This window comes from Juglans microcarpa x Juglans regia, chromosome 1D, assembly GCF_004785595.1.
Source record: "Juglans microcarpa x Juglans regia isolate MS1-56 chromosome 1D, Jm3101_v1.0, whole genome shotgun sequence".
NCBI classification, from domain to species: domain Eukaryota; kingdom Viridiplantae; phylum Streptophyta; class Magnoliopsida; order Fagales; family Juglandaceae; genus Juglans; species Juglans microcarpa x Juglans regia.
The window spans coordinates 7,754,964-7,826,900 of record NC_054594.1 but is presented as its reverse complement, the minus strand read 5'-3'; the positions used below and the strand labels follow the sequence as shown (position 1 = coordinate 7,826,900).

The following is a 71,937-nucleotide window of genomic DNA, read 5'->3' as shown; positions in this document are numbered from 1 at the left end:
GCTATTCACTATAAAAAAAACGGATATTTGTGACGGATTATTTATTACGAGAATGACTATTTGTGATGAAAACATACTCATTTTAGTATGAAATAATCATTTTTACAAGAAATAACTATTTACAAATAAACAGTTTTTTTGAAGTGATTCACAAAGTTTAGTCATGACCGACCTGCCTGGTAATTAATTGGGATATGAGAAATACATTAATGAAGTTGATTTCATCACAAGTTTCATGATTATTTCCACTTCCGGATATATAATATACCTCAAACTAGCATCATCTCAACCATAGAATAAATTATTTTTATTTTTTTGCTTGTTTCTGAACCATACATTACCTCCTCAAACCAACAAACATTGCACCGACCGGCCAAACATAAGTTTGGATAGTGTAATAATGAAATTAATGACCTAATCGTGTGTGTGGATTTATATATACATTTTATATATATAATAGGTTGCACCAAACAAATATGATATATTTTTGACTATATATCCGCCCCATGACCAAATTAAAAGATTTATATAATATATAGATATATAGGACTCTTATTGTTGAACTTTAATAGGTAGGTTGCATCAAACAAATATATATATATATATATATATATATATAATTAAGAAACTTGTAATAATATTCTAAGACCCCAAACAACCCTGGTCCTTTTCTAAAAGATCATTGACGTTAAAATGTGTGATCTTCCAAAATATATATAGAAGTAGGGTAAGACCAATATCACTTAAATTGTTCATTTATAATGTCCACTTGGTCCATATTCTATTAATTATATGCATATATATTATATATTATGTTGATCATGGAGATTAAATTATATATATATATATATATATATATATATATATATATATATTAGCTAGCTAGGTTGGTGGGATAATAATTGAACTAGAAAATGGCCATCCATGCATGCTGCTTATCGTGGTCCTCTTAACTCCATCCATCCCGAATGCGGCCCACACCCTGTCTTCCTTTCAGATCCTTTTCGATATCTTTGAGGGCAAGCAATTAGGAGAAAGCTGCTCCAACGTTCGCATGCAGGTCCATATATATATATATATATATATATATACTGCACACACACGCATCTCTCTCTCTCTCTCTCTCTCTCTCTCTCTCTCGTATTAGTTAAACTGTTAAAGAAGGAAGGAAAGACAAGTGAATAAGACAAGAAAGAGCATACATATTAAACTCTCTTTATATGTCATTATTCTAATGCATGCGTTGCACCCTAATTACTCAAGCAACTGATTACGCAATTAATTAATAGATTAATTTGGTGATATTTTTAGATCCCATTTTCACTTAAAACAAAACTATCATCGATCGACCAGATTCCATACGGCCTTTTATACTGTCTAACTAGGTGAGGCACAAATATGTATTTTTTCATAAAACACTCGAGTACTTCGAAAGTTTATTTTATATATATATATATATATATAGTACTTTTATAATAACTTTTTTTTTTTTTTGTCACTCATAAAAATTAAAACAAAAAAAAACATTCATTTAATTTATTTGTCATACTTGTAACATATTATTGTCATGCATGCACAACCCTCCAAATTTCTTGGTGTGAATATAGAGCATGATGCATTGAAAGGGAGGGTTGGCCTCGCCCGGGGACCTTATTGTCTCATACGGGCTTTCTCATTGAAGAAAAAAAAATTAATCAAAAAGAAAAAAAAATGGCCATTTGATGAGTTGATAAAGAATCAAGTGGACCCAAATGCTTTCATGTTTTTGTGGGGGGTGCCTCCTGAACTTACTTTAGACCTAACTGCTCCTCACATGCACCATGGACAAGCATAAATATCGATCCCACTCATTATATTTCCCATTAAAATCCGTGTGTGCTTTTCTCTTTGAAATTATCTTCTGGATTAATGAATTACATGTGATTAAATACCTACGACGATCTGCTTTTTGTGGTTTAGTCTGATCTTATAAATTGATAAATTCAGATCTGCATCAACATGTTTATTTAAAGATATTACACCTAACAAATTAAAGGAAAAATAGCATTCCAAATACTCAAAACAGTAAAATTAAAAAGAAGATCATCAGGCCGGGGGTGGGATATTGAGGGTGCCACGAAATAAATAAATTGAACCAGAGTTACGAGCTACATAAGCCAGAGTCAGTTGAATTACTAGCCATGTTACGAGGCCTACAGTTCAGTTTGCATGATTTGGGGATTTCCAAAGTTGTATGTGCTTGAGAGTGATTGTTTACTCCTGGTGGAAATCTTGTCTACTAATAAAGATTCCTTATCAAGTCAAGGTAACCTATTAAAGAAGGTTAGAAATCTGCTCAACCACTTCGAAGACCATCAAGTTCAACATGTGCTTAGAGGAGGAAACTAGGTTGCTCACAGCTTTCTGGCAAATCGTGCATGGTCAGTCTATGATTTGGAGACGTGGATGGGATATGTCCCTTCTTTTCTATCTCAATATATTTGGCTTGATCATTCTAATTTGTAAGCATAATATTTGTTGATTGAATGAAGTTTCCTGTTATAAAATAAATAAATTGAAAATAACTAAAACAATTAAAAATAAATAGATGAGTATTCATGTTTCAGTACGTCACAAAAAAAAATATTTTATTTTGTTTGGCATTTCTTAATTATCTAAATTAACATATGATATTCTTTATTATATGATGGTTAATTATAGTCATTGATCATGTAGGTAATGGACGTACGTTGTATTCATCTCTACTTTAATTCCATCTCAAATCCAAATTATGATAATCAAGTACTGCTCTAATAAGCAAAACAAAAATTGCTTTGGGTACAAAAACTTGATGACACCACTGAATAAATTATATCCTAGGACTTATAGTTTTAATCTCTCTCTCTCTCTCTCTCTCTCTCTCTCTCTCTCTCTCTCATTTTTTCTTTTGCTTTTCCTTGTTTGGTTTCTACACTTTAAATAAAAAGAACCAAAAGATACCGACTCGATCGTCTTGGAAGATAGCCCCTCGGGTCTTCCAATTAGAATCTCATTCCTCTAAACTTTGTATCGTATGTGTTGGATTCCATCGGTTGAGATGATTCCAACCCCTTAATTTACTAGACGATGTTATAATCTTAAGAGTTAAAGGTTTAACCAAATTAATATCCAACAATCCTAGGACTTTTGGATCAATGGTTAGGTTTTTAACAATTAGTATCAGAGTAAGGACCACATCACAAGTTCAAATCACGGAGAGGGCTACCTATAGGCTGGATTAAAATGTCTTTGTACTATGTATGAATATAGTGTTAAATCATTTAATACTGATAGATAAGTGAAGCCGCCAGTGAAGTCGCCAAAAAAGAAAGGGTTACACCAGGTCAATGTCTATAGAGTAGGCCGCTATGGATGTCTGATTCAGAAGTATGGTAGAATATTATAATCCTGAGAATTAAAAGTTTAATCAAATTAGTATCCAACAATCTTATGGCTTTTGGATCAATAGCTAAGTTTTTAACAGACGATGAGCTTAATCTTTTCAATTATATATTAATTAAAGAGTGAGAAATGCTAAATAGAGTCTTGTTACAATAAAACTTGTACGTAAATTATTAGATCAAATTAATCTTTTTTTAAGGAACTAATGTTATTTTTATCATATATATTTATTATGATCTTCAATCGCACTGACTGGAGTTTTGCGTGTTAAGTAATTCTTTAGAGCTTTTCACGCATATTAGATTATCTGGAAGGCAATAGACTACTCCATCTAAAAAGTTATGATTCGGATCATAAATCCTTTTAATTAATTTGCACAACATGCATTCCAATCAGAATTTATGTGAATATATATGATGATCTTTAAGATATATATGCCTTGATCGACTATATATGATATAAATTATATTTTTGACAATAATGTTAGGTTCGAACTAAGGTCTCGTTCGTTTTCAACACTACTCACATTTCATCTCATTTTATCTAATTATTACAAATTTTTTAAATTCTACACAAAATAAAATAAACAATTCAATTTTTTCAATTTTTAAATTAAAAATAATATTAAAAAATATATTCTAATAATATTTTATTCAACTTTCAACTTTTATCTCAATTCATTTAATCCCATCTACGAAAACAAGCGAGGCCAAAAGTACTTTGTTTAGAGCCATTGAGCAAATTTGAATTCAAAAATAAACCATCATGATTAGGGTCATAATGGCATGGGTCAAAGAGTACTAATGCCAAAGTGGCTTCAAATTAACTTTTGTAACATAATTCACTGTTGCCATGAAATCTTTGTCCCCAACCAAGTGGCAGAAAAGTCTGAAATTAATGTTTACATGAATTTTACAGTGTCATCTATAATTGTTTAATGAAACATTTTTTTTTTTTTTTATCCCGAAAAGGCCGGTGCAACTCTTATAACTTGAAACATTTCATTCCCCATATTCATCCTTTTTCCTAACTTCCACCTTCTATATATTTTCTTTCTTTACCGCCAAACAGTCTAACATTATTTATAATAAGATTTATTATAATTTTAAAAAAAAAATTAAAACACCTATCATCGCCTTTTAGTATAGTTCCATAAAGTAGTTGTGTTGAGCGCGTAAAAATTAAAGTTTATAAATAGATTTTCTTTTATATAATATATACATATATATGCTATAAGAAGTATTTTTTTCATAAAATAGAGTTTACAACATTTAATAAGCTTTTAAGATTATTCAAGAAATTAATTTCAATATATATAAATATTACGTAACTCATTTTATAGTTATATCTCTCATTTTAAAGCCTTTCATAGTTTAATTGCGATTATAATTATAATAAATTCATAAATGTAGCCGTGCCTATCTGTATCTGATTTTTCAACGCTCTAATTTTGTAAGAACCGCCGACGCCAACTCTCAGGCCATTTCCTTCGGAACCTGCCACAATAATAAAGTGTTTTTAAGTTTGAGAATTTCACACGCAATGACGCAGGGGGTAAAGAGAATTCAGAAGGGGTGGTGACTTTGATGATGGTGGAAAATGGTACTGCAGCGGAGAAAATGGAGACAGCCCGAACCTTTCTTCTAGACAAAGCTCTCTCTCTCTCTTTCTCTCTCTCGCTCTCTTTTGGGCCCAGCAATCCTACCCCAACTGTCACGTATTCTTCTACTGTCAGCCAACAACATTGTAAAGCTTTCTCCTCTCTGTTTCACCACCTCACCACCACTTTCTCAGTCTTTAATGGCTGCCCTTCTCTGAGAAATTCTGCATAGAAAAATAAAGGAAACATCTGGGCATCTCTTTCTGGCTGTCACATAGATACCCACATTAAAAAATCTTTGTTTTTGGCATAATTTGTAGAAACGTCATCTGGGTGTGTTTAGAAAGCTTATTTTTTGGGGGTTCTTAGTGTTGAATTGGGGTCTCTCTCGGTGCCTGAAGCTTGGCATCTCCTGGAGAATTGGGGAAGAGCTTTGGATTCTGACTTCGGAATTTGGAAAACGAGTACTTGAGCGTTTCAAGCTTATGGAGATGGTTGGAAATTTTTATTTTTGCACTATGTATTGTTCTTTTAGCGGCTTAAGCATTTGCATTGAATGAAGATTTTAAATTGATGTTGGGAAAGAGTGAAAATGCAAAACACCAGAATCAATCCAATTGTGACGAAGTCCTCAAAGTTGGATTGAACTAGCGATTATGAGATTTGTGTTTATCAGTTTCAAATGGAGTTTTTGGTCTCCCTCAAGTTCTTGATCACATTTTTCCGCAAAGTTGGTCATTGGCCATTCTCTTCCATTGAAATTTGAGGGTATCGGAAGTTTGAGTGTTTGTAAAGTATGTGAGGGGCTGTTTCAAGGCTTATGGATGAAAAAGAAGGCTTTGATACCTTGCTATCCAAAGAAAACTTGAGTGCCTTTCGTTTTTACTAGGTTGGAAGCGTTAGCGGTGAAATTGGAATTTGTTTGTTTTTCTCTGGTAGACGTCCGACTGAAATTGTTTTTTAGTACCTTACTGATTTTAAGAGCTCTAAAATTGAGGTACTTATTTTATGCATGGCATTTGTTTATAACCACTGTTAATTTCATTCATTATACTCAAAAAGAAGATTACTGGAATTTGTGTGATCTTTCTGCATTTCATGTATGGAAACCAAGATTCTGTAGTTCTACCCTGATGTGCATGACCCATATAGTACTTCATTTTAATCCTGAATGTTAAGTATAACAGAGAATATAACCCTAGTGTTTTAAGAATTAGATTACTGATATTTCTGTTTATCCTACTTTAACTACTTTTTCAATTTCACTTTTATGTTAATCAGGCTTAATGTGGCCATTACCAGTGTGTATTTTGGATTGAACAAAGCCAAATAGAATTCACAAATCACTCGTTCATTATGGGGAAGAGGTCTCAAAGACGCCCGTTGCGGTACGAAAAGGATCGGTCAGGCTGTATGTGGGGCTTGATCAGTATCTTTGATTTCCGCCAGGGTCGCTCAACTCGAAGGCTGCTTTCAGATAGGAAGCGACCTCTTTCTGGTAAGAAATTGGTTTACTATTATGGAATGTCTTTGTTTTCGACAAAATGTCTTTGTAACATGCAAAGCTTTTATAATAATATCTGTTAAAAAAACTTTTTGGTAGTATTCGTGTTCATGTTTGATATCTGGATTTGTGATTTTTAGGTATTTATTGCAAGAGCATATGTTCTAATCAAGCTTTTAAGTTTCATTGTTTTCATTTTGAATTATGAATATTAGTTAATATGCATTGAATTTCTATGGAACTCTTTAAAAAAGTCTCTAGTCCTTGTAATTGCTGGAATTTCTGTTCGTTCTGCAGGTGCTGGATATTCAAGGAATAAGTTTGAGGTGTTGACTAATTTGGACGAAGATAATCAGGGCACTGTTGTAAGTCTTGTCATTTTAGCCTAGTATCAAACTGAAATGTGAACTTAGTAACTTTAATGTGGTACTACCTACTGACGTTAAGTTATCAACATGATACCATTTTGATAGTCTAATTTGCAAATGTCTCAGAGTGGTAAAGAGAGGACAACAGCAGTAGTGAAAGCTGATGCTGATAAGCGTAGTGTGAAGAAACTCATAGAAGAGGAGATGTTCAGCGAGCAGGACCTGAAGAAGGAGAATTGCAATGCTGAAGCAGAATCAAAACCGAGCAAGCCGGGACATGAAAGCAACATAAAGACAGGGCACAAAAGAACAAAAAAGACTCGCAAGAAAAGCTGTGATATGGACAACCATGACTTGGATGCTGCTAAAAATGTGGAACCTGAATGCTCTTGTAATCAGAATGCGGAGAAACGATCGATAGAAAATATTTGTATAGATGAAATAATGGAAGATTTCTACCGCTGGATCTATCAAAAGGGTTCAAGTTCTACAAATCATGACCAGGATGATGAAGTTCAAATGCAATCAAAACAGAATCAGTGTGATTTTGACAGATTGAGAGATGCAATCAAGGAGCTCATAAATCAGAAGTCTATTAATGTGAAGCATTTCAAAGAAGATGGGAAACTTCACCACTCCAAAGAAGTCAGTGCACTTGAGATTTTAAGTTCAGATGAGGAATTCTTTCAGAAACTAATGGAAGATCCAAACTCGCTTTTAGTGAAATATATTCTAAACTTGCAGGATGCTCAGATAGGGAAAGGAAAAGAACTTGAGTCACTTGTGGAACCAAACTTGTCAGAACTGGAGTTTGGTCGCTGTAGACAATCTGAGGAGCATGTTAATCATAAGCAGCAGCGTAACTTTTTCAGGAGAAAAGTCAAGTCTCATGAAAGAGTTTCATCAAAACAAATTGGGAATGAAAATTCTGAAGCTTCAAAGAGAATTGTTATTTTGAAGCCTGGACCAGCAGACTTGCGAAATTCCAAAACTGAATGTAGTGTTTTCTCATCACCAAAACCTCACTATATTGTTGGAAATAAAGGTTCAACTGAGAGAGTTGGTGGACAATTTTCTCTTGGTGAAATTAAAAGAAAATTGAAAAGTGCCATAAGGAAGGAATCAAGTGGAATCTCTACTATGGCTGTTTCTACTAATTTTCCTCATTGTCGTCAAAGTTTAGGAGGTAGTGAAACAGGGATTGATAAAGAAAACGTTGGGAAAAAATCTCCAAGTAAAGATCATTTTTATATGGAAAGAATTGTCAGACCTGCCTTTAGTGCCAAGAAGGGAGACATGGCCAGGAAACTGAAAGATTCTGAAAGAAACATGAAAACCGAAACTGTTGGCTATCCCAAGCAAACGGTATCTAGTATCTATGTTGAAGCCAAGAAACATCTATCTCAGATGCTGAGCAATGGGGATGAAAGTGGAGATTTTTCTAGCAAACAGGTTCCTAAAAGCCTTGGAAGGATCCTCTCTCTTCCTGAGCATAACTTGTCTCCAGTTGGCAGTCCTGGAATGGACTGGGAGGATAAATTTGTAACTGCACAGATGAGGTTTTCTGCCTGTGCCAAGATTCAGAAGGGCAACTCAAACACATGGTCTCCCAAAAGAGAAAGCAATGTCAGCCATCTAGGTCCAGTAACACAAAACTTGGAGAGTCAGTCATCCATTTCTGATTGCCCTGATAATAAAGTACAAGCTCATAACTCAAAACAAAATATCTCAGATGATTTTTTTCCTGGTATTGGAGATAAAGGAACTTTTGTTTCTGCTAGTGATGAGATGAGTCCTAAAGGTATTATTTTCTGAGTAACCAATTTATTCATCATTAGCATTTACATATATTTCAAGCTTGTTTTTGGATTCTTTAATGCTTGGTCTTTCATTTGACTTCTGCAGGTGCTTCGGAGAATGGAAAATTGACTGAATATGTAGTGCAGGAAGAGACGAGTGTACTATGTGCTCGTCCTGATCCAAGTTGTTCTTCAAGTACCAGAAATGACCAAAACACTAAGACATTTGAAATTTGTGATGATAAAGGATATTGTGAAAGCTTGAAACAGGTGATATATCATAGGTCCAATGCTTTTCCTAGGAATTGTAGGCATGAATATTGGATTCAAATTTCTGGCGTTATTTTAAATTCCTGTCAACTTGTTGAGATCCAATCTTCTTTTGTCTAAAATGACTAAGTGACCGTTTGGTTTTGAGTTTGGGAGCTTAAAAAGTAATTTTAACAGTCTAAAATCTATTTTAAAGAAAAAATGGCATGTTCGGTAAATTTATAAAAGTGACCTGAAAAAAGCTAAAATTTTAAAAAAACCTAAAATTGAGACTTTTGTTGAAAAGCACCTGTAGGGAATCCTGAAAACACTGTAACAACTTTAAAAGTGATTTACACATATGTTTACCTAACTGTAAACAGTTTTTCAATAGTAAAACCTTTTAACAAAGCTTTACAACTAAAAATACCAATCGTGCACTGAATCTCTAGTTACTAAAGAGCCCAGAATGCATGAACTAGGGGATATTAGATCCGGCTAAAAGATGACATTCAATTCCAAGGTCCATTACTCATCACTGCCACCAGTAGCGCGAGTGTTGACAACTATCGCCACCTTTCTCACTACTGGCACTATTGCTATCATCATTCATCACTGCCACAGTGACTATCACTTCGTGGACTGCCACAATTACTATGGCTACCACAACCACCATGTTCCCCATATCTATTACAATTATCCTAACAGCTATTGGTTGTTCTATTCACAGGAATCATATGAAGAGAAGCAAGTGCCATCTTCTCCGCTTGTATCTCCTCTCATCTCTTTAATCAATAAGAAAGTTGAAAACCTAGAAAGTGCTACTGATATACCAGAGCGGCCAAGTCCTGTATCTGTTCTTGAACCACTATTTCCAGAGGATGACATTAGCCCTACAAAGTCCATCTTCCGATCTGGTAGGCATTCATTTTAAGATTTTAAATTCTTGAAATCATTCAACATTCATTTTGGGTTATAGGCTAATGTCAATTAATTCACAATTCTTCAGTCGAGCTGCCACTGCAACCACTAAAGATTCAATTTGATGAACATGAGTCTTCTGTTGCAAGTCCGGTTAACTGCACAAAAACTTGTATGGAAGGCAAGGAGTTTACATTTGAATATATAAAAGCAGTGCTGCAAGCCTCTGGCTTGAACTGGGACGAATTATGTGTGAAGTGCCTTACATCATACCAGCTTCTTGAGCCGTCATTGTTTGATAAGGTAGACTGCTTTCCCAACCAGCTCGGATATGACCGGAAGCTCCTTTTTGACTGTACTAATGAAGTTCTCCACGAGGTTTGTCAATACCATTTTGGTTGCTGCCCTTGGGTATCATTCATGAAACCTAGTATAAGGCCAGTTCCAAACATAAAAAAAGCTATTCATGAGGTATGGGAAGGAGTGTATTGGCATCTCCTTCCTATGCCACTGCCTCATACTTTGGATCAAATTATCAAAAAAGACATGGCAAGAATGGGAACATGGATGGATCTTCATTTTGATGTTGACATTATTGGTATTGAAATGGGTGAAGCAATTCTCGAAGACTTAATCAAAGACATCATAGTAGGCTGTGTAGATGACAATCCAGAAAGCGGGTATACTGCCGTTCTAACTGATTCAGAAAATAGAAGCAGCAGTAACTTGTAAATGACGGTCAGCTTATACGCATCCATGCCATACATTGACCCGCAATTTCCCTAGGTGGTCAGAAAGCAAGTTGTTTCTTTGTTCATCAGGGAAAGAGATGACATTCATAAATTTCGGAGGGAACTTTGAACGTCAATGGGATGATTTAACTTGTCTACTGAATGCCTGTAGATATCTTACAATCTTCAGCGTTAGATAGCTATCGGTGATGAGCCCTCATAGACAAAAATCATCAAACTGATGATCCTTCATGGGTAGGGATCAGAAGTTCCAGTTTGCAAGCGTTGTGTGCAAGAATACAAATAATACCTGTTTCTATGGCAATTTTCAAGGGATAAAAAGTATGAAATCTGGGTCAGGTCTGCATCTAAATCAGTAATAATAGAAGTGGTCTTGTAATAGATTAGTATAATTTGATGAGTTGACTCAGCCGAGGGTGTGTTCTTTAGTTTGATTCAATTCATTCTTCTTTGTTTTTACTTATTTATTTTCAGGAGTGTTCTGTTTTGCAGCTTTTGCTGCTGTGTTTACTAAGGAATTGTGATTTGTGACTAATAGTGTCGCATAAAAGGAGATAAAGGGACTTCATATTGGGAGTGTTATCTTCATCACACAAACCTAGTGTTATGCGATGGATTGCTGAAATAGTACATGAAAAATATGAAATAGTTATTCCACCTGCTTTGGGTTATTGTGCAAACCCAAATTAGGTCGGTAAATAAATAAGATTGTTCAACAAGCAGCTCGAGATAGGTTTAGGGCTCGTTTAGATAGTAAGATGAGATGAAATAATTTAAGATGAGTTGAATAAAATATTATTAGAATATTATTTTTTAATATTATTATTATTTTGAGATTTGAAAATTTTGAATTGTTTATTATATCTTGTGTGAAAATTTGAGAAATTTGTAATGATGAGATAAGGTAAAGTTAAATAGTTTTTGAATCCAAACCAGTCCTTAGTCAAACTTGAGTTTTGCTCATTTCATTTGTAAAATAAGTCGTGATTGATTATTGAATGAAACATATAAAACTCTATCCTATAAGCTAATATAAATACAAATAACTTCAAATTTATTATATTTTTTAGTCTTATTTTTTAACTTTATAATTATAATATTTGTTGAAAATACTAATGCTATACGTATTGTTTGAATCTTTATGACTATATCTGTTGATGTATGTATATATATATAAATTATAAAAAAATTGTTTATAAAAATGCAAACTTTGATTGACAAAATTTATATATAACGTTTATAAGATATAATATAAATAATTTATGTCAAAATTATGTAGCTTGTGGCAAATTAAAACAAGCTGAAAAGGAATGATATCACCTAGTTCGACTTGTATTTGAGAGAAAAAAAAAATTAAATTAAATTAAATTAAAAAATTAAAAGAACAGGCTTGACCACTCATTTTCCATTCGAGACTCATGTAGCCCCTATCAGTTGCCTCTGTATTGAAGATTCTTATGTACTAATGTCGACTAATATACACTAATTTCTCTGAACTCATCAATATTGAGAAGCCACATTAAGGGCTAGTGAGATGAGATGAGATGAGATGAGATGAGATCATTTTAAATGAGCTGAATAAAATATTGTTAGAACATTATTTTTTAATATTATTATTATTTTGAAATTTGAAAAAGTTGAATTATTTATTATATTTTGTTTAAGAATTTGAAAAAATTTGTAATAATGAGATGAAATAAGATGGGTTGAGAGTATTTCTGTATCCAAATGGGACATAATTAACTTCCTACCATTCTATTGCATTGCACCGAATTTCTCCAACTATTGAGGAGCCCATAATTTGGGAAACCTACCAAGCTCATGGAAGTGTGTGATGACTCTCAAATTAGTACAAGTCGATTTCAAATTAGTATAAGCCATCAGCGTCACATAACAAATACCCAACTTCAAAAAATGCATAACTTGCACAAAGCAAAGACATCCATCCTAAAAGTATACGACAGAATAAAATAGGTAAAAGTCCTTGAAAAACTCGGCATAGACAACTGGAGTTAGTTACTTCTGTTTTTTATTTGCTTGTAAAAATGCAGTCTTAGAAGCTCCTGCTCTCTTCTTGTCAAACGCAGTTGTTCTGCTGTCTAAATTCTCCTCGGCATCATAGTCATCATCACCTCCATCTCTAGCAGACAGCATGCATTCCTTGGCACTTTTGGAAGCTTTTCTTTTTACATTGTTTAACTTGGCGTATAGTTTCCTTTCAAGTGGGTCATTTGAAGGTCCAACTTTGGATTGACGCGAAACCTTTGCACCAAGTCCAAGCCTACAACACAATGTGAAGGGTTGTGGCAAACAGCTTACAATGACCCGAGAATAGCCATAGCTGACACTAAAGATGGTTAAATATATATACAGACCTATAAGGTCGAGCCTCCAATTCTACTTCTGTTGGTTCATCTTCTACAACTTTGGTCATAGTATTAATCCATTGTTCAGCCTGCACATCAGTATATTGTCATGACAAAAGAAAGTTGCATCCCAAGCATAGACTGGAGAATTGATAATAGCAGCACGTCAGAAAATGTTCTATACTTTTCTATGTGTATATATAATTCTATGTACATGACAAGCATTACAAAGGCTCCATATGACCTTTGGCTATCTGGAAAAAGACAAGGATGCAGTGCATTAGCCAACATAATGCCAAGGCATTAGGGATTCCGAATGGATGCCCTTTCAGCTGAGACACGTACAGACCAGCTGCCTAAACTTCAAAACTCAAATAAGAGCAGAATTGATTACTTCAATTTGCGCTTCTTGTTAGAGAATCTCATGTATTCTGTTAGGCCATGGTCACCCACTTGGGAAACTAAACAGGAGAAAGCACCAGCTAATCACCCACTTAGGAAACTAACCAGCGGAAAGCACCAGCTAATGAAATAAGGAGACTAGATATGAAACCATCCAATCATGCTGAGAGCATAGAAGAGATATGCAGGAAACCCAAATACAACTATCACTTGTCAGACGTTTTAGGACTTCAACAAAATACAGTTTTTCTTGAGCGTTTGATAAAAATACTAGAGATCACCTCCAGATAATTGGTACGAGTATCTGAAAACACATTCCTACAATTCTATAAGGTTCTATTGGTCTCTTAAAAACTGATAAATCAAGAGAAGGAAGAGAGCAAAATTAACTGGTGTCCTCTTGTGGTCACATGAAATGGGCATCAGCTTCGAATTAGAATATTCACCACAGTGCAAATAAAAGAAACAAAACAAGGAATCATCCAGGAATCAACAACATCTTATGTTCATTATTCACACCTCAAACAAAGGAATACTCACCAATTTCAATCCCTTATCCAGTTTAACAATTAGAGGAAGGCCAGCTTTTCGTTGTGTCTCTGTAGTGCCCATTGCAACTTCTCAGTCAGCCTAAACAATTAATGTTCACAGTCAAAATCTAGATATTCATAAGTATAGAATAAGATTAAAGCAATGTATTTATTTTCCTACAAATCGCTAAACACTATAAACCATAATACCAGTTGGGCTACGGCGTGGGCTGGGGAGGAGCTGCGGGGGAGATCTGCGGTGGGGGTGAGGCCGTGAGGGAGGGGCTCGGCTGGCCGGAGACTACGCGACGGAGGAGGCGGCGGCGTCACGGCTGGAAGAGAAACCCACGGGAGAGACAGAGGCGGCTGGAGGGGAAGAAGAGAGAGGGGAGGGAAAAATGAGGGGGAAAGCTAGGGTTTTGGGGATTTAATCTCAACCCTTCATTTACAGTCCATAACCTACATCCAACGGTGAGAGATAAAGCACTGGAATAAACTAACTAAAATATATAAATGAGAGGTTAACCATCTTATGTTTGTGGATGACAGTGTTTTGCAAGGCTAATCTACAAACAAACATGAATATTTTTCACTTATTAGAAATATATGAACAAGCGTCTGACCAAAAAGTGAATATGGAGAAGACTTCTATAGTTTTTAGTAGAGGTGCTACCTGCCCCCTACGGGGCGGGAGATACCCTGTCCGTTCAACGGGAGGCTGGGATGCACCCCAATTCATCCGCCCAAACCCCCCCCCCTCGCCCCCAATGGGCCTTCGGCTCAATATATTTTTCTGGGCCTAAAAATTTGTTTTTGGGTATATTTATATATAGGTAGAACTATATACTAAATTTTAACTATTAACTACTAAGTTATTACAAACTACAATTTACATTATACAAATTAAGACTTGAAGAGAACTAATAAACTTAAACTATTACAAACTCTTCTAAAAATATTAAATATTACAAATTGTAACAACATTACACTTAATTGTAAATTAACAATTATAACTCATAACTTTTCAATTTGATCAATTTGGGATGGCGGCGTGGCGCTATGGATTGTGGAGGGGTGAATTCACTGAGTGGTGAGTTGTGTCGACTGCTGTGAGACTGAAAATCAAGATCATAAACATTAATAAGTTATAAAACCTTAAAGGCTGAAATATTAATAAGTTAAAAATAAAACAAATTAGAATTATAAAGTTATAAAATGAAACAAAAATTAAAATAATTAAAATACAAAATATTAAAAGTACCTTTTGAGATGAGATTGGGATTGGGCAATTGGAATTTGAGATGAAGATGAGGCAGATGAGCATAGATCGGTCATTAGGATTGGGCATATGTATAATTTTATATTGAGAATATAAAAGCTAAAATAAAAACAAGCAAAATAATTAGATACTAAAATATGATATAAAATTATAAATAAAAAAACAAATAAAGGACAAATTGTGCAAACCATGGCAATGGTGGGTCTAATACAAAGTCATACTGTATCGGAGGTAGCCGTAGACGTCCTCTCATGTATCACTATACAATAAAATTTGAAATTAAATTAATGAATACCAATTAAATGAAAATAAATAAATTAATAAGAAATTAGAAAATGAAATTAAAATAAATACCAGATCCAAGCTGATCACCACCTTCTTCCTCGACGTCAGCCTCCTCAGACTCAAGAACATCCAGAACATGAATTGGAGTTCCCTTGATCCAATTCTGCATGCAAATCAAAGTCTCCATAGTGGTAGGAGCTAATGAACTCCAAAATTAATCCAATACACGCCCTCCGGTGCTAAAAGCTGACTCTGAGGCTATGGTACTAATAGGGATGGCCAAAAGACTACGGGCTATCTCTCCAAGGATGGGATACTTCACGGCATTCACCTTCTACCAACTTAATATATCGAACTCTCGTGAAAATGGTATTACCTCCGCTGCTAAGTATCTGTCTATCTCTGACTGAGCCTCTACATAACTCCGCATTAAGGGGGTCTGTTCAAACCTCTCACCCCAATCCAATCTACGTTTTTTCCCAGTATCGACTTCTTGTGGGGGTAGGTGTAGGTGCTGCAATATTACCACCCCGTAGAACGGTAAACTCATCAAATAATCTACAAAGGGTTTCCCGAACCCTTGCTGCAATAAGCTCCGCCCATGCTTACCCGTACGCAAGGCCCAATCCAAATACAATGCCATCCACCTTAAACCTCGGGTCAAGGATGACAACTACATATAACAAAATATTAGCCCTAGTAAAATCTCCCCAATACTTGTCGTACTTTGACCTCATAACCAATGCCATCTCCCGCAGCCTAAAGTGACCACCCGCGATCATGTCATCGAATACTTCTTTTACCTTACATATTTGCTGACAGAATTGATGGGATGTAGGGTACAAAGTTCTAGATATTATCATGGTGACCTCATATAAAAGCCTTAAAAAGTCTACAAAAATAGATACAATCTCCCAATCATCATCTACGGGTTTCCCAATCCCCCGTGTTCATCAAAATATTTAACATATTGGATGTCTTCATCACCCAATATTGCAAATGCCCGCCTATATTCTCGAGCCACCTCCAACATAAAAAATGTTGAGTTCCATCGTGTAGGCATATCAGTACAAAGTCCCTTTTTGGATGTTAGGCCCGCAGACCTTGAAGCAATCTTGAATTTCTCTAACCTCGAAGGAGAAGATCTCATCCATCTCACAGCAGTCCTGACTCGAGCAATCGAATCATGAAGATCTCTCAAACCATTAGTAACAATAAGATTCAGAATATGTGCCGCACATCTCACATGCAGACACTCACCACCCAAGATTGTCTTATTTGCCTCTCTAAGATAGGTTTTTAAATGTCTCAATGCGACATCAGTAGACGAGGCATTATCAACTATAACTGTAAGTACTCGGGTCAACCCCCACTCCTTTATTGTAGCATCTAAGGCCTTTTCAATTGTCTCACCCTTATGATCAGTGATTTGACAAAATTTTATAATTTTCTTATGCAATGTCTAATTACAATCAACAAAATGCACAGTTAAAGACATATAATCAAAATTTTGGACTGATGTCCAAGTATCAGTGGTAAGGCAAACAAATTGACCGGCCAATTCACCCATCAACTTCTCTTTTTCTAACCAAAAATATTTTTTACATTCTTTGCCATCGTGTGGCGAGAATGAATATTAAACTTTGGTTCCAAGTAGCGAGCAAACGCTTGGAACCATTTCCTATCAACAACTTGAAAAGGTAGCTCGTCCATGATGACCATACGAGCTAAGTGTCTTTTACACTCATCTGGATCATACTTAGTATACCCCCTCAAAGTTGCACCCTCACTAGTCTCATCCGTCATTTTTTTAAGTCCAATTTCTAGCCTAGATTGGATTTTCTCTTGTAATGATCTTAATATTTGACTTTTTTTACATTGGTATTCTAAGTGTACCTTTAATTGTGAGGTGCCATGTTTGCTATAGTGGCATCCATAAATTTTTCCACAATAGTTACACTTAGCTTTGGGGTTATTGGGGTCACCACCCTCTAGTTTGGTGAAATGAGCCCAAACTATAGAAGCAGGTTTCTTGTTGGGCTTAGGGGCAGGGCAAGGTACCGTAGGGGTAGGTGTTGGGCCAGGAGGAGGTGCAAGGGTAGGGGTAGGAGTAGAAGTAGGAGTAGGTGTAGGTGTAGGGGTACCCTGGGCATCGAAAGGAGAGCTTGCACTAAAATCTGTTGGCATATCCATTAACTCAACCAAACAAGAAATCTGAAATTAAAGCAAACATATCAACATGCCAAACAATTACATCCAATCATTAACATATATTTTGGAAATTTAGAAGTTGGAAGATGAAACATTAATGATCAAACATCAAACATAAAAAATAAAATAAAAAAAAATGAAATACCCAATTAAAATGGGTTATACAAGTTGTAAAAAAAATGAAATACCCAATTACATCCAAGCATTAATATATATATTGATTAGTGCATGCTGAAACTTCTTGCTTTCCATATGTATTTTTATCTATAAAAGGGTCAAAACTTATAAAGCTAGGGGCTTAAACATATATTTGAAAATGAATGGTGGGTTTTCAAATAACCAGCTATTTAAAAAAAAAAAAATTCTAGTGATTTAGCTTTAGTTCTAGATCTATAGTATAGCCCAAATGTTGTAAATGGTTGAAAATGAATGGTGGGTTTGTTGATCCCTTTCCTCATGAGGTATTTGTGATTGTACATTGCTGTTTTATTAAGTAAAATGTGGATTGTATAGAAATTGGTGATGTTTTTGGGTATATCCCATCTAATGGTGGATCCAGAAATTCATTTTAAGGGAGGTGGTGAACTAGTGTTATAAATTATAATAATAACATATTTTTAGATATTTGTTTCACAATATATATTGTACTATATACACAATACAAAAGGGCATTATAAACATAAGTAACAATACAAAAATATTTTTATTGGTATATATCAATTAGGAATATATGGTGTGCATTTATTTTAGGGTATTTCGATACCCTAAATTAATTTAGGGGTTTCAAGGATTGAAACTCCTAAATTATTTTAGGGTTTCGGATTGGAACCAATTGGGTTCCAATCCGAAATCTTCAATTAATTTAGGGGTTTCAAGGAATTAGGATTCCAAACTTCCAAGCCGAAACCCTAAATTATTTTAGGGTATTTACAAAAAATTGAAAAAAATAAATCAATCACGAGTCCACGACAGATTCACATTTCACACAAGAACACTCAACAGTCAACACACAAATCAAGTGAACCACATGCACAATCAAGTCTCCACAACACACAATTCACAAAATCTCATCCTCCATCTCCGATTACACCCCATCCTTCCTCTAATCTCCATTTCATAAAATAAATTACACAATAAATTGTAGGAGATGGATTTCTTACGGTCTTACCTTCGGGCCTCGGTGTCGTAGATGAACTGTGACTGACGACGGGCAGCAGCGAAGGCGAGTGACGGACCACAGAGAGCGCGGCGAGTGAGCGACGAAGCTGATGCTACGAGATGCCAAGAGAGAGAGAATCGAGTGACTGGGAGGGAGGGAGGGAGGGAGGGAGGGAGTCTTGGGGGGGGGGATTCTAAACAAAGAGGAAACGACGCCGTTTCACCATGAGGAAACGGGTATATAAAAAAAAATAACCTAGTCGTCGTTTCATGCTTGGGTTATTTTTTATTTATTTATATATATTCATATATATATATATATATAAAGTAGATAGCGGGGCGGGGAGGGGGTTGTTCCTATCCCGCCCCCGTCATGGGGGTCAGATGCGGGCGGGGCCACCCACCCCCCGCATTTGAAGGACGAGGGGCTCTGCCCCATTGACTGGGGGCGGAGCGGTAGCGAGGTCCCGTTGCCCACCCCTAGTTTTTAGCAAGATAGTATCCACAAACTTGCAAGCTGAAATCATGCAATTCTAGGGAGTTCAACAGTACCAACATTATGATAAATATTTTGGGCTTCCATCTATAGTGGGTAGAGGCAAATATCATGTTTTTTTTAAGTTAAAGATAATGATTTGGTAGAAGCTACAAGGCTGGAAAGAAAAGCTCTTATCACAAGAGAAGAAAGAAGTGCTTATTAAAGCTATAGCACTCTCTATCCCCACTTACACTATGAGCTACTTCAAGCTTCCCATTTCTTTATGCAATGAGTTGGAGAATTTAATTATTAAGTTTTGGTGGGGTCAGAGACAGAAGAGAATAAAATTAGGTGAGTGAGTTGGAAACTAGACGAGTCCAAAGGTCAAGGTGGTATGGGTTTTAAAGATTTACACACTTTCAATATGACTCTTCTAGCCAAGTAGGGATGGAGGATTTTAAAGGAGGAAAATTCACTGCTACATAACATCTTTAAAGCCAAGCATTTTCTATCAACAACTTTCAAAGATGCTAACGTGGATGCAATACCTTCCTATGCGTGTAGGGGAATATGGGAGGCAAAGAAGTTATTATTACAAGGGTGTTGTTGGAGAGTAGGTGATTGTAAGGCCATCAACATTTGGACTGATTATTGGCTGCCTGCCTCATCACAAACTTGTTCCAGTTTCAGCTTCTGTCTCACAAGCACAGATGAATTGGATAGTTTTTGAATTGATTGATATTTATACAAAGAGGTGGAATATGGAAAAGGTTTCCAGATTTTTACCCCCAAGAGAAGCATATGAGGTCTTCAATTTACTACTTCCAGCTGACAATAGACTTGATACTATAGTATGGGAACCTGAGAATATTGGTTTGTTTAGTGTTTGAAGTGCTTACAGATTGTTTCTAGCATCAAGAGAAGAGAGACAACTTGGTGAAATATCATATGGAGAGGAGCAAAGAAAGATGTGGAGGAAAATCTGGAAGCTGAAAATCCCTAATAGAGTAAGAATTTGCTTGGAGGGTATGTCAAAATGGTTTGCCAACTTTTAAGAACTTGCAAGCAAAGAAGGTACTGATAGATGCAAGGTGTAGATGGTGTAACATGGAGGATGAGGATATCAATCATGCACTCCTTTATTGTTCTAGACTCAAAGTTGTTCTGTTTTCTCAACTAAGTTTCTTACAGGAAAATGCAGCACAAATAGACTTTATTCATGTTGTGGATCAAGTAATTTGAAGGAATAAAGCTGGGAATGGAAAACTGTTTTTATGTGCTTGGGGAATTTGGTACAGCAGAAACCAACTCATCTATGAGAACAAGAGGATAGCTCCATAACAAGCAGTAGATCATGCTTTCTCAGTTGTGAGTCAGTACAAGTTTGCAGTAGAAGAACAAAAAAAGGGAGTCAAATCTCAATGTGGTTAGATCCCTCCACCTGTTGGTACTTTAAAGTTGAATGTTGATGGAGCCATATTTCATAATAAAGTAGATCTTGTGGGAATGATTATTCGAGATGAGATTGTCAAGGTGCTATTTACAGCTAGCAAATCCGAGCATGAGATCATTGATCCTATAGAAATTGAACTTTTGGCTTTGTTAAAGGGTCTGCAGATATGTTTTCCATTGGGAATTCATGTGCTTCAAGTGGAAAGTGATGCTCTTTTGGTTGTTCAAGAGCTTACAAAATAAGAGGAGTCGATGTCTATTTTGGGGAAATCTAGTTTTTGAGATCAGGAATATGTTAAAAAGATTTCCTAAAATTGTAGTATAGCATAGAGGCCGTATGGTCAATGCTGCAACCGATTGTTTGGCAAAGTATTCTTGGCATCTACATGACTTAATGGTTTGGTGGAACTCTTTTCCTGAAATTATTTCACATATCATTGAGCATGATACCCTGTTGTAGTTCTTTTCTGATGAATGAAGTTGTTTGCTTTGTTATAAAAAAAATAATAATAAGGGTATAAATATAATAAAACTAATTTAAAACCAACTTTAAATTCTAAACATGATAATCTTTCATCATAGGATAAAATATTAAAGCTTACTAAATATTTTTAAGAGAATAAAATCATCTTATTAAATAGAATTTTCAATGTAAATTAAGATAATGACTATTACATAATACTCTTAAAGAATTAAAAATCATTTAAATAAAATGATTTCCTTAAACCATACTATTTTGGGGGCTCCAAAATATAAAGAGACTTACTTGAAAACTGGGCTTGGTTCAATAATACTAAAAATATCCCATTTAAAATATTTTTTTGACATTTAACATATTTGGAATATTTTAAAACACTGAGTTTCATTTAAAAATCACTCGCTATATTTAAAAACACGATTTCAATATTTAAAACGCGTAGACAAGACTCGTGACCAATCGAGAGAAAAGAGACGGGTTGTTACATGATTGTTTGCATGTGAGATGTGCTGCACATATTCTGAATCTAATTGTCACTGATGATTTGAAAGATCTTGATAACTCGATTGCCGGGGTCAAAATTGATGTGAGATTTGAGAGATATTCTCCTGCTAGATTGGAGAAATTTAAGGTTTTTGTAAGATCTGCAGGCATAACATCCATAAATGGCTTTTGTACTAATGTTCCTACAAAATGGAACTCAACTTTCTTGATGTTGGAGGTGGCCTAAGAATATAGTTGGCATTTGCATTATTGAGTAATGAAGACATTCAATATGTCAGATATTTTGATGAGCACAGACGATTGAGGAAGCCTATTGATGATGATTGGAAGGTTGTTGCTATTTTTGTAGATTTTTTTAGCCTTTTCTACGAGGTCACAACGAGGCTATCTAGTTCTCTGTACCCTACATCCCCTTAAATCTGTCTATATATATATAGGATAAAAAAAGAATTGGATGACATGTGTGCGAGTGACCATATTAGTATGCGAGAGATGACATAGATGATGAGGGTGAAGTATGACAAGTATTGAAGAGATTTCAGTAGGTCTAATATTTTGTACTATGTGATTGTTGCTCTTGACCCCTAGTTTAACATTGATGGCATGGTATATAGATTGAGAATTGCTCACGGGAATGCATGGGCAGAGCATATTGTGACGAGGGTTAAGAAAATCCTTGCTAGATTGTTTGATGAGTTTACTGTCTACAGGGGTAGTAATATTCTGGCACCTACACATACTTACCACCTCCTCCAGAAGCCGAGATTGGGAAAGACGTAGGTTGTATTGGGATGAGAGGTTGGAGCACAACCCCATAGTTCGTCATTTTACATAGGCTTAGTCTGAGGTAGATAGATGGCAATAGATCTTCAACCATTTGCACGAGACTTTGATATATTTGTTTGGTGGAATATCAATGCCGTGAAGTATATCGTCATTGGAGAGATAACCCGCAGTGTTTTAGCCATCTCTATTAGCACCATAGGCTTAGAGTTAGCATTTAGCACCGTAGGGCGCATATTGGATCCATTCTAAAGTTCATTATCTGCTACCACTATGGAGACATTAATTTGCACGCAGAATTAGATCAAGGAGATCTCAATTCATGTTCTGGATGTTTTTGACTTTGAGGAGGCCGACGAGGAGGAGGGTAGTGATCAGCTTGGATCTGGTAATCGTGAATTTCATTTTATTATTTTAATTTATTTATATTCATTTAATTGGTAATAATTTCAAATTCAATTGTTGTAACAATAAATGAGACAATGTCTACGACTACCTCCACTACTGTATGATTTTGTGTGTATTGGACTCATTATTGTCATTGGTTTATACAATTTCTCTCTTAATTATTTTTTGTATTTATATAATTTTTTATATCTAATTATTTTGCTTATATGTTTTTTAGCTTTTTTAATCTCAATGTCAAATGCCGAATCCTAATCCTAAGGACCCAATGATCTATTTTTATATTGATCCCAATGACTCAATCTCATCTTGCTTTGTACTTTTAATGTTTGTAATTTTTACATTTCTAATATGTGTTTTTATTTTTAATTTTTTGTTTCATGTTTATAATTCTAGTTTGTTTTCCTTTGAAATTATTAATATTTTAGATTTTATGATCTCGATTCTCATAGTCTCACAATAGTCAGCACACCTCACTGACTTTTCTACCACCATGGCCACCCCAAATTCTGTTGAAATGTTATTTTTTTGTTAATTTACTTAATTAGTTAATTGTAATATTGCTACAATAGTACAATTTATAATATTTTTAGATAAAATTGTAATTTTGCAATAGTTTTCTCTTAATTTGCATCATTATAATAGCTTAGTTATAATTATTAGTTAATAGTTGTAACTTAGTAGTATATAATTAATAATTTCTATTATTGTAAATTATTTTTTGTTATTTTTAATTTTGAATTTTTTTAGTTAAATTCTAAGCCCAGAAACAAGTTCTGGGCTAGTTTTGGCCAATTACATGCATATGTTTTTGGGTTATAAATGGGCTCTAATTTTTTGCTAGGTCAAGCGTGATCATATTCGAGTTTTAAGGACTTTTAACTGTGTTTTGAAGCTGTTTTTGGATTAAAAGTGAGCCTAGCCAACTTGAAAGTAGTTTCGGTAAGAAATATTCCTAAGGTGGAGAGTATGACTTCCATTTTGAGATGCAATATATCTTAATTGTTAATGAAATATCTTGCTCTCTCTTTGGGTGCTCATTTCAAATATTTAAAATGATACGTTAAAAAAATGTAATAGAAATTGACTAATTAGAAGATGGTGTATTTATCTAAAAGTGGTAGGATTGTTGGCATTACAAGCATCGTCTCCAAACATTTCATTTAGTAGAACTTTTATCTATTTCAGAACTGTTATATATAGGCAGAATTTATGCCTGTATGTGCACACTGTAGACATGGAATTTTGTCATGTCAGCATTTATATTATTAAAAAAAACCAAAAAGCCAAAAAATGAAAAAGATCTTCCGTCGGCTACACTTTTTCATTTCTATTCTCTCAAATCTCTCCTACCTTTTCATCTATCTCAAATCGGTGAACTTCCGTCGGCTGCTACCCACTCCTCAACATAAAACCAGGTAAGATCCTTTGACAAAGGTTTTTCTTTTGTTCATCTGTGCTTGAGTTTGTGACTATGTGACTTGAGAAATTTGTTAAACGAATGATTGGAGACTTGTGAAATCAATGAAGAGAAGAAGGTGGGGAAATCTGTGTGAGTTGTGGAATCTGTGAAACGAATGATTCTTTTTCTCTTTTTTTTTTTCTTTTTTTTTTTCTGGTTCAATAAACTAGTAGCCATAAAACTCAGTTTAGAGCCATAAAACACGAGCCTGCTTGCATATATAAAGCCAAAAGGAAATGATCATTTTGGCTATTACCACATTACATAGAAATTGAGGCGTTTTCTTCTCTGGGTTAGGAGCAACAAAATCAATGAAATAAAACTACACCTTCAAAGATGTTTATAGTTTGTACAACTTCCAACAAAACCTCAAAATAAATCATTCATATGTACACGAATCTTCTTTCAGTTTGGTAGGTTTGTTGTTATGAGAATCGATAAGTAAGGAACAAGTGACATGCATGCGATGTTTTGACCTCACCAATCTTCTCACCACATTCCCTCATGATTTCACTTCAAAGTCTAGTAGCATTGGGACTTCTCCATTATTTTCAGACACAACCAAGCTCCCCCCAGCCACATATAGAGGAACCTTCTTTCCTGGGAGATTCACAGTCACTATCCGATGGCTCTTTCTTGGTTGATAATATTTTTTTCAACTGCAAAAATACGTTTCCAAAAATGACATAAGTTGAATTGAATAGCTTAAAACAATGCATGCATATATAAAATTAATTTTACAATCGCAAAGCAGGTAGGAATCAATTGGCTTCCTATATGCATATTGAGTATATATGTTTGATTACACATTTGTTATTTTGGCTATTCACTTTTCTAGATTTGTTATTATACAAGATCTCAATATTTTATTTAAGTTGTCTAGATAGGGAATGAGAAAAAAGACACATCTCGCATAACATCTCCTGTCTCAAATCCATCAACCCAGGTATTGTAATATTATTTTAATAGTTCTCATATGTTTATTTTATGTGTAATCACTGCCAACTTGGGTTGACTAACATTATTGTGTGTTGTATTATGACATATTGAGACTATTTTATTCAGATTTTTCAAACTACATGCATGCTTACTAAGGTCCATTGCCTCATGCATGGTTACCATCTTTTGTGCCTCCTCCAAGTGCCAACTCATATCTATGGAGCAACCAGGTAATGTAGATGGTAAAGTAGTACATGAACGTCAATTTTATGAACTTGAATGCTTGTTCTAATTATTTATATTTTTTATTTTTTTTTTAGAAAATTGCAGCAACCCTAATAGAATTCTACTTCTGCTACCATGTCAAGTTTTGCTACCTTGAGTAGTTCCGATGCCTTGAGTAGTTCTGTTGCCTTGTATAGTTCCACCATACCAGTGATGAGACGTCCTCCAACTGCCTACTCATTTTCATGGAGCAACCAGATGATACTTTTGAGATGTGGTAACATTAAATAACATTTAATATTTATGTGGGTTTTGATTTTTTTTTTTGGAAAATTGTAGCAACACCTATGAAACTCTACTTTCGCTGCCATGTCAAGTTCCATGCCTTGAGTAGTTCCACTATCTTGTATAATTCCACTATACCAGTGATGAAACCTCCTCCAATTGCTTATCTATATCCATGGAGTAACCAAGTGATGATTTTGAGTCTTCATGTACTTAGTGTGATTTCGAGTTTTTATTTATTTTTGGATAAATTGCAACAATACCCATGAATGTCTACTTCCACTGCTATGTCTAGTTCTGCTAACAGTGCTAGCTCTAGTATAGCTAGTAGCTCGTGCTCCACTTTATCAACATTTGTTCCTCATACAAATGTCAATCCATATCTATGTGGTAGTGAGGTGATGAGTTTATTTTTCACATGATGTGTGTATGCACATTTTTTACAATAGATATTGATCAATTATAATTGTTTTCTCCTAAATAGCAGGAAAATAAGGTGCAACAAAGTCACTCTATTGAAACAATTGGTGATGCCACACTAGACTCGATAGGAATTGAAGCGCAATATACTACCTCTTTGGGTAATACTATTAATACCAAGGAGGCTGGCAGTTCTGGGACACTATCTATAGAGCCTACTTCAGGGTGTGGTATCACTGAGGAGCCAAAGACAGAGATGTGCTTTGAATAAGAGAATGAGTTGATTTCTTACTATAAACAGTACCATAAACATTGTAGATTTGGGATAATGACATAAATGAGTAAAATGAAGAAGGATAAGACTATCAAATATGTCACTTTGGGATGTGCTCGTGGTGGCAAGGCATGGAATCGGACTTTAAATGTCTCTAAGCCTCGACCGACAAGCAAGACAGGCTACAAAGCAAGAATGAATGTGTTGTTGAAGGATGAGAAGTTATGTGTCATATCGGTATTTAACACATACAATCATGCGCTAAGTCTAAAAAAATCCAGGTTCTTCAGATGCGATAGAGAAATTAGTGAGTCTATTAGGAGGGTTTTGGATACAAATTATGAGACTGACATATAGATGAATAAGAGTTTCCAACCTCTTGTGACTAATGTGAGTGGATTTGAGAATGTACCCTTTGGGAAAAAAGATTGTTGTAACTATATTGATAAGACACGTCACCAACGACTGGGGAAAGGTTATGCACAAGCACTATTTGAGTATTTTCGAATGATGCAATACAAGAATGATGGCTTTTATGGCATAATAGATTTAGATGATGATGATAGGATGAGGAATGTGTTTTGAGTGGACACTCATGGTAGAGGGGCATACAACTACTTTGGAGATGTGGTAACATTCGATACCATGTACTTGATGAATAGATATGGAATGTCATTTGTACCTTTCGTGGGTATAAATCACCATGGCAGTCAATCCTTTTGGGTGCAGGGCTTATTTCAAGTGAGAATACAGAATCATTTATGTGGTTATTTAAAACTTGGCTTGATTACCTAAATGGAAAAGCGTCAAATACTATTATTACAGATCAAGATCGCGCAATGAAAAATGCAATCGCCGTTGTCTTCCCTAACGCGTGTCATAGATATTGCTTGTGGCACATTCTACGTAAGGTCCTTGAAAAACTTGGTGCCTATAGCCAATGCAAATGTGGCCTGAAAAGTAAGTTATTATATTGTGTATATGACTCCCTTACTATTGAGGAGTTTGAGTTGGCTTGGAATGTCCTTATTACAACGTTCAACTTGCAAGAAAATGATTGGTTGCAAAACTTATATGCAAAGCGAGAGTTTTGGGTGCCGGTATATTTGAAGAATTCGTACTGGAATGAGTACAACTCAGTGTAATGAAAGCATGGATGCTTTCTTTGACGGCTATGTGCATGCTAGGACAAACCTAAAAGAGTTTGATGATCAGTTCGACAATGCATAGAAGAAAAAAATTGAGAATGAAAACCAAGTAGACTTTCATTCATTTAACTTCACCATTCATTGCATATCATACTTGACACTTGAGAAGAAGTTTCAAGAGGTGTACACGAATGCCAAATCAGGGAGGTTCAACAAGAGATAATGTGAATGATTTATTTTCATTGTCATTTTCAGAAATAAGATGGAGTAATCACAACTTACCATGCCAATGATAAAATTAAAGCTGAAGATTTCATTAAAGAGGTTGTTTATATTGTTTATTTTAATGAGACCGAGTTGGAGGCGAAGTGTGTATGCGAGTTGTTTGAGATGCGAGAGATATTGTGTAGACATATTTTTGCCATATTTTCAACAAGAAAAGTCTGCGGGTTGCCTGAAAAGTACATATTGGATTGATGGAGGAATGACATAAAACGCAAGTATACTATTATTCCGAATAGTTATGAAAAGAAGGATTAGAGGCCCGAAACTTTTAGATATAAACATCTATTGAAAATATGTCATGAGGTAATAACAAATGCAGCGTCATGCAATGAGTATAGTGAGAATTTTCTCAAAGTTATATACGATGAATGAGGTATACCGCACCTTGAATCCCTACAATGTAATTTCAAATGTTGGAGTAAGTACTATTAATGGAAATGACATTCTAAAAACGTACTAAGTCCCCATGTAGAGGTGTAAATTGTCCGGTCCAGTCCGGTTTTGGACAAAATCTAGGACCAAACCGTACCAGTTTTGTATTTTTCAAAATCGATTACGCACCGGTTACCCTCCTAAACCGATACTTCCAATTTTACCGATTTCTGGTCCTGTTCGATCTGGTTTTTTGATTTTTTTAAAATGTAAGTTTCACAATTTGTCATTAAAAATTTGTTTATAAAAAAAAAACTGATTTAAAAAAGAATCTGTGTGTCTACAATAACAAGGGAGCTAACCAAGGATCTTATGAGCTGAAATCGGAATACAAGAGAACAAATGAGGAGCCAACTCCCAAATAGGTCACAGATTATAGATTTACTCCATATGGAGAATTTTGGTACTTAATTATATAAGTTGATAACCAGCACTACCTTTTCTTTTCTCTTTTCCCTTCCTTTCAGAAGACAATGCTTTCAATTTTATAGAGAATTATAATGTTTTCATCAATGCAAGCATGAAAAGATGATGGGCTACTCCATTCTCTCGAGTTTTATGTGCAAAGCAAACGACATGTTTATCATGGGCATAATAATACTACATTCTAATTAATTTCACAAACCCAATCACAAAACCCTAATATTACAAACACAATAATAAACAGAATTACAAAAAATCCTAAATTTCAGATTCAAAAGCCCTAATATCACAAAATTGAAAACCCAATCACTTATTCACAAAAATCCCAATATTACAAAACCCAATTACAAAAACCCTAATATTACAAAACCCAATCATAAAAATCCTAGTATGTAATTTCAAAAAAAAAAAAAAAAACTTACCATTGAGGGGGCAGATCGGCAGAGAGACAGGGGCCGAGAGAGTTGAGAGAAGAGAGATTGAGAGACAACAGACGAGAGAGTTGAGAGACGAAAGAGTGAGACACGGGAGAGTTGAGACTGAGAGCCAGAGACGAGAGCATGAGAGACGAGGGACTGAGTCACTGAGCCGAGTGGAGGTAGAGACGAGAGAGTGAGCACATGAGAGAGTGAGAGGCGAGAGTAGTAACACTAGAAGTAGTCTGAGAAGTGAGAGACGAGAGGCGGAAGCTTAGAGACAGACGATTTTAGGATTTAGTTGTAGGGAAAACGGCGACGTTTGGCGTTTTCTATTTAATTAATATTTGATTATTTTCAAATTTCAATGTGTTATTTTTTAAATGATAATTAAAATTTATATATATTTGTAATACATTTAATATACTATAGTAAAATATATTATATATTAGACTATATAATATATATATATATATTTGTAATATATTTAATATACTATAGTCTAATAGTATTAATATTAGCCTATTAGTATAGTTATATATTAGTATTAGTTATAGTGATTTAGTATCACTATATTAGTATAACTATAGTCTATAGTCTATATTAAACTATTAGTATTAGTTAAATAGTTATAGACTTATAAGTTATATATTACTTATTAGTATAGCTATATAATATGTTAGACTAGTCTAATAGTATTAATATTAGTCTAGCTATTAGTATAGTTATATATTAGTATTAGTTATAGTGATTTAGTATAACTATATTAGTATAAGTATGACTATAGTCTATATTAAACTATTAGTATTAGTTAAATAGTTATAGACTTATATATTAGTATAACTATATAATATATTAGACTAGTCTAATAGTATTAATATTAGCCTACTAGTATAGTTACATATTAGTATTAGTTATAGTGATTTAGTATAACTATATTAGTATAACTATAACTATAGTCTATTTTAAAATATTACTATTAGTTAAATAGTTATAGACTTATATATTAGTATAGCTATAAAATATATTAGACTATATAATAGTATTAATATTAGCCTATTAGTATAGTTATATATTAGTATTAGTTATAGTGATTTAGTATAACTATATTAGTATAAGTGTAACTATAGTCTATATTAAACTATTAGTATTAGACTATTAGTTAAATAGTTATAGACTTGTATATTAGTATAGCTATATAATATATTAGACTATATAATAGTATTAATATTAGCCTATTAGTATAGTTATATATTAGTATTAGTTATAAACTTTTAGTATTAATTATAAGTATAACTATAGTCTATATTAGACTATTAGTATTAGTTGTAAACTTATATATTAGTATTAACATTTTATGTAATAATTTATAAATTATAATATGAAATTATTTCATATATGAATATATATAATTAATAATTTATAAATTATAATATGAAATTATTTCATATATGAATATATATAATTATATATATTATATATAAAAATTTCACATAAAAATTTATAATTATATGAAATAATTATATAATTATATTATATTATATATATTATATAATATATATAATATATAATTATATATTATATGTTGGTGGTGGTGAGTTTAGATGTTGTGTATTGGTGGTGATTTTAGATGTTGTGTGTTGGTGGTGATGAGATGTTATGTATTGGTTGTGATTTGCAAAAATTGTGTATTGGTGATTTTTGACTTTGTGTTGGTGGTGGCTTGAGATTACTTCTCTAATTTACTCATGAACGTGTTTTTTCATTACTGTTATGCTAATATGTAATTTAAGTTGTTTTCTCATATCAGGTACAAGAAAAAACTTACTTTAGATGTCATGGAGGCATAGCACTGGTGATGGGAAGGTTTACTTGTAAATACTTAGTATAAAAATTGTTGTTGTTTGTATTAAAATGCCCTAAACTTAATTTATGAGAACTTCATGTATGGAGCAAACATGTATTTGAGTCACCATTTTGTATCAAAGTATTTAATTTATGTAAATTTGATTGAATGTGGTTAGTATAATTTAAATTAGGATTTTATAGATCCGTAGCTGCAATGGATGCTTTGAAAATTGAACTAACTTTGATACTATTTGACATGTCCGGAGAACAAAAAATAAAATAAAACTTTAAGTAGACTAATTATTTACTCATAAATCGACAATTCAATCCATGTAAGTTGGGTTTTTGACATGTTCATTTTAAAAAGGATTATAATTTTGGTAAGCAGAAGTGACACAGCAAAGCTAAATATAGTTTCAAATACACAATAATTCCCAATGATTGGTTTAAAGATTACTAAAGCTAAATAAAATCTTAAGTACATATGCGGTGTCTTACTCAAGTTACAAACGTTAAGACCCTAACACCAGCTCTTCATCATTACAAAAGTTCCCATCAATTTGATTGTATAGAATACAATGAAATAAATATGGTGAACAACCAATACACACAAGGCAGTGTGCATGCATGCCGCATGTCATCTAAGCGCTTTCGAAGCTAGGCATCATTGTTGTGGAGTGCGAGCTCACTCTTCCCAATCTCTTCTTCTCTGCTTATAAATGCTTCCTCTTTCCTTAACAATTCTTCTTCTCTTTTTACAAGGGCTCTCTATTTGACATCACTACTATCTGCCCACTTAAAATATTTGCAGTATGGTATTCCCTAATTATACATAAATCAGAAAGTATGTTTGATGCCAGAAATTTGAATAAAACATTATGTCTTGAGTAAGTATTGTTAACTGCTTATACCTCTTTATTGTACTGTGAACACCCAAAAAATGGTTGCCTTAGATTTTTTGGAGTATTTGAGATTCTAAATAGAGCTTGTTTCTCACAGGTGCAAATTGAGTAGTCCATCAAAGTATGATTAACAATAGATGATGAAGCAACCGATGATGACATTTTAAGTCAACTATTATTACAACAACTGCATTAGAATTGTATGAACACTTGGGGATTCAAAATGAACACTTACTTAAGAGAAAACCAACCATCACTTATCCAGAGCAACTAAAGAGAAAAACTTGTTAAGAAAAAATACTCAACAAGAAGTGGCATGGAAGGCAAGACTTTCTTGCCATGTGAAACTAGTTTATTTGCAACATTAAAACACTACTGTATAATTCTCTACATAGTAACTTCCTGCTAACCGCATTCAAATTTGGACTTTTTTATTCTCTTTGATAAATAAGTCACATCTAAAAGAGCAATAAGTATACCTACCTAATCATTCAGTAAATACAATCTTGAAACACATGCACAAATCCATTTAGTCCATCAGACTCAAGTTTTGGAATTGAATACATGAAATATCCTATCTCTGTTTAATGTAAACATGAAATTGGAAAATCGGTTCCATCACCAACTCCATCCCCTGATTTATATTTTGCAGAAAAAGATATGGACAAAAAGTCCATTTTTCGTGGATGACATCTATAAGGACGCAAACCTAAAATGATTGAGCTCCTAAGAGTAATAATGTTAAAAAGTACTAAGTTCTACTGGACTTCAATAGGAAATAACTGCATTAGAAGATGACATACGCACCTCGTACTTGAATTGTGCTCCTGCCTGAAGATCTGATTCATTAGACATCCATGGGATCTCATACTGTAAAGCCCGCAATCTAATCAACATGCATATTCACACATAAACAAGCTTGACACAAAAGGAACAATCCTTGCAATCCTTGAATAATCCACCTAAGTGATGCAACATGATAAACATAGATAGTTGTACCATGCTTGACATATAACATAAGCATTGTAGGAATTATATTTTTCATCATTTTATCCTATTTTTAATCATTATCTAGATATTAAATTATATTTATTATTTTTCTCAGAATTATAATCATCAGGAATTTAAAGATATTTTCCACTTAAGTCACCAATCTATGGATCATTTCAATCACTTTTCCAACGGCAAGTCAATGACAAATGAGTTAATAATAAGATAAGAGTTATCAAAGAAACTCAGTGACCGTATTTTAGTTTCATCATCCAGGTCTTATCAAAGAAACTACCTATTGAAAGATGCAACTTAATTCAAGCCTTATGGTGTCACTAAGAAAAAAATACCTTATAGATTTCAGTACCCACTTGGTAAAATTGCAAATTCGTTGCTAATATATCTTTTATTAGCTAAATTGTTATCCTTGTCAATATGTATGCAAATACATAGGCAAAAATGCTTTTAGAATTGGCAATTTATTGTTGTAGAATATTAGTGGCTAATCGTTTTCATCACTAATAAATATGCCTGAGAAATGACTTTTTGCAGCCTAATTTATCATTCTTAGTAACATTATAAATATGATTATTTGTGATATAATTCAAGTTGGTGCTATTATAGACTTTTTATTGGTGAAAATTTAAAGGCTCTTTTCTTAAATCAAAAGAAATTAGGATGAAAATCTTTTCTGACAAAATATTCTCCCTAGTTAATGTTTGGTGGGGATGAAAATAAGTTGGTTGAGGTCCAATTCTAAGAGTGGAATTGGAAATATTTATTGGCCTAATGTGGAAACTCTAAACTATAGAGTAACTGTTTATTTACCTTAGTTCTAGCTGTGGCTCATCTACCAGTGTTTTAAATTTCGTACCGTACCGGTCAGTACGGCCGAAATTTTTCGTTTCGGCCGTCCGGCCGGTACAGGTACTATACCTATTCCGTACCGGTCAAAATACCGGCCATACAGGCCGGTACCGGTCGTACCGACCTCAATTTCGGCCTGTACCGACCTATATTTCGGCCGGTACCGGCCGATATTTCAGCCTGTGTTTTTTTTTTTCGTTTTTTCAAACTACAAGCTTATTTTTAACCCTCAATTCAGACTAGACTATTTATAATTTATATATATATATGTATTTGTATATAATTTATTTATATATAGACTATTATTTTGGAATATAATTTATATATATATAATTTATTTATAGATTGACTATCTCGAAACGTTATCCCGAAACGCTATTCCGAAACGGTACCGGTATCGAAATATTTCGTTCCAGTGCCTTGACCGATACGGTATTCAAAACATTGTCATCTACCCCCATTTATAATTGTAGTAGCGGTTCACCCACGTTCACTTGTATTACAACCAACAACTTCGAATCAAGAGATTTCAGTAGTGGATTCTATAAATGACTGAGTTTGGAGACTTAACATCCATCAATATAGATACTATTATTAATATATATATATATATATGTATATATGTTCATGTCATTTTAGCACTTGGGTAGTGAAATATTTTCAGATATTCTATGAATAATAATGAAAAAATAATGATAGAATATTGAATAGTAGTGAATAATAATAAAAAATAAATAAAAAATAATAATAAAATAATAAATAGTAGTAAAATATTCTCCGCTCAGTACCCAAATTAGGCCTAATCTCAAGCAAAACATCTGAATTTGTCTAAAAAAGGTAACGCATCTTACCCCAATAATTTGCAACGTGAAAAAAAGCTTTGATAAAAAATACAATCCTTGTGAATTGTTTTTGTTGCATACTTTTCGAACAACCACTAATCAAAGTCACCAAAACGCACAACCGAAGTAAATGCACAACGAACACATACCATAAGATGTCCGATCGATTGCTGTCTGAACTCGCTTTGACCATTAAGTCCCTAACGAAATCATCATCTAAACGGAAACCACCCAACCACCATGCGAAAAAACGGGAGGGTGAAATGGGGAAAAAGGGAGATGGAAAAAAAAAAAAAAAAAACCAATATTTACTAGATCGCCCACCTTTACCTTTTCTAATCGCAGGAAGCAACAGAGGCATCATCGTCAGCAGCAGCAGAAGCAGCAAGAACAAAAGCTTAAAGAGTCAAAGCCCTTAACGCTCACGAAACCTTTCTTCTCCTTCGCATCTCTATCTCTATCTCTATCTCTCTTTAGAATTTCCATTCCGCTCTCGCCGAATCCCGAATCCCTCAGAGTTTGGACCCCTCGCATCTCGAGTTTTGGGTTTTCTTTGACTTTCCCCTTTCTCCGGAGATTTTGCCATAAAAACCCTAGCTTGATTTTCCGCCTGGGAACCCAATCCCTGGCCCTAGCTTTAGCTCGGGATTCGTCTTCGAGTACAGGAATTGGAATTCGTTCAAAACCCTAGCTTTGGTTTGTGGTTGAATCATGGTGCGTTTTTGCAATTAGATTTGAAAATTTTTGGTGCAAACTCTTATTCTTGATGAAAAGATTATAGCTTAGATTTTGGGTGATTTCAAATTTTTTTTAATATCCAGAAGATTTTTGTTTGTATTGTTCATTATATGTTCTAGGAATTTTCTGTCGTTTCTTTTGGGAGGGAGATTCGGAGTGATTTGAGCTACTTCGGCGGTTAGGTTTGACTGAACAGCTGAAAATTAAGAGTTACTTTTGCTGAGTCCTTATGTTTGATTTTAAACATTGAGTTTAAAGTTGTAAACTCTAGGGTTGTGATTAACATTCTGTTTTTGAAGTTGACATGTCAAATACAACTACTGCTGGATTCGAAGTTTCTTGACTTGCATATGCTCATAATTATATCATTAGCAACTCCAAACTATTGCTCTAGCATCTCAAAAGTTCAGAATTTTAATACGATGCAAGTAGTTTCATTAAGTTCGTAAATCTCGCCAATTGCCATTAGTTGGGTTATGCAGGATTTACATTTTGCATGGATGATTGGTTTCAAGGATGTAAATTTCCATTATTTGTTCGGTGTTTAAAATGTTGATTTGTGAACGGTCCAAGTTTTGGCTGCTGAAAATATTGGTTTATGTTTCTCTTATATTTCTTTATTTTCTGGATGGAGGTATGGGGTGATCTCATGTTTATGTCGAGTCCTTTTGTTTAAAATCCTAGCATAAGCAACCTCGAGCTGTAAATAGGGGTTCGTTATCTCTTTTTGTTGTTTTTTTTTTTAAAAGAAAATTTCGAAATGCTACAGCACCGGATACAAAATTCTCGGTTTATGTTTGCAACAGAGTCTTCTTTCTAGTCTGGTGTATTCTTTTATATACTTCATGTGTATTGGGGTTATGCCTCTCTGCTCGTTCATTAAAATTGCATTACTTGTAAAAAAAAGTGTTTGCAATAGAGTGCAATATTCCACTTTGTTTTTTTAAGACCATCTTATATGCTCTTAGAATACCTATAAAAAAAAAAAAATATTCCACTTTTTTTTTTTTTTTTTTTTTTTAAATGTGCCATAGATTTAAAGTACCATAAATTTATGGCTCAAAATTTTATGTATTCTAACAGTAAATGAAGTAACAAATAGCAAACAAGGAAGTTTCTGCACTAATGGTTTTCTTGTTTATATGCTTGCCTTTACCTCTAATTTTTCCTTACGTCCTTGTGTTTTTCCCCACTCTTATGATGTTTTACTGCATATTCTAGTGCTACTCCTGACATTCTGATTGTCAAATCCAAACATGTCTGTGGTTTGACAGACTTGGTCATAAAGATTCGGTGCTTAATCTGGATGGAATTTTAAAATTTAAACTTATGTTCTGCAGCTGTTTGATAGGAGCTCATTAACTCATCGACTGATGCTAGAGGTCATAGAATAGAATCATATTGTGTAGCGGCCAATTTTGTTATCTAATATCTTAATTCTCTCTCGTGTTATTTTTTAATTCTCTGGCATATTATTTGGATATATGAAGTGGTAGATTTCCTTTGTTAGACATGATATGCTAAGCATGTTTTTTTAATACAGCTTCTAATAGTGGCTTGATGCTGGGAGCAGTATGCCGGTTGTAATTGGGAGAAATGCAAAGGTATCATCCTGCTGGCTGCGCTAGTGCAGTTAATAACAGTGCAATAGGTGGGCCATCAGCTAGGGATACTGCCCGAGCTGATTCTTCTTCATTGTCAGCTAACTTTGGCCTGAATTCTAGGTAAATGGGTTCCTGAAAAATTGGACTGTCTTACACACTTTATGCAGATAATGAATCCCTGCATTGCCTACCTCACCCCGATTACGTTTGCTTTTGATTATTGTAGCCCTGTTAGTGTATGACATGGCTATGCCTAATTATGAGGATCAATAAACTTTCTTACTTGGGCTTTGCCTATTCTTGGGAATAAAGTTTCTTATTAATTATAAATAAAATGAAATAAACTTTCTTACTTATAAAAAAAAAAAGTCTATGACATGATGAGATTCCTATTAAGATATTGGTTCCAATTAATAGGAGGTTGATCATATTTGGAGATAAGTCATTAGTGTCTAATAACGCTTGATTTGTTCAAAAAAAAATTATCTAGTTTGTGATAGAATTTATTGTGATGCATTTCCATTGTTGCGAGATCACATGGTAGTGCAATCATATTTATAAAGTTTCTGAGGTAAAGTAAGCGAACTTTATGAGACTAGATTTTGCAATCTTATAGTCTCATTTGGCGATGTTGATACCTTATGTGTGCACTAAATTTAGACTTTTAGACTTCTACTTGCTATATTTGGACAAGTGACGAAATTACTTATTTTTTAAGGAACAGAATTTCGTTAAAAAGTGCAAAAGGCACAAGCAATAAGATACAAAAAAGCCCATTAAATGCCACTACATAAGGCCTTTTGATCTCATTAGAACACACTTTTATCTCATCAATATTTAGCATCTACAAAACTCTCCACAAAGCTGATCTCTTATTTTGATAGCGCCGAAGTCACTTCTCCAAAAGTGCATGGTTAAAGAATAGCAGGTTCTAGGCTTCTAACCCATCCTTAGGTATTATAGAATATTTTTTGTTAGGTAAAAAGAAGTTTATTAATCCACGTAACTAGGCACAATCCAAGTACATAGGGAGTATACAAGAGAAAACACCTAATTACAAGCTAAGCATAAGAAAAAGAAACATAGAAATCATGAAAATAGGTCCCATCCAATGCAATATCCAATGCCTAAAGTAATAGTGTATGGAAGAAAATATCTCTAATCCCTCCCAACGAGCGTTCTCTATCTTCGAAACAACGTCTGTTCCTCTCATTCCATATACACCACATAAAGGGAACCATCTTCCAAACGGTTGCAATTTGGCAATTACCTGGAGTTCCTCTCCAACAACCCAGTAGATCCACTACCCTCCTAGGCTTCACTCTCCTAGGGGGTCGATATGACATAATGTTGTATAATGATCTAACCGTAAAGTTCTTGTTCCTAGGGTGAATCCAAACCAACCTATCCTCCCCTCCACTCTTCATATTCAACGCATACAACATGCTGTAAAAATCTGAGATGTCTGCCAGCCCCCAATCTTGTACAGCTCTAATAAACCTCACATTCCATGGTAAAGAGCCATTGGAATTGTCCATATAATCTGCCACTAAAGCTCCTTGATCGAATGCAATCCTAAAAAGAGAAGGGAAAACATTCTTTAGGGCTGTATCCCTACACCAAATATCATGCCAAAATCTAATCCAAGATCCCCTACCTACCAGAAATCTGAAATTGCTAATGAAATCCCCCCATTTATTCCTAATAAATTTCCACACTCTCACACCATACACACCTCTCACTTCATTTGAATACCGCCCTCTCCAAATGCTCCCAAATTCGGCATCAACGACATTCCTCCAAAGGGCATCCCCTTCCTGGTAGTACCGCCATAACTATTTCCCTATGAGGGCCTTATTAAAAATTCTCAGCTTCTGAACCCACAAACCTCCACTAGAGATTGGGCTACAAATCTTATCCCACTTAAGTAAATGGAATTTATTCTCATCCCCCATACCACCAAGAAAGCAAGAAATATCTTTTCCATTCTATTAGCCACCCTTGTAGGCAAAGGAAATAAAGATAGAAAATATGTAGGGAGGTTAGATTAAGTGCTCTTAGTTAAGGTGATTCTTCCCCCTTTAGACAAATAAATCCTTTGGCCCAACTTATTTGGTGAAATTTGACCTCTTCACCTAACCTTGCGAAAGGCAATCTTGCTACAACTTCTCTAGGTGATTAGCCACACTAGATGGAAGTAGAGATAGAGACGTGAAATAAGTAGGCCTATTGGCAGAATGCTCGCGAACAACATAATTCTACTACCTTTTGACCTCTTAACCTAGCTCTCTACCGAAGGTAATCTCGCTACAAATAAAGATGACACCTTACTTTCCATAATGCCTACCAATACTATTCACATTAGTAACTAGACCGACTGTAACCAACTCAGATTTGACTAAGTTGACCTTCAACCATTAATTGCTTCAAAATATACAAGTAAAATGTGCACACAACAAAGGTGATTCAGGTTTACCCCTAAAAACAATAAAGTATCATCAGCATACAAAAATGTGATAAGTTAATGGTGCAATAAACCCCTAGGGGTTGGCTCAAACTGTAAGGGCTTTGGTGTTGAGGATATGCTCCCCCCATGTCTAAGGTTCAAAGCTTTGGATACAAACAATTTCTAGGGGTCACATCCCATTAGTGAAGAATCAATAGTTTACTTGATCCATGTGATGGGGATGCATTACACGGTCTAGGGTTTAGCCGAGTAAAGGAATGTTGCGTTTCCAACGTCTCTGGGATTCCTCGTCATAAAAAATATAATGGAAACTCCCAATTGGCATGATCATTGGCATTCTCAATGTCTGCTACTCCCAACTTTTTAACACTCCCTTCCAACTAGCCAATATCTCAACTGCCATCTTTGTATTTTCTAGGATGCCCTTTAAATCCTGATGTTGCTTAGACTAGATTGGTTAATCTAAACTTTTTGGATTTATCAAATCATACTTGCAAAAAAAGTCATCAAATTATCATCGATATTTTGTGCAGGCGACAGTCTCAACTAACTCCATACAAGTTGAAGTGTGATAAAGAACCTTTAAATTCCCGGTAACCCCTGCAACATAATAGTACCTTTTTTGTTGTATTATTTGTTTCTACTTCTCCACAGTGAATGGGTAGGTTTGCAGTGCAGTGTTCTCATTTCAATAAATATTGTTTAAGGACAGTGTAGAAGTTGCTGGTTGATCTGATATTTTGTTTTAACACCTATCATATTTAGTTCTATATATCACAATTTTTTACTCTGTTAATCTCAGACTTGGGCCACCTGACTTTCACCCCCAAACTACAAATTGTCCTGAGGAGACACTTACCAGAGACTATGTGCAATCTGGTTACAAAGAGACGATTGAAGGAATTGAGGTATTTATTTATTGTGTAAGTCAGTTTTTGAAGAATTGAGGTACATTTTTACTCTGTGCATATTAAATTTAATTATCTTTTCCACGAGGAAGTATGTATAGATATGGAGGCTATTGCTATGTTAATTATAAATGCGATTTTTTTTTTAAAATCGTCGATTTTAAGTAAATCTGTCATTGCTTAATAAAAGAATGTGCCTTCTGCTTTCATACAAATAAAATGTCCTTTCCTGTTAATTTTTATTAATCCCAGACATGCAATAAATGATATATTTGACATATTGTTCCTTGTTTCCACTGTTTTATAATGTTTTTGAGAAGTAATTATTTTATAGAAATTACTCGAGGTTTCCACCATTTTATGAAAAATAATTGAAGAATATGTGATCACTACATTGTAATTGTCCTGTCTGGTACTAAGTTTGTTGCAATGGCAGTCAAGTCTTGAAAACTGCGAATCTTGCTTGTCTCTCTAGCTGTTCACATTTCAATTTTGCTTCCAATAATTCACAGTTATTACTATGACCTGTATTATTGGGGGGAAATGACTTGTTTACTAATGGATGACTGACTGAATCAGAATCGATGAACCTCGAACTAAAAAAAGACAGACTAGAGTCGTGTGTTGTTTATGGATTTCTGATTTAGACATCTATACTCTAAGCTTAGACGTGCATATTTCTAATTTTAGGCACGTTAGAACTTTTGTTCCTTCTCTCCTCTCTGGCATTATTTATTGGGGAAATATTTCGTCCCAGCTTAGTGCATGAAAGGTTGTTGATTGGTACATAGATGTAAGTTGAACACTATAATAGCGTCATCAATAAGGCAGATATTGTTGATTTAGATGGAATGGATAATAACTGAAACTCCTTGCACAACCTATGCAAAAAAAAAAAAAAAAAAAAAAAAAAAAAAATCAATTTATACATAGAAATTGTGTCATTGTGAATTTCGAAAAGCAATCAGCATTTTTGCATATTAATTTGGCCAGATGCCAAGTGTTGAAGAAATATGTCCACTGATAAAATAAATATTTGGTCTTGTGGCCCTTGCTTATCTGCCTTCAAACGTATTGTCGTCCAGAACCTCAATTCTTCTGTATTCTCCTTTGATGGGCGGTATCTAACTTTGTTTTACTTGATGCGTGAGGTAGGAAGCTAGAGAGATTTCCTTGACTCAGGTTCAAGCTTTCACTAAGCCTGTGGTTGTCAAGTGCAAAGAGGTGAATCACTTAATGAGGCTATGATGGCGGGCTCTCTTTTCTTACTAGCAACAAAGTTTTGCTATTTTTTTCCCCACATTCTCCATGCATGATTTCTTGCTCATGGAAAATTGATTGGAAGGCTGCATGATCTGTGACTGTTGGCTTGGCTTTTCCTTGCAGGCAATTAGAAAACGTTTCAGGGCCATCAATGAATCTCGTGCTCAAAAGCGAAAGGTGAGGAATTGACTTTGCAACTTTTATTTGCTTTCAAGAAACCATATATTTAAACCCTTTTTCCTAGTTGTGTGCCTTTAGACCAATGTGCCACCCCCCCCCCCCCCCTTCCCCCCCGCGGCCCCCTTTTTTTTTTTCAGTGGGCTTTATCTTGCCTAGTGAGGTTTTTGAGCTTTTGAAATCTTATTATGAAATTTTATAACATATGATATTCTTACTATGCAGGCTGGTCAGGTTTATGATGTGCCACTTTCTGGTTCACAATTAACTAAACCTGGTATCTTTCCTGAACAAAGAGCATCTGGTGAAGACTTCCGGAAGAAATGGATTGAGGTATGTCTTCTATTCTCACTGAATGACAATGTGCGTGCACTTCAATAATTGATAAAATTTTGGTCTTTGTTTCCTTTGATGATTGTTTACCCTTTTCCCATCAATTGGAAAATGTGTTCTAGATTTTCCTTTGTTGCCTATTACTATCCTAGAAGCCTCACTAGTTTCCCTGTGGACTTGCCAGGTGTTCGAAGTCGTGTAACAATCTCTTGCAATATTATTGACATCATTTATTCATGTCTCATTTCAAGGTCAATAGGCTTTTATTATACTTGCATACTAAAATCAAAACTTCTGTAATATAATTCTTAGTAATGCAAACTAAGCAAATTGCGTCTGATAAGTTCCAAAATTACACATGTTTAAGTCATGTTAGTTGAGCTATAAGGAGTGAAGCTCACACACAGTGACTGATGGAAGGTGGGATCACATTCACTTGGTTGCTGCCCAGCTCCACAGTAACAAAGTGGTAAGTAAGCCTGCCCCCATAACCACATTGGAGGGTAATGAGGTTTCAACTGGTTATTGGAGATTGCGAAAAAAGAAAGAAAGGAAGAAATGGTCTTGGGAGAGAAGAGAAGGGACCGCAATGCATTTTCCACTTTTTGGCCTTATGGTGAATGATAGTCTCCACTATGTTAGTTCTCTCTAACACTTTACTGGCAAACATTAAAACTGTAGAGCGGCATTCATCTAGTCAAGCTTTGGTTAAGAAATTCTTGATTCTGTAGGAACAATATAGATTAGAGACGTGTTAAATTTTACACCAAGTGGTAAGGGCGAACTTGTGTGCATGAGCCCCATGTCACAGGTTTGGTTCCCCTTGGGATCAAACTGCGATTTAAGTGGGAGGCCATGGCGGTGGGTTGTTGTGCTAGTCTCCCTGGGTGTTTAGGTTTCATGTGTGAGTCTTAAGGGCTCTGCCGTGGGGTGGTTCCCTGTCATAAAAAAAAAAAGATCTACATATGGGTTGTGGAGACAATGGGTTGCCATAGTATAGTGTAGATGTTGAGTTTCCCAACTTTGCTGTTAGGATGAGGCATTTGTTCCAATATCTTTTCTTGAAAGTGAAATGGCTGCAAAGCATTTATTGTGTAGCCATTGTAAAGCCTAGACTGGCAGTCTCCCAACTTTACTGTTATGGGGCATTTGGATTACCTTGTTTGAAGGCATTTATGTGATAGAAATCAAGATGCCCATGGGAATCTAGATTCCTTCTGAACGCCCTTTTGATGGGAATGTAGATTCTCTTGTAGAGGTGGGAATTCACATTCCCATTGCCTTAGGAATGTTTTTTTTTTTTTTTTATTTTAAATGAAAAAAAAATATCCTGCACAATTTTTTAAATTACATAAATTATATTTATATAACAATTTAGGATTGTTTGATGTATATTTTTTTTGTTATTTATTGACGCCATATATTCTAAATAAATGCTTGTTTATGCTATTTTTTTTTATAAGTAATAATCTTTATTGATGTGAATGAAACTAGGCGATGCCCAAGTATACAGGAAGTATACAAAGTGAGGCACCTAATTACATTCTAGTAGGCTAGAAAGAAGATAAAAACTCATGAACATTCCCTCCCTTCAATACAATAGCAGAAAACCACTGTAAAAGAGAGAATACAAAAAAATTCCAGATTTTCCCCGCTGCGCGCTCCTTGTTATTAAAGCACCTGTCATTCCTTTCCGACCATAAACACCACATTAAGCACAAATGAATCATCTGCCACACGGCTGCTAGTTGGACACTACTATGAGATCTATTCTAGCATGCTAATAGATCCACCACACTCTTGGGCATAGCCCAACTCAGCCCAGCTCTACTAAGAATACCAGCCCATAGCTCCCCAGCCACCTCACAATGTAAGAGCAAGTGATCTATTGATTCCCCACTCTTTTTACACATGTAGCACCACTCCGTGACCATCATACATTGCTTTCTTAAATTATCAATCGGCAAAATCTTCCCATGAGCAGCTGTCCAAGTAAAAAAAGCAACTTTAGATGGAACTAATGCCTTCCATATACTCTTCCATGGAAAGAAAGTGGGCTGTAGGACTGTCAAGACCTTGTAGAAGGATTTAACATTAAACTTTTCTTTCCTCGTGTGAGTCCACAACATAAGGTCACCCCCATTGGCCCCTAGCTTTGCTGAATACAAGTAACTGTAAAAATCTGCCAGCTCTTCAAGTTCCCAGTCTTGAGCATTTCTTGTAAAAGTGACATTCCAAGTGACCATCCCATTGGCACGACATAGAACTTCTGAAACTGGAACTTGCTGATTTCCAGCCAAGTTAAAAACAACTGGGAAAGCCATTCAAAGAGTACTCTCCCCACTCCATACATCGAACCAAAAGCGGGTACGTGTTCCATCACCCACCTCAAACTTGAGATGTTTTTCAAAGGTGTTCCACCCCTTCCTTATGAATTTCCACAGGCTTACTCCATAAGACCCCCTACCCTCTTTAGAGCACTATCCCCCCACTCACAACCATACTTATGATCAATAACCTCTCTCCACAGTGAGTTCCCTTCCATTTGGTACCTTCACAACCACATCCCTAATAGTGCCTTGTTAAATACACACAAATTTCGCACCCCTAACCCCCCATTCGCAAATGGACAGCACGCCTTTTGCCAACTCACAAGGTGAAGTTTGGATTCTGCCCTCATGCCACTCCACAAGAAAGCTCTAAACAACTTTTCTATCCGGTTTGCCACACCCACCGGTAATGGAAATAGAGAAAGATAGTAAGTGGGAAGGTTGGAAAGAGTGCTTTTGATGAGGGTTAATCTCCCCCCTTTCGATAGATATAGCCGCTTCCAGCCCGATAGTCGTTGCTCAACCTTCTCTACCACTCCATCCCAAATGCTCTTAGATATTTCATAGGGAGAGAGGCAATTTTACAACCTAGTAACTCCGCTAAGGAGGCTATATTATTTTCTTTTAATTTGTTGGCTGTTATTAAATGGTGTACAAGAAAATTAATTTCTTTATGTTGAATCTTGTTGGGATTATTTTTAATGCTATTTTTTTTGTCAGTGGACCATTGTTAATATATATATATTTATAAGTAATATATATATATATATATTTATAAGTGGGCAATTATTTTATTTCATAGAAGAACAAAAGCAAACATGTTTTAGTTGTTACTAAATAATAAGCAAGTAAAATATTTCAAATGAGATATAGAGTTTTATATTTCAAAAATGAAAGAAAAACCATAGTTTGTATATAATTTTATTTTCTATGAATTCTATTTAATTTTTAATCTTTTGTAACTAACGGTATTATACATTTGAAGTGATAAAATAAGGATATTTTGTAAAGATAAATAATTCCTATAGGATGCCTAGAAATAAATCAAATATGAGAACATCATATTCTTAGGATGAGGTATTTGTTCTAGAATCTTTTATTGAAAGTGATGCATGCGATAGAGCATTTTATTGTCTCTGTTGAGCATGCCTGAATGTATCTAGATTTTTTATGGAAGATAAATCTATAGTAGTTTTTTTACATGATAAATCCCTGACCTTCACTTCCCTTTGTTCTGTCTTCTTCTTCTTCTTCTTCTTTTTTTTTTTTTTTTTTTTTTTTTTAAATAAAATTTATTGCAGGGTCTATCACAACCACACAAACGGTTACGCTTTTTGGCTGATCATGTTCCTCATGGATTTAGGAGGAAATCTCTCTTTGAGATTCTAATTAGGAATAATGTTCCGTTATTGAGAGCAACTTGGTTCATCAAAGTAACTTATCTTAATCAGGTATGGATGCTTGAACGCTTCAACACTCGTACCCACCTGTTGCTATTCCAAAATGTTCGCTGCTATTTTTAATATTGAAAGGTTGCAGATGATGGTTTTACTTTGCAGGTTCGGCCTGGTTCTGCAGGGGCTCCTGAAAAAACTCAGTTGTCTCGCACTGAACACTGGACAAAAGATGTCATTGATTATATGCAATATCTCTTGGATGAGTTTTTCTCTAGAAACAATTTTCATTCTATTCCACATGGCAGAGATCGGTCAACACAAGTGCCTTATGCTGGGTCATTACAGCATAGGAGTGATCTGTCATCAACAGTCCTTGATGGTGAGGAGCCTTCCCTGCATTTCAAATGGTGGTACATGGCACGTCTCTTGCAATGGCACCATGCAGAAGGGCTACTTCTTCCTTCTCTTATCATTGATTGGGTTCTGAATCAACTACAGGTACTTTACTTTGTCCATGTGTTTTTTGTTTTTAATACTATTTTGGGGATAAAGTGCTCTAATGTTCTCTTTAAAAGGATTGGAAGTACGCAAATGTTTCATTGGTTTTAATTTACATTTTTGTACTCTCCAGGAAAAGGATTTTCTCGAGATTTTGCAGTTTCTGTTGCCTATTATATATGGTGTTTTAGAAACTGTTGTTCTATCTCAAACATATGTACGGAGTCTCGCTGGGGTAGCTATTCGTTTCATTCGTGAACCTTCTCCTGGTGGATCAGATCTTGTAGATAATTCGCGGAAGGCATATACAACTTCTGCGCTGGTTGAGATGCTTCGCTATTTAATACTGGCTGTACCTGATACATTTGTTGCATTGGACTGCTTTCCCTTACCACCCTATGTAGTATCCCATGCAGTAAATGACGGGAATTTCATATCGAAGGTTTCTGCGGATGCGGAAAAGAAAAAAAATGGTTCTGCAGAAGTTGCTTCATTGTTCAAAAGTAAAGCTATAGATGCTCAATATCAATCCTTGGCCTTTGATCATGTTGTTTCCTCTATTCAGAAACGTGCCAATAATCTTGCAACAGCTGCAAGACCTGGCTATCCAGGGCGTAGTCTGGCTAAAGCTGTACAGTCCTTGGATAAATCTCTTGTGCATGGAGATGTCAGAGGAGCTTGTAAATTTCTCTTTGAAGATCATTGTGATGGTGCTATTGCGGAAGGTTGGATTGCAGAAGTAAGCCGATGCCTAAGGTCATCGTTGAAGTGGATTGGGACTGTGACTTTATCATTTGTTTGTTCTGTGTTTTTCCTTTGTGAATGGGCAACATGTGATTACAGGGATTTTCGGACTGTCCCACCTGATAACCTTAAGTTTTCAGGCAGAAAAGATTTTTGTGAAGTATATATTGCAATTCGAATTTTAAAGCTGAAGGTAAAAGATTTGCAAAGTTCATCTCGAGGCAAGAGTGGGAACGCCCTTGGAATTAGTGGTGTTGGAAGGGGTTCCTCGCAGCAAAACTCTGGCAGGACATCTGTGGGAAATGTATTTGAAATTAATGACAGTTTGAGGAGTGTGGATCGAAGTTGTGTAAAGTCAGATATATTTGACAGCCCTGGTCCCTTACATGATATCATAGTCTGCTGGATTGATCAGCATGAAGTACGCAATGGAGAAGGTTGCAAACGCCTTCATCTACTCTTTGTGGAACTCGTACGTGCTGGCATATTTTACCCCCAGGCATATGTGAGACAGCTGATAGTAAGTGGAATATTGGAAATGAATGGACCTGTGGTTGACCTTGACAGACAGAAGAGACATTATCGAATATTGAAGCAGTTACCTGGGCTCTTTATGTGTGATGCTTTGGAAGAAGCAAGGATTGCTGAAAGGCAAAAACTTTTGGAGGCCATGCATATTTACTCAAATGAACGCCGCCTTGTACTTCGTGGATTGTCTTGCGATCAACGGAAAAACTCAAAAACTGCAAATATATCAGCTCAGAAGCCCATCCATGGGAAGGATGGTGCTTCCTTAGCTCCCATTGAACACTGGAAAGCTTCTCAATCATCATCTAATGTATTACCTGCTAAAAATGTTAAAAATGATTTTGATGTTGAGGAGCTGAAGATGGCCATCTCAGTACTGCTGCATTTTCCAAACAATTCATCTTTATCCATGGAAATTGGACTTGATGAATCTCAAGGGAGTGTCAAGAGGGATTTTGGGTCAATCATCAACAAGATGGATCTGTTGGAAGGTACACCTGGGTGTGAAGAATGTAGAAGGGCAAAGAGACAAAAATTAAGTGAGGAAAGGAGCCCATACCTTCAAGTACATTCACCTATTCCGTCAGACGATGAAGATACATGGTGGGTGAGGAAGGGGCCTAAATCTTTGGAGTCCTTCAAAGTTGAAGCTCCACTTAAGTCAACCAAGCAAGTCCCCAGGAGTCGGCAGAAGACTGTGCGTAAAACTCAAAGTCTTTCTCAGTTAGCATATTCTAGAATTGAGGGTAGCCAGGGAGCATCTACAAGTCACGTATGTGATGGTAGGATAAGCTGTCCTCACCATAAATCTGGAATGGAAGGAGAGACTCCTAAGTCAGCTGATGGGATCAAAACAAACCATTGCGGAGACATTGTTACCATTGGAAAGGCTTTAAAGAAGCTGCATTTTGGAGAAAAGAGGACACTTACAGTTTGGTTGATGACTGTTGTTAGGCAGCTTATTGAAGAGACAGAAAAGACTGTGGTCAAGGTTGGCCAGTTTGGTAGGTCTTTCACTCCTGTTGATGATCGGAGCACTATACAGTGGAAGTTTGGAGAGGATGAACTGTCTGCTATACTGTATTTGATGGATCTAACAAATGATTTAGTTCCAGCGGTCAAATTTCTCCTTTGGTTGTTTCCAAAGGTTCTCAGTAGCTCAAATTTTACAATCCATGCTGGGAGAAATGTTTTGATGCTGCCAAGGAATGTGGACAACCAAGTTTGTGAAGTAGGGGAGGCATTTCTTTTGTCATCCCTTCGAAGGTGGACTCTCAACTTTTTAGCTAAATCAAGAAAGTTTTGTTATTTCTGGCGTTGAATCTTTTTCCCTCTGCTGCTTCTGCTTCTGTCCTTTTTTCTATCTGTGCGTCTGGTTATCTGCATATCGTTGTTTTCTTGCTATTTGGTTTGAGCTCTATTTGATTTAAATATGCAGCTTGTTGAGCATTTATTTGTTATATTGTTGACCTTTTGTTTTTGGATTTAATTTCTTTGATACCTGCATTGCCTTGATATGATCTTTGGAATCTTGCTACTATGAGTATTAGGAAGATGTGGGAGGTTACATTTTTTTAGGATGTTTATGTATCTTGGTACTGTGATGATGCAATAAAACCTAGATTGTCTTATATGCCTAATGACTAATTTGGTTCAGGTATGAGAACATACTTGTTGCGATAGATCTTATTCCTCAAGCTTTGTCGGCCACAATGCATCGTGCTGCAGCAGTTATGGCCTCAATTGGAAGAGTTTCTGGTTCAACTGCCCTAGTTTTTGCTCGATATCTTTTGAAGAAATATGGCAATGTGGGTAGTGTCATTGAATGGGAGAAGAGTTTCAAGGCTACATGTGATAAGAGACTTCTTTCTGAACTTGAATCTGGACGCTCAGTAGATGGAGAGTCGGGGTTTCCACTTGGAGTTCCTGCAGGAGTTGAGGATCTTGATGAATTTTTCCGTCAAAAGATAGGTGGTGGTCGGTCATCCAGAGTGGGTATGAGCATGAGAGATATAGTGCAACGACATATTGATGATACTTGTAACTATTTCCTTGGTAAAGAGAGAAAGCTTTTTGCTGCTGGTCCACCGAAAGGTCCTGTTTTTGACAAATGGGATGATGGATATCAGGTCGCTCAGCTAATAATTACAGGAATAATGGACTGCTTTAGGCAGACTGGTGGTGCCGCTCAAGAAGGGGACCCCTCATTAGTGTCTTCTGCTGTTTCTGCCATCGTTAGTAATATTGGACCAACTATAGCAAAAATGCCTGATTTTTCAGGAAATAATAATATAAACATTTCATCTGCTGCAGGTTCATTGAATTTTTCTAGACACATTTTGCGTATCCATATAACTTGCCTATGCCTGCTTAAGGAAGCTCTGGGAGAGCGCCAAAGCCGTGTATTTGAGATAGCTCTTGCAACAGAAGCTTCTTCTGCCCTGGCTGGAGTTTTTTCTCCTGTAAAGGCATCTCGCACTCAGTTTCAGTTGTCTCCTGAAGCTCATGAATCCAATGCAAACATGTCAAATGAAAGTTTGAGCAGCTCTACAAAACTAGTGTTCAGCAGATCAACAAAAATTGCAGCTGCTGTGTCTGCCCTTGTGATTGGGGCAGTTATTCATGGGGCTACTAGCCTGGAGAGAATTGTAACTGTCTTCCGCTTGAAGGAAGGATTGGATGTAATTCAATTTGTGAGGAATACAAGATCCAATTCAAATGGTAATGCCCGTTCAATTGGGGCTCCGAGGGTGGATAACTCTGTTGAAGTTTATGTGCATTGGTTTAGACTGCTTGTGGGAAATTGTAGAACTGTCTGTGATGGACTGATTGTGGAACTCTTGGGTAAACCATACATAGTGGCACTTTCAAGGATGCAGCGAATGCTGCCTCTTAGCTTAGTCTTTCCACCTGCCTATTCAATATTTGCCTACCTTATGTGGCGGCCATTCATCGTGAACACAAACCTGGCAACTCGCGAAGACATCAACCAATTATATCAATCTTTAACAATGGCAATGGTTGATGCTATAAAACACTTGCCTTTTCGAGATGTATGCTTGAGAGATAGTCGGGGTTTCTATGATCTTGTAGCTGCAGATGGTAGTGATGCTGAATTTGCTGCCATGCTAGAGTTGACTGTTTCAGATAACCATTTAAAATCCACGGCCTTTGTTCCTCTCCGAGCCAGGATTTTTCTAAATGCCATCATTGACTGTAAAATGCCTCAATCACTATCTGCACTAGAAGATGGGAATCGGATTTCCGGACATGGTGAATCTAGAGTTCAATATTTGGAGAGTGAAACAAAACTTCTAGATAAGCTTGTACATGTCTTGGATACCCTGCAACCTGCAAAATTTCATTGGCAATGGGTGGAGCTCAGGCTTCTTTTGAATGAACAATCCCTCATTGAAAAAATCGAAAACCATGATATGTCCTTAGTGGATGCTTTACGGTCCTCCTCTCCTACTCCTGAAAAAGCTGCTGCTTCTGAGAATGAGAACAACTTTATTGTCGTCATCCTTACAAGGTTACTGGTCAGACCTGATGCAGCACCCCTTTTCTCAGAGGTGTTTCATCTTTTTGGACAGTCACTGGAAGATTCAATGCTGCTACAGGCTAAATGGTTCCTGGGAGGCCAGGATGTTCTTTTTGGTCGGAAGACGATCAGACAGAGGCTTATTAGTATTGCTGAGAGTAAAGGTCTATCAACAAAGCCCCAGTTTTGGAAGCCTTGGGGCTGGTGTAATTCTGGATCTCATCCATCACCAAAGAGGGGAGACAAGAAGTTCGAAGTCTCCTCTCTTGAGGAAGGAGAGGTTGTTGAAGAGGGAATAGACTTGAAAAGGTATGGAAAAGGGTCTACTCAAATATTGGACACTGAAGGTTCCAATGTCAACCTGCAGCATGTTACGGAGCTGGCTCTCATTGAATTACTTCTTCCTTGCATAGATCAAAGCTCTGATGAATCGCGAAATACCTTTGCAAATGATCTGATCAAGCAGTTTAATGGTATTGAGCAACAAATAAATGCAGTAACTCGTGGGGCCAGCAAACAGGCAGGATTAATACCTTCTGGAATTGAAGGACCAGCAAACAAAGGAAATAATCGCAAGGTTATGAGAGGTGGTAGTCCTGGCTTAGCTAGACGTCCTGCAGGCACAATGGATTCTGCTCCACCCTCCCCTGCAGCTTTGCGAGCTTCTATGTCATTGCGCTTGCAGTTACTCCTGAGATTTCTTCCCATCATTTGTGGAGATGGGTAATCATACAAGGACTTCTTAATTTTCATTTGGTTGCTTCTTTCATTTTTTTACTTGCATTACCTGTGGCCTGTATAGTGCATTGCTACTCCAAATCCTTTATGCTATGATAAATCTCATAAACCTCAGTCATATTAATTACAGCACTAATTTTTTTTTTGTCGGTGATCAATATAAATTTGTTTACTGATAAAAAAAAAAATTATTGTGTTGTAATTATTGTATTTGGTGAGTCACTTATTACTTTTTTGCTTTTCCTCTTTTTTTCTTGGTAAGAATTAGATCTCAAATCTAGCCAATACTCCTTTTTTTAATGTTAACTAAATAGTCTTTTCTTGTTATCCTTATATTGCTTTGAAAAGATTATATTCTTCCTTCTATGTTAAACCTTCTTCGCGTTTATACTCAATTCATTTTGTGATTCCATGAGCTTCATTTGGCAGATTGATTGTAATGCTTTACCATTCAAGAGTAGTTTTGTGTCCCCTCATATCTGTTCTGGGACTTTTTATAAATGGTGACAATTGAGATTTTGTATGTATTGATTGCCAAATGTGATATTTTCTGGTGTAACAGATTTAGGTGATATTGTGTTTTAAACAATTCTTCTCTCGATCTTTTGTAAATGGTCTCAAACAAATGCCACATGCTCAATGTTATTTCTAACACTCAAAGAATGGAATAGGCTTTTTGGAAATACACTACATTTTTTGTAGCAGTATAGAGTATGCTTGCTGAAATGCTTTTGCTGTACAATCAAATCGGTTTTGGAAGTATGCTAATGATTGTGCATAGAACTCATTAATATCTTAAGAGAATGAAATTGCTGATATACAATATTGGCTAAGTTTCATATATTGGAATTTTCAGGGAACCATCGGGCCGGAGTATGAGGCACACACTTGCCTCGATAATACTTCGTCTCCTTGGAAATCGAGTTGTGTATGAAGATGCAGACCTTTCATTTTATCCCACGCAGAATTATTTTTCCAAGAGAGAGTTGGAGTCTCCTGTAGAAGCCTCTTTGGCTGCCTCTGTAGATTTTTCTGGTGAAAGTCTCTTTGATCGGTTATTGTTAGTTTTGCATGGCTTGTTGAGTAGTTGTCAGCCGAGTTGGCTGAGGTCAAAGCCTACCTCCAAGTCAAGCAGTGAAATTACAAAGGAATCTTCTGGACTTGATCGCGAGGTAGCAGAGACTCTGCAGGTTTGATCTTTGTCAGCTTGCTTGTCAATTTTAATGTGTTTTTATAAGTATATAAATCCTTACCGTTTCAAAAGTGGCACTGGTAGCATGGGTTTGAAATCCAGCCTCCTGCTAATCAACTAGCTTAAACTTATTACCCCCGCCAGGATAATAACGAAAAAATGTAAGAAAGGCCAAAATGCATTAATAAATCTGTTACATGGATACTTTAAAAATTAAATAAATAGATGTGTTATGTGCATAAATTGACCCGAAGTCCTACGTAAATTACCCCACGGTTATTTCTTTATGCATTGGAGGTCCAAAACCCCCCACAGTAATCTCACGTTGTAAAATGCAGAATGTGTATCATATGTTGCAGTTATTGGCAATATCTGTTTTTTACTTGAAAGGAAATAGTTCTTAATGCATGATAGGAGGTTGAGCTAGAAATAGTGGGTATATGTGGAAGTTATCTTCTTTCTTTCCCCCCTTTGTTTTTCTCCCTATTTGTTTCCTAATCTTCAAATTTCTTGCACTTAGTCTCTCAGGCTTTTTTTGCCACTCCATCATCTATTAAAATGTTACACGTTGTCACTTGTCAGGAAAAAATTGAACAAGTTGTCAAATGGATAAATGGTTTTTTCTGTGTCTTAACATGTTATCAACTGATGCAGAATGACTTAAATCGGATGCCACTGCCTGAAACAATTCGGTTGCGAATTCAAACTGCAATGCCAATTCTTCTTCCTTCTGTCCATTGGTCCGTCTCTTGCCAACCACCATCTGTTCCAGGTGCTGCCCTTGCTTTGCTTCAACCCAGCATCTCCACTACTGGGGTTCATTCTTGTCCACCCCAAAGGATTCCAGCTCCTTTGGCACGAACTGCAGCTAATACATCAGGGAAGTTCAAGTCAATGCCCTTGCAGCTGGATCACGATATGGAAATTGATCCATGGACTCTCTTGGAAGATGGTGCAGGATCTGGGCCATCTTCGAGTAACACGGCTGTGATAGGCAGCGGTGACCAAGCTAATCTTCGAGCATCCAGCTGGCTTAAGGGTGCTGTAAGGGTGAGGCGGACAGACCTCACCTATACTGGTGCCATGGATGAGGATAGCTGATATAAGTTAACTTCATTCTTGATTTGATCTGGAGTATATTGATCCCTCAGCAGGTAATTTAAGGTTCTAAATATGCATAATAGGCATCGAGTTTACTGTTGCCTTTCTTGCTTTGATGATGAAGGAAACTGGTGAGGGGGATATTTTTTTGGGGTTTTGGGGTCCTTGTGACAGAAGTTTGAAGAATGTTCTCAGGTAGCCCTTCTGATTGAGTCATGGGCGTGCCTGACTACTAACCCTTTAATCACCCCCATCCAGACTGCACTTCAGGTGCAGTTTGGGTGCTTCTTGTATATATAGAGATATTGTTTTACTTTACCAATTGATCCGAGTAAAATATCTCAAGAATGATCCGAAGCTGTTCCACGCTCATCAAATTTTAGTTGCATCTCTCTCTCTCTCTCTCTCTCAAACATATGTAGGCATATATACTCATGCAAAGCAACACCTATTATGTCTATTAACATATACTCGTGTATATGTACACATGGACATTCACAATGAAAACTTATGCACAGGTTTTTGTTTGCGCGCACATGTGCATGTTAACATATTCTCTCCTTTTAAGAAGGTTGCCCAACTTTTCTTCTATGCATATTCCAATTTTTTCTCTCGTTTCCATATCCAATTTGTTCTCTTTTCCAAAATCCCTTTTGTCTTCACGATGATTATATTGAGTTTTCTGCACATAAAATAAAGGCAAGTTTGGAATGTTAGTGTAAAAAAGTATGTGAATATTACTTAAAAAAAAGTGGGTGGAGAATAATTCACCCGAGTTTGTTAATGTCTCTGCTTTTCAATGTGGAAAGTCTTTCAAATTCTTCATATACGATTTTATGTTGTCTGAGTATTTAAACAAGTAAAATGCCAGTCTGTAGACGTGTCCGACAGAATGGCAGACACCAGGAATGTGCATGTACGGCTTATAACTTTTTCTGGACATTTATTGCTGTAATTTCTGAAACAGCCGGTTTTGGAACTTTTCATTTTTTCATTTCTTCATGTTTACTTGATAATGCTGTCTCATCTCTGCTATTTTTCTGGACTTTGATTTGTTGGCCCTCCTAAAAGCGGTGCTGTAAATTTGTTACTACTATTTATTATTTAAATACAATTATTTGTTATGAACCCACTAGATATTACTCACAAGGGAAGGGTGCCGGGGCTTATAAAATATCAACCAATCTTATACTTAGTCGATGTGGGATCGTAACAACCACTAAGCTTTGCAGCTGATGTCCCCGGCAGTCTCAACTCTCACACGGGTTGGCTGTGCGCTAAGTCTTTTCTTAGTTCTGTGAGAATACTGCCATGCTGACATCAGCTCGTGCCACATGATTGCAACCGTCGCATCTCTGATACCATTTGTTATGAATTCACTAGGTAGAACTTACATTTGAAAACTAGCTTATAAGGAAATGGTGTCTAGGAGCTTATAAGCTATCAAGCAATTCCATATTTAGTTGGTGCGGAATCGTAACACTATTATTAGTATTATTATTTGTTATTTAAAAATCACTTGTAAAAAAAAGTGTTAATTTAAAAAATCTTTTCCCCCTGGTGTTGGGTTTGGTATAATTAATGATGTCCTTGAACTCTGTGCAGTGATATGCTTTCAGAATAGGCTTAGTTCCAATTAAAATTAAAATTTGTGGATTGTCATATTTCATGGATGATGCATATACTGCTGAGTGCTGGTGTATTGGATGTATACAGCCAATCTTATCTTTATTTTTTGGGGACTGAACCATCCTATTCCTAGGGAATTGGATGGGCATTAGAGCCATCGAAGACAGTGGCAAGCACCTAAGAAGGTGGGTGGGCTAAGTTCATTTTTAGGGCTCTTGAGCTATTACCTCAGTGGTTGGAACAACTCGCCAAATACTGCTCCTACTTCATTGCCCCCAGCCCTTTCTTGTACCTCTATTAAAACAGAAGATTTTATGTGTTTCATGAGCAAACAAAACATATAGAATTAGTCTTGCTCACTTAGAGCACTTCATTTGCCTTTACTTTCTACAAGGTTCAATGTCATAATGGGGCTAATAAAAAATCTGAAAATTCAATTCCGAATCCAACTCTGTTCCGGTTCCGACGAAATGGAGTCGGAGTCGGATTTGTTTTTTTAGTTGAAGTCGGAGGTGTCACTCGACCGATTTCAACTTCGATCTAATCCACCTCCGACTTCATGCTCCAACTCCGACTATGACTCTAAATCCAACTCCAACATTGTATGTATGTTATAAAAATATGTATTTATCTATATATTTATCATATATATTAGTATAATTGTTTAGTTATATAACTAGAGCTTATAAAGTTAAATTCAATAATATACTAGTATGAGCTAATTATTATAAAATAATATATTTATACTATAATATAAATAGACTAATGATAGTTTAGTATATGTAAACATAATAGTATTACTACCATACATAATCAAATATAGTATAATAAGTTTATTTAAATAAGCCTAGTATAATAAGTTAATAATACATAATATTAATTTACTAAAATATAATAACATGTAATTAGACACTATAGTATAAGCCTTATATAGAAATAAATTAGATACTAGTATAGAAATAACTAATAAGTCCAGTATAATAAGTTAATTACACATAATACCAATTTGCTAAAGTATAATGTAATTAGACACTAGAAATAAGTCTAGTATAAAAATAAGTTATAAATAAGTTAGACACTAGTATAATATAATAGCATGTAATACTATAATATAACAACATATAATTAGACACTAAAAATAATATGTAATACTATAGTATGTTAATATGTAATTAGACACTATAGTATATGCCTAGTATAAAAATAAGTTAGATATTAGTATAGAAGTAAATTAGCAGTGAATGATTTAGTTTTAGTTTTTAAATTTTTCAAAAAATTGATATTTGAATGCTCACAAAAAATTCATTTTTAAATGGGCTAAATATGAAGTTAAAAGAAAAGAATGCCAAAATTGAAAGCTCAAATCTGACTCCACTCTGATAAGTTGGATTCGGATTTAGGAATCCCTAATTAGGTGCTCACCCCTAGTCATACATTTCCTAAAAGCTTTAGATCGTGGATATTCTTATAGCATCCCTTCCCATCTACTAGATCACTCAAGTGCTTTGGGTATTACGGACCCTCTACCATCCATTGCAGCAAAGTCGTTTCATTAGGGGGGGGGGTGTGGTTTGCATCTAACGTTGAATGAAATCGATTTGTTTTTAGATATCAAAATCTAAATTGGATAGGATAGATTGATGGATCTATCTTTCTATTAATATATGCTGCTAAAAGAATTGGATTTATATAGTTAAGTAGCCCAGCCAAGAAGCCCCAAATCCTTGATTTGGCTAGGAAAGACTACTACCTTTTGTCTCTTCTCTCTTTATCCAAAAGCATGCACATCTGCAACTAAGAGAGAGCAGTAGATCGTCAATTGAAGAGCCAGGTAAGTAAACTTCTATTGATTATTGATTTGCCTAGAGGGACTCCTAGCAACAAACTTGTATGAAGGACCCCTTTGGAGATGCAAGAGATGTAGAATTTGCTAGTCGAATCGACCAATAAATGAGATAAGCTAGAGGGATGGACTCATTCGACTATTAGTGATCCCTATACCGGTGAATGCTTTAAAAGGACCCTCTCAAATTTCTAGTTGTTTCCTAGATTGAAGTAGCCTTTCGTTGCCCTACCAAACAAAAGAAGTCATTATAAAACAGTTTTCATTCATTCATTCAAGGCAGTCGTAGCTTGCTTCCAAGCAAACCAAACAATGTCCTGCCTAAATTGGTTATCATTGACTCTCTGGTGAAGATCTTGTCATATTTTTGTTTATTCTTTTCAACCTTGTCCACCCTTCTCTATTTTGAGGGATCCCTCATATTTAGGATTCCAGGCTTCCCAAACTTGTAACGACTCTTTTTTTTCGATTTTATTTGTTTATCGCAATGCGAAATCATGAAGAAGCTAGTATGGATGCTACCCACACCATGCGGGCGGGGGCCAACCCCTTCTGCACCCCACCCTTAGCATGGGCAGGGGTTGGGCTTCCCACCCCAGAATTCGATCCTGCACCTTGGCGGCGGATTGGCTCCTTGGTTTGTCCGTCCCTTGCCGCCCACCTATGGTGGAAAACAATTGGGAAACAAAAAAAAAAAAAAAAACACACACACACACACACACACACACACAACAACAACAACAACAAATCGAAAAAATCACAAATCCATCAACAACAAATCATAAAATAACAAAAAAATTCAAAACAATGTATATATCATATGATAGAGAAATACCTTGAGAGAGAGAGAGAGAGAGAGAGAGAGAGAGATAGCAATCGGGGGAGGAAGAATAAGAGACTCGACCTCTGCGTGCCGCCGTGTGATTGCACCATCGCCATGCTCTAAGAGACTAAGAGCAGTGAGAAGAGAGAGAGAGAGACGTGGATGGTACAACCGAGGTAGCTCGCACCACCCAAGTGGGGCCAGGAAGGGCAGACAGGGTGTAGGGTCCTACCGCCCACCCCTAAAAGCTAGAATAACTTAGAAAGAGAGTGGCGCCTAGCCATTTAGAGCACCAGGATTTAAGAGTTAGGGTTTTAAATAAACTAGTCTGTTCGATAGCCCGCTTAGTTAAACTCAAATCGAACTCGACTTGTAAAAAAAAGCTCATTTGTGAAAACAAATACCCGCTCGATTTGTAAATGACACATATCCGACAAAGCTCAACAAAGGCTCGTTAAGGTCTGCTCGTTTATGCTCTAGTCGACTCATTAGCTCGACTTGATTAAAATTCATTCATATATTGATAAATATATACATACACCTATGTATATATATACATATATATATATATACATATATATATATATACATATATATATATATTAGCTAATAATATAAACATACCACTTTTGTAATTAAATATATAATATGTAATCTAATTACTTATGTCTATATAGTGAATATACTTCATAGGTATACCGTATATTTTATAATTTGTACAATAATTAGTCGATAAAATTTAATCATTTCATATACTAGTATGTGAGAACCATATATGAAATAGATATATGCTATCATATTAAGTGTATGCATTAATAATATAAGTAGGCATATAATATATTGTTATTTTGGATAAATATCAACTAGTTGGATATTAATTATTTATAAATTTTTTCAAGTTTTATAATTCAATGGAGATTCTGCTTGTTAGTTATATAAATACAATATTAGATCTTTCATTTTTTTATTTAATTTATTAATTATTAAATCTAATTCAAAAAATAAAAAAATAAACAATTGAGATCGAGATCGAGATCGAGCTCGAGCTTGGCTCAACTCGAACTCGTTTGTGGAACGAGCTCAAACTCAAACTCGAACTCAAGTTGAGAGTTTAGCTTATCGAGTCGAGCTCGAACAAAGAATAAAAAAAAAATTTGAGCTCGAGTCTCGAGTATTTTGAGTCGAGTCAAGCTCGACAAGCCAAAGACCAGCTCGGCTTGACTCGATTATAGCCCTATTAGGAGTCTTTGTGTGAGTTGTATGCAGTGAGAGTCACATGTACAATAATGAGGGGGATTCGCATATATAAATATCTATTTGTTGGTCTAGGTTGCATTACTTCATTGAACTTCCCAAGCTTCTACTATAGAATAAGGCATTGCTCAATACTCTGTGATATTTCATTGATGATGTATTGGTATTTATACAAGGTAAAAGAGAATAAAATCAGTTACAAGTACTGTAGAGAATTACAATCGAATTGTCTAGTGTTCATTCTAGAAGATTATTTTCTTGTACATGTGCAGTAGCACTATCATCTGTTATGATACTATCACTTATTCTAGTGTAACCCTCAAGTCCAATGGGGTAGACAACACATTGAGACTTGTCCGAAGTCTGAAATAATTTTCTGAAACCAGTGGCTTTGTAAATACATCTACTAGTTGATCCCTTAAGCTGATGTCGGAAACATGAAGTGTTTTGGCAGCAACTCGATCACAAACAAAGTAAAAATCAATGTCCATATATTTAGTGTTTGAGTGGTAAACTAGATTTGCAGCCAAATAGGTGGTCCCAATGTTTCACACCATAAGGTTGGGGCTTTGGATAAAGGAATACTAAGTTCACAAAATAAATTTTGAATTTAGATTACCTCGGCAGTAGTTGACGCGGGAGACTTATACTCAGCCTCCGTACTTGATCGTGCAATTGTTTTTTTTTTTTTTTTTTTTTTTTTTTTTTTATCCCCAATAGATGAGGTTTTTGCCAAGGAAGATGCAAAATCCTCCAGTAGAACGACGATAATCTATGCACCCTACCTAATCCGCATTAGAGTATGCATGCAAATTAAAGGAAGAGGTATTGGAGAAGAACAGACCAAAATTGATGGTGGCCTTGAGATACCTAAGTATCCTCTTGACTGCAATCCAGTGAGACTGTTTGGGTGAGTGCATGAAATGACACGCTTTGTTCACATCAAAGGAAATGTCAGGTCTTGTGAATGAGACGTACTGCAAACCTCCCACTATGCTACGAAAATGTTGATCATCTTCATGATTTAGAGAGTCAAATTTGGACAATTTCAGTGAGGCAGCCGTAGGAGATGACATAGGCTTCGCATGAAGCATTTTGCTTCTGGTGAGAAGATCTTTGATGTATTTCCGTTGAGAGAGTAAAATACCAATTTTCAAGTAGTCAACTTCCAATCCAAGAAAAAAAGATAGAGGGCCAAGATCCTTTACTGGAGAAGCCATTCCCAAAGCAGACATGAATGAATTAATGACAGAAGAAGTAGAGGATGTGATTACTATATCATCTACATAAACTAATAGGTAGATGCATGTATCACCATGATTAAAAACAAAAATGGATGGATTAGCTTTGGAAGCAATAAAGCCATAGCCTACTAACTAAGAACTCAAGTGGGCAAACCAAGCCCTTAGTGCCTATTTAAGACCGTAAATGGTTTTATGAAGTTGACATTCATGCGTGGGATGAATTGGATCAATATAACCTTGAGGTTGTTGCATAAAAACTGTATCAGTTAAAGAACCATGAAGAAAAACATTGTCAATATCAACCTGTCTCAGTGGCCATTCTCGAGCTACAACAATGGCAAGGATCAAACGGATGGTGGGCGATTTGGCAACAGAGCTGAAGGTTTCATCATAGTAGATCCTAGCCTGTTAATGGTAGCCCTTGGCAACCAATCTGGCTTTCTTCTTTCAATGGAATCGTCTGCTTTCAATTTGGTGTGTTAGACCCACCTGTATCCAAGGATGTTAGAAGAGGGATTGGGTGGAACTAAAGTCCATGTTTGGTTCTGAGTGAGGCCAGAGAATTCTTTGGTCATGGCATCACACCATTTTGTAAATTTAGTGGCCATGGAGAAGCTTGTTGGGTTGTCCGGTGTAGTAACAATGGTGCTGAAACAGCTTCGTGATGGGTACAACACAATGCCATTGGTCGCAAGTCGAGGTTGTGAAGACTGTGTGTGAGAACATGTGATGATATGGGAATGAGGAGGAACCAACGCCGAGGTTGGATGTGAGACATTTGAGGGATGAAGAGGAGAAACACGAATCGGAGAGGGAAAATGAGTAACATGAAGAAAAGGGGAAGAATTAGTCGAGGAGGAAGGAGAGTCTGGTGAAGAAGAAGAGTTGATTGGGCCGGGCCCTGGGCCAAGAATAGATGATGAGAAGAGAGGGAGCTAGGCCTAAGGAATGGTCTAGGAAAAGGAGGGAGAGGGGGCCTGTGATTTTGGAAAAGGAAATGAGAGTTCATTGAATTTAACATCACGTGAGATGTAGAGTCTGTGAGTTGTAAGATCCAAACATTTGTACCTTTTGTGATTTGCACTGACGCCCAAGAATAAATAGGATTTTGACCGGAATTGAATTTTGTATTTGTTATATGGTCTTAAATTGGACCAACACTTGCATCCAAATACTTTAAAAAAATTGTAATCAGGAATGCGATGATGAACCATGAAGTGGGGGGATTTATTTTGAAGGGTGAAACTGGGTAAAAGGTTAATTAGATAGACTGCGGTTTGAAATGCGCCATCCCAAAAGGTGAGAGGCAGTGAGGCATGGGCCAAAAGAGCAAGTCCAGTTTCTACAATGTGCTTGTGTTTGCGTTCGATGAGGCCATTTTGTTGATGGGTATGGAGGCACGAAAAACGATGAGTAATTCCCAATTTTTGACATATAGGATAAGTAGTTTAAATTCACCACATCCATCGGTTTGAAATGTAATGAGCTTGATATTAAAAAGATGTTCAATATGAGGTAAAAATAACATAAAAATATGAGAGACATCCGATTTTAATTTCAAAGGAAAGAACCATGTATAACGTGTATATTGGTCCACAAAAGATATATAATATCTAAACCCATTACGAGAAACAAAGGGAGCTGGGCCCCAAAGATCTGCTACAACTAATTGTAAGGGCCGTGTGTAAGAGGCCCGACTTGGACTAAAAGGGAGTTGATGACTTTTTGTAAGAGGGCAAGTAGAGCACTGAAAGGATGGGTCTCTATGCGAAAAATTCAAACAGTTGGAGTGCAAAATAGACGAAACAAGCTGAAGAGATGGGTGGCCTAATCTGTGATGCCATTGAGCTACGGAGGTGCGTTCGCCGAGATGAGTGGATGGAGACGAAGCAAAAGGCATCGCAGAAGGGAAGATGTAAAGACCTTCATTGGTTGGACCTGTGAGGAGGATCTTCTTGGTCGTTTTGTCCTTCACAAAGAAATGGGTAGCAGGAAATTCAAAGAAACAACCATTGTCAACACAGAACTGACAAACAGAGACCAAAATTCTTTGTGATGGACGGTACATGTAAAAGATTATGAAGAAGAAAATAGGAAGAGTTTGAGTTGGGAGAGGAGTCACCGAAATGCTGGATGGCAAGATTCGAGCCATTACTCACACCAATTTGTTCACCACCATGATACTGCTCGGATGAGAGGTTTAGGTTGCTGAGGTCATTTGTAATGTGATGGGTTGAAACAGAATCGGGATACCAAGTGGAGTTCGAGAAGGAGCTTGGTGTTGTGTAGTTGGCAGAGAACAAAGGTGGAGCCTCAAGTTGATATGCATGATTGAACCGATAGCGACATTGCAAAGCTACATGACTAGTCTTGTTGCAAACCTGACAAGTGAGACGGGTTGAAAAAGAAGGTTGGAAGGGAGCTTGAGAAGCAGTGGAAAAGGAACGACCACCGCGAGAAAACGGGACCACGCCTTCGTTGATTTTGACTGCCAGATGCGACCTTGGCATGAGCAGTGGGCTCAACAAAGAATGAAGAATTTTTGGTGGAATGAGACATGCAACTTTCATGGATTAAAAGAAGTTGGTAGAGTTCAAGGGAGGTGATGGGTTCAGCACGAGTAGTGATTGAAGTAACAAAGGATTTGTATGCTGATCCTAGGCCTGTTAACAAGTAAGTTACGAATTCTTTATCGGGAAGGGGATGGCTAATAGCTGCTAAGGTGTCTGCAAGAGAACGGACTTTGGAAAAATAATCAGTGATGGATTGGGTACCTTGAGTGAGGTTGGTTAACTGAAAGCGAACATGAAATTCTTTGGCCTTAGAACGGGAAGCAAACATGGTTTTCAGTGATAACCAGAGTTCCTGAGAGGTTTTAGAGGAGAGGACATGACCAATGATAGAGTCAGAAATTGAGGAAAATTGGATACTAAGAACAAGTTGATTGGTTTGTTTCCATGAGGTAAACTGGGTTGGGCATAGTTGAGTTGGGTAAAAACTCAGAAGGAGGGAGTCGAGAGCCATCAATGATGATAGAGATCCTGACTATTAAGGTAGGCGTTAATCTGGACTTTCCATAAGGTGAAGTTCTCTATGGTTAATTTGGTGGTGATGATGTGAGAGAAGGAAGAAGCAACGGAGGTGTTTGGGGAAGGGAGGGTGGGTTGGACAGGACCATGGGATCGTGCAACAGCTAGTCTTGCTGCTCTAGTATCACGACAGAATAAGGCATTACTCAATACTCTGTGATATTTCATTGATGATGTATTGGTATTTATACAAGGTAAAAGAGGATAAAATTAGTTACAAGTACTGCAGAGAATTACAACCGAATTGTCTACTGATCATTCTAGAAGATTATTTTCTTGTACATGTGCAGTAGCACTATCTTCTGTTATGATACTATCATTTATTCTAATATCTACTATTGGTTATATTTTTCTTTTTAAGGTAAATCCATCTATTGATTCTTAGGATACGTTTGGTTTGTGAAATGAGTATTCTTATTTTAAGTTCTATTTCTCAGGGAATACGAACATATATTTTTATTATCTTATTTAATGACAACCATTAGATTTTGTTAGAAATTAAACAAAATTCTTAAAATACCCCAGCTTCAAATTTTTATTTTTATTTTTAAAAAAAGTATCCAAATTATATTTGAAAAATAATAAATAATAAATAAAGGAACCTTTTCACGACGAACTCTTTGCTAAATTTTATATTTTTAATCCCTCCGATTTGCTAAATTTTCAATGTCAGCTGGATCGAACCTTTCACGACATCCTCGCACGTTCTAGAGCCCAAAGTTGGGTTTAGATTGAAGTGGTGACCCACTTTCCTATTTCTCTCTTGAGCGGTGCTGCTCGGCTACTCTGCCGCTCGAGTAGCATCACTTAGTGTTATCGTTAATTATAAAAATAATTTTTTTTTAAATTTTTTTATTTATATTTTTAATGTATTTAAATATTTTTAAAAAATAAAAGAAATATAACAATACTTTTAAAATTACTTCTATTATCATTCAGTAAAAAAAAAAAAAATATCACCGAACGATACGTTTAAGGCGGCAAAGTAGTATTTTTCTTCTTTCTTTATGTTGCTGCAATATTCTATTTACATTATTGCAAAAGTACCCTTTAAAAGTTAGGGTTGACCCCAAAAGAGTTGACTGCTAACATACATCATGCTTCCTAAAACTAATAATTTGGTGATGTTTCCTGTCTTCCTCTTTCTGGATAAGGTTTTTTTTATCAGATAATTTTCCATATTTGTGTTTCATTGTCCTTTCTGCGAGTCATCATATACTTATACTTTGATGGAGCATTCGGCTTGGGAAGTAAACTTGAAACAATATCTACCATGTTTCTTCTACTTTAAATACACAAAATTTATTTGCATCAATAAGCCTGTTTATTGATTGACACACACCAAACACATTATATTTTTATAATGTATTTATATTAGTTATTATAAAAAGGTATTTATATTAGAATAATTCTACTCATCATCTCTACACTACATATTTTTTTTTATTTTTTTATTTTTTTCCTTAACAAATATGTGATGTATAGATAATGAGTAGAATAACTCACTTAGTTTAGTAGAAAATAAAAAAAATAAAATAAAAGTAGTATGCGGTGTAAGCAGCGGGATAGAAGGACTCTTTATATTTTGACTTTTTTTTTTTAATGACTGCAATGGGTCTTATTGTAATTCGTGTGGTTTGTACACTATCTTGTAATTGTGAACTCTTTTAGGGGTTTGGCGAGCTCCTAAATTTGAGAAATTAGTACATCAGTCATTATTTACTTTCACACTATATATCTATAATTTTTTTTTTTTTTTCATAGGGTATGTGGAGTGTGGGGTAGTAAATAGTAGCTGATGAGAAGAATTTTCCACTAAATTTTGAGAGTTTGTTTGACCAAGCTAATGTACAATTTAGGCTAAAAATCATTAAAAGGTTGTGGAAAATGTTATACATATTACAGCTAACATTTTTAAGCTCATAAACATACAAGTAAACTTCCTAGGATCATCCACTCCATTTTTTTTTTTTTTTTACCTCCTGGAAAAGTTTGTTGCGAAAGTTTGTGGAAAGAATAGTAGCTCAAGGAAAGCACTGGGACTAAGATATATCGGACCCATTTCTGGCCTTATTGTTGTTCATTTCTCATGTTCTGTCTACATAAAGAACATCTTCAATCCAAGCTACAATGTTGAACGCTAGGCCTTCCAACACCCTTGAGTAGCTCTCTAATATTGCTTGCCCCACATCCTGCAAATATCAGTTCCCTTCAAGTCTCAAATTTGTAATAAATCTTTTAAACATGCCAAGCTTATGTGAAATTAGAAAGACACCATTCATCATCTTGTGATATAGCATTAAAAGATTGCCGTACACTTACCCTATTGTACTGAATCTTGCTAGTGTCCAATGTTGTCTGTGATAGCTCAGGATACCTCTGTTTGAGGCAGAACAGTAAACTTTCAGCTCTCTCTGCTAGAACATGATTTTTGTCACTCCGGTCAGAGTCAGCCATGAGATCCTTTACCAGGTCCCAGGATGACTTTGAATGGCTCATACATGCTTTACGCCTCCATGTATACATAGAAGCTTCAACCCTGTCTGCAAGCTCAAGTGCTTCATGTTCGGATGTTATATTCAGACAGTCAAGAAGATGTTCTGGTGAGAATTTATCTCCGGTACACATATAGCGGTAAATTGATTCTCCTAGACATGATTTTCCACTCTGATCAAAATGTTTGGGAGAAAATGAAGTCAGAACCAGGAAGTTTTTTTCTATCACTGACACAACCATCTGAGAAAAGTCCTAAGAACACTTTAATGTTTCATTGAACTTACATACTTGGGTGCCTGATGTTGTGACATATGCATAAAATAAATATGCCCGGAACTACTCAAGTATTCCTAGCAGTCAACATAGTTGTCCCAAATTCATTCTTGCAGTTAATATGTTTCATCTTTATGTTCTTGAAAAATTTCCCATTTCTACTCTATTTGGAAAGTTCTATCAAAGTTCTTATGTTAATTCCTAAATTAATCCGCCAACCATTTCCCAACCCCTGCAAATTTCAGTGTACATCTAATTTGGAAGATAAATCCATTGGATTCGTGGAGACTCGTAGTTTCAGAAACATAAGTTTATGTAAAACTGTTGGATCAACTATGAGGACTCACTTTTGGAAGAGTTGCCACGAATGATTCTGGGATTTCCATCTCTGCAAGAATAGTACTGTTAATGGCCATGGCGGCCTTGTGAATTTGATTAGCACAGTCCCGTTTGTGTTGCAAGTGCTTCCTTGCCTTCTCAGAGAGGCCACCTGGAGGAACACATGGAACTGGCAACCACCATTTGTCTTCTTTCCGCTGAGAAACCCTTCGAAATGAGCCTGAACGAACTGACTTCCCCGACATGCTCCCCTGTTTCGCGTACCAGAACTCCGTATCTTCAAAACTATCCATTATTTCCTGTCATAGAAAATTTAATCCTTCATGAGCTATGGCCCCTGAGAGAAATATGTGTTGTTTCTATTAGAGAAAAGAATGAGTTTTTGCAAATGGAGCTTGTCTTACTATGAGCATCATGTCAAGCTTCTGCAATGCAGGAAGATTAATATAAATATCCGATCTTGCTGTACTTGCCATCATCTAAAATAGATCATAACTTGCATCAGAAAGAGGTAAAAACAATTAAATTCCATGGAAGCATCAGATATGCATCAAAGAAATTTCACCTCCACAGTTGTCCCATCATCTAAATCTTTCAAGGTTGGGCTAAACTCCACTATGTAATCACACACAGATAGAAGACAATCCATTTCTCTTTTCCACAAAGCCTTCTTCTCGGGACTCAGAGGCTCTAACCTTAAGTTTTGGCCAAATACAGTTGCTGCAGAAGATCAAAGAGATGTAGAATTAGAGCATAATCACTTTTCATCAGAAATTATAACTGTTACTTCTTAATTACCGTAGAGGTTTGTTATGGAATTTGAGATAGTCACAGCAGTGCAGACACCTTTCCCACCTCCAGACATGTCTTCACCCAACAGAAGTTTTGCAAATCTTTCCTTCATCATTTCAAGCTCTGCCAAGATTTTTCACGTAAATTAAGCAAAACTTTAGTGCCTTCACAAAAATTTTCCCCTTAAAAGACAAGAATTTTGCCAAAGCAAGACAACGCAAACTCACCTAAATCAGTAGATTCATGATCATCAAGTTTATCGTGCACAACTTGCCTGTGGGGCTTCATTGGTAGTCTGTTGAGGGATCTGGATTTGGCTACTGGCCAGGGGGAAGGAGAAGGTTCACTAGAAAAGCTGTTTCCGTCTATAGGCTCTGAGAAGGCTGAGGCCTCTGAATTAGTCCTGCAGTATGCAAAAGGACTCCCACTCATCGTAGAACGCCCCGGAGTTTCTGAAGTTGATAGATCATTTTGATCCACTGAAGAAACTGAAGGTTGATAACCCAGATCATAATCATCAGAATTCGACAAATTATCCATTCAAGTTTTGTAACTTATGCTCTAAATTGCTCAAACCTGCACACAATCATGAAACTCTCACGGAATGGGTTAGTGGGCTCAAAGATTTCAGAACCTCATTATCACATTCAGACATAGGAACTTTGGTGGGACTCTGATTGAAAAGGCTGGACCCGGGAACTGTCTTAAAATTGTAGAACTTAACAGTCTAAAAGCATGAATCTTTTCTTTTTCTTTTCTTGGAACAAAAAGCAAAAGAGGTTTCTGAGATGTAGCTATTGCTGTCAGGAGTCGTAAATAATTCACTACTGAAAATGCAGCAAAAGCTTTAGTAATAAAGCAGTGTTATGAAAAATTCCCAAGAGTAGTTAGTAGTTCTAACAAAACTGAAACTTAAAAATTCAAAGACAACGGTTGGGAAAAGAAGCAACGGTCTAATATTCTTTCATGTTTACCTTTAATGGCAAGATTTGAATTTGAACTGTTGAAGCTAAGCTAGCCGAAGAACGTTCGAAACTGTTCCCCCCTAATCGCATGCTGCATCTTTATGCCTCTAAAACCTTTTTCTTTACTAAAGAACAACTTTCTTTCTTGCAACATACCGGTATACCCATATCACCATAATCATAGAACTCATTGGCCGTCTGATCGTGCAGTTGACCTATTTGATCAAATGAGCTAGACCCAGTTGCAAAGAATGGCTGAATCTTTGCAAAATATGTAGAGAAAGGACATGCAATATTGTATGACATGGTTGGACATCGATATATATATATATATATATATATTATTGGTTTTGTGAAATGAAGAACATATTTAGTTTGAATTACATGATTGCCTAAAATTTTGTATTCCGGATTCCGATCTGATCCTAAAATCTTTCAAATATTCTATTGTGTAGACTTTATTGCCTAATCATTGTTTGTTTTCAAGTAAAACGGTTGCACGTACACTATTACTGTGATTGACAATATGGCAAAGGGAAAGTAAGATCACTAATTTTTTCATCACCCACCAAATCATGATCAGTAGTTGTAATGGTTGTTAACTGAATCATGAAGATGATTGAATAATGCTGAGAATTGCACAAATTCATTCAAAATTTAGATTTATTCATTTTCTTTAAAACGAGTGCGTGAGATTTACACATCCTAATATAATATTTATGGTAAAAACTTCAGCTTGGTAGTCACAAATATATCAAGATCTATAACCAAGCAGGCGCAGAACTAGTACTTGTGCTGAGACCCTCCAAATTTCAAAAAATCAATTTTTTTTATATGGTAAATTCCTTAGAAATTAACTTTGCCCCATCAATTTTGATGCATTTTTTAGATTTTTCAGATTTCAAAGCATTAATGAAGATTTTAAAGGACTTATAAATTGGCAATAATAATTATAAAAATAAAAAATAAAATAGTGTTATGCATGCACGCAGATTATGAATAATTAATAATTATTCTTTAGGACTGAGAATCGTGAATTAATTATGAAATGTATAAAACCCATGATGATGATGATGATGATGAGTTGTCAAAGGTTAATTGAACCTAAAATTAGAAGGACCCAAAAAAAAAAAAAAAAAAAAAAAAAAAAAAAAAAAAAAAAAAAAAAGGTCATGCAGGACGTGGATCCCATGCAGTTGCATGCATGTTCAAGAAGGGTTGGTCGGAGGTTGGCTTGGAAAGCTTGTGAAATATTGCATTCACCCTTCAACCACATTTTGCTTAATTATTCCCACAAAATAAATAATTTATTATTTGAAATCAATCATGTAGTCCCTGATAATAGGTGCTTGCAGATGTGATAGACGTGCATCCCATTTCCCAGTTTCGAGTCCTTCTGTTAATATCTTTTTGGGCTCTTGAATGGGTGGCTTAGAATTGAGGACTCTAATTAATTGATATATATATATATATATAATTATATTGAGGTCAACTTTTCTGCATATAAAACGAATTCATACACGCATATAATATTGACATATATATATATATATATATATATTATATATATATACGATCTATCTTCGAGTCCCGTACTACCACTCCAAGGTGCAGAACCGTCCTACTTTTTACAGGTTTTGACCAAAGTTAAGGATATTGGTCATTCGGGTTTTGCCCAATTTCAAACGGATCCTTAGGGTAACCTTTTTTCTTTCCAAATTTTAGATAATTTTTGTCTATTTTAGTTATTTTCTATTAATTTTTCATTTTTTTCACATTTTTTTTTTTTATGAACTTGACATGTAGACCACTGGGGTTTTCATTTCTTAAAACTATGATGGAAACTCCTATTGACAAGAAAAACATTAGTTAGTATTTTTGTAAATAACTATCCAATAAGATAATAAAATAGCAACTTAAAATTAAAATAAATGTAAGACTTCGTTTTTGATATTTTAAACCCATATAATGCTCTAACCCAATCAGACCCACATCTATACCGTTTCAGTTGACAATAAAGCTCGATAAAGATCAATAACTCTCCACCTGTGTTGAATGTTGATTCTGAACTAATTGTGATAATTGGTGTAACCAATATATCTCGGGTCAATCTGAACAAAGTTTGAAACTTGAGACTATTTACTTTATGCCATTCCAGAGCATTGAAACTTGCATTTGAACCCTTTTCATATATATATATATATATACTCTCCTTTAAATAATTGTCTAGCTCTAATTTGATTGGCTACACAGTATCAACATTTTTAACAAAAAATTTAAACAATAATTGGCCACTTTGCATGCTTCTCCCATGTCGCTCAACATTCTTGGAAGCTTCCGGCTCTTGATAAATTCAAGGAAAACAAAACTGGATCTGCACCATCTTGAATCTAGGATCTAACACCGCAGCAATTGACATCAATAGATTACACTCCCCGCAACATTTTTCAAACTTAGAACTCATTTTTCTTACCATTGATTTCATATACTTATTCTCATCTCTAGACTTCTTACCCAAGGTGTCCTTCATTCTCCATACTTAAGAAATAGATATGTTTGCTGTTGGATAATCACTTCCGAATACAATATTGGTTACTTCATTAAAAATATCAAGTAGTTGACAAACATTTTCAACTTGCCCTCAATCTTCAACACTTAGAACCCATTCAAAATTGTTATCCTTATCACCATATCTAATAAACACTTCTTTAAATTGAATTGCAGCATTCAACATTAAGGCTACATTTGGATGTTGAGCTGAACTCAGTTTATGAATAGTAGTGAGTTGAGTAGTGGAAGGAGTTATGTGGGGCCCATCTAAACTGAATTTAAAATGTGTTTGGATGTTAAGATGAATTTAGTACTTTTTATGAGAAGTTGAAAAAGGTTGTGGGTGCTACGTATAAAGATGTGTTAAGTTGAAAAAGAT

At 35.7% G+C, this 71,937-nt stretch overlaps 4 protein-coding genes across 9 annotated transcripts; 2 read left to right on the top strand and 2 right to left on the bottom strand.

Moving 5' to 3' along the window:
• Positions 1-4,954: 4,954 nt before the first annotated feature.
• Positions 4,955-11,279, top strand: LOC121266935. 2 transcript variants are annotated; one of them, XM_041170797.1, is made up of 7 exons: positions 4,955-5,514; positions 6,323-6,518; positions 6,822-6,889; positions 7,019-8,693; positions 8,798-8,961; positions 9,671-9,857; positions 9,950-11,279. In XM_041170797.1, exons 1-7 carry the CDS (start codon positions 5,506-5,508, stop codon positions 10,591-10,593), a joined length of 2,943 nt encoding a protein of 980 aa, XP_041026731.1. In that variant the 5' UTR covers positions 4,955-5,505; the 3' UTR covers positions 10,594-11,279. The 2 variants fall into 2 exon arrangements, with proteins under 2 accessions (XP_041026731.1, XP_041026739.1); XM_041170805.1 differs by having other exon boundaries at positions 6,302-6,518.
• Positions 11,280-12,459: 1,180 nt separating this feature from the next.
• LOC121243130 lies at positions 12,460-14,548 on the bottom strand. 2 transcript variants are annotated; one of them, XM_041141199.1, is made up of 5 exons: positions 14,371-14,548; positions 14,114-14,322; positions 13,922-14,011; positions 12,989-13,068; positions 12,460-12,894 (listed from the first exon to the last, which is right to left on the bottom strand). In XM_041141199.1, exons 3-5 carry the CDS (start codon positions 13,991-13,993, stop codon positions 12,630-12,632), a joined length of 417 nt encoding a protein of 138 aa, XP_040997133.1. In that variant the 5' UTR covers positions 13,994-14,011; positions 14,114-14,322; positions 14,371-14,548; the 3' UTR covers positions 12,460-12,629. The 2 variants fall into 2 exon arrangements, with proteins under 2 accessions (XP_040997133.1, XP_040997138.1); XM_041141204.1 differs by having other exon boundaries at positions 14,122-14,322; positions 14,371-14,547.
• Positions 14,549-35,032: 20,484 nt separating this feature from the next.
• On the top strand, positions 35,033-54,638 carry LOC121268715 (mediator of RNA polymerase II transcription subunit 12). Of its 4 annotated transcripts, none has more exons than XM_041173032.1 (13): positions 35,033-35,416; positions 36,984-37,044; positions 40,045-40,104; positions 40,314-40,419; positions 41,575-41,643; positions 41,806-41,859; positions 42,085-42,192; positions 45,824-45,973; positions 46,082-46,417; positions 46,551-48,955; positions 49,347-51,953; positions 52,825-53,158; positions 53,815-54,638. In XM_041173032.1, exons 2-13 carry the CDS (start codon positions 37,037-37,039, stop codon positions 54,259-54,261), a joined length of 6,684 nt encoding a protein of 2,227 aa, XP_041028966.1. In that variant the 5' UTR covers positions 35,033-35,416; positions 36,984-37,036; the 3' UTR covers positions 54,262-54,638. The 4 variants fall into 4 exon arrangements, with proteins under 4 accessions (XP_041028966.1, XP_041028964.1, XP_041028965.1 ...); XM_041173030.1 differs by having other exon boundaries at positions 36,984-37,164; XM_041173031.1 differs by lacking the exon at positions 40,045-40,104 and having other exon boundaries at positions 36,984-37,164.
• Positions 54,639-65,997: 11,359 nt separating this feature from the next.
• Positions 65,998-69,300, bottom strand: LOC121253597 (rop guanine nucleotide exchange factor 3). The gene is made up of 8 exons (XM_041153614.1): positions 69,018-69,300; positions 68,271-68,619; positions 68,050-68,166; positions 67,817-67,971; positions 67,656-67,730; positions 67,260-67,550; positions 66,466-66,810; positions 65,998-66,335 (listed from the first exon to the last, which is right to left on the bottom strand). The coding sequence occupies exons 2-8, from the start codon at positions 68,581-68,583 to the stop codon at positions 66,231-66,233; spliced, it is 1,401 nt and encodes a 466-aa protein (XP_041009548.1). The 5' UTR covers positions 68,584-68,619; positions 69,018-69,300; the 3' UTR covers positions 65,998-66,230.
• Between the last annotated feature and the right edge of the window lie 2,637 nt (positions 69,301-71,937).

What these genes read in the sequence shown, in the direction of transcription:
- LOC121266935 (XM_041170797.1), top strand. An exon ending in TGATGAGATGAGTCCTAAAG is followed by an intron (nt 8,694 to 8,797) that starts GTATTATTTTCT and finishes TGACTTCTGCAG; the next exon opens with GTGCTTCGGAGAATGGAAAA. An exon ending in ATTGTGAAAGCTTGAAACAG is followed by an intron (nt 8,962 to 9,670) that starts GTGATATATCAT and finishes TTCTATTCACAG; the next exon opens with GAATCATATGAAGAGAAGCA.
- LOC121253597 (XM_041153614.1), bottom strand. Translation starts at nt 68,583, where the DNA reads ATGGATAATTTGTCGAATTCTGATGATTATGATCTGGGTTATCAACCT. An exon ending in TCATGAATCTACTGATTTAG is followed by an intron (nt 68,167 to 68,270) that starts GTGAGTTTGCGT and finishes AAATCTTGGCAG; the next exon opens with AGCTTGAAATGATGAAGGAA. An exon ending in TTCCATAACAAACCTCTACG is followed by an intron (nt 67,972 to 68,049) that starts GTAATTAAGAAG and finishes GATCTTCTGCAG; the next exon opens with CAACTGTATTTGGCCAAAAC.
- LOC121243130 (XM_041141199.1), bottom strand. Translation starts at nt 13,993, where the DNA reads ATGGGCACTACAGAGACACAACGAAAAGCTGGCCTTCCTCTAATTGTT. An exon ending in TGGATAAGGGATTGAAATTG is followed by an intron (nt 13,069 to 13,921) that starts GTGAGTATTCCT and finishes ACTGATGTGCAG; the next exon opens with GCTGAACAATGGATTAATAC. An exon ending in TTGGAGGCTCGACCTTATAG is followed by an intron (nt 12,895 to 12,988) that starts GTCTGTATATAT and finishes ATTGTGTTGTAG; the next exon opens with GCTTGGACTTGGTGCAAAGG.
- LOC121268715 (XM_041173030.1), top strand. Translation starts at nt 37,037, where the DNA reads ATGCAAAGGTATCATCCTGCTGGCTGCGCTAGTGCAGTTAATAACAGT. An exon ending in AGACGATTGAAGGAATTGAG is followed by an intron (nt 40,420 to 41,574) that starts GTATTTATTTAT and finishes TGCGTGAGGTAG; the next exon opens with GAAGCTAGAGAGATTTCCTT. An exon ending in CTCGTGCTCAAAAGCGAAAG is followed by an intron (nt 41,860 to 42,084) that starts GTGAGGAATTGA and finishes CTTACTATGCAG; the next exon opens with GCTGGTCAGGTTTATGATGT.